General features: G+C 36.2%; 1 protein-coding gene across 3 annotated transcripts; it reads right to left on the reverse strand.

Annotated features, from left to right (window-relative positions):
* Positions 1-20,424: 20,424 nt before the first annotated feature.
* On the reverse strand, positions 20,425-56,345 carry LOC131380627 (complement factor H-related protein 5). 3 transcript variants are annotated; one of them, XM_032136423.2, is made up of 10 exons: positions 56,179-56,345; positions 50,512-50,706; positions 49,399-49,575; positions 35,819-35,995; positions 34,178-34,360; positions 33,876-34,055; positions 31,806-31,982; positions 27,432-27,614; positions 25,254-25,436; positions 20,425-21,614 (listed from the first exon to the last, which is right to left on the reverse strand). In XM_032136423.2, the coding sequence occupies exons 1-10, from the start codon at positions 56,306-56,308 to the stop codon at positions 21,418-21,420; spliced, it is 1,782 nt and encodes a 593-aa protein (XP_031992314.1). In that variant the 5' UTR covers positions 56,309-56,345; the 3' UTR covers positions 20,425-21,417. The 3 variants fall into 3 exon arrangements, with proteins under 3 accessions (XP_031992314.1, XP_031992316.1, XP_058286643.1); XM_032136425.1 differs by lacking the exons at positions 27,432-27,614; positions 31,806-31,982; positions 33,876-34,055; positions 34,178-34,360; positions 35,819-35,995 and having other exon boundaries at positions 21,418-21,614; positions 56,179-56,236; XM_058430660.1 differs by lacking the exons at positions 27,432-27,614; positions 31,806-31,982; positions 33,876-34,055; ... (1 more) ...; positions 35,819-35,995; positions 50,512-50,706 and having other exon boundaries at positions 21,418-21,614; positions 56,179-56,236.
* Between the last annotated feature and the right edge of the window lie 4,603 nt (positions 56,346-60,948).

Here is a 60,948-nt window from a genome sequence, read left to right on the forward strand (position 1 = left end):
TTTTTATTCTAGCATGTAGGTCCTCTGTAAATTGTCTCTTTTCTATTGCATTGCTCTTATTACAGTGTGCTGTTTATTCTCAACAGTATAAGCTTACTTAATATTTCTCTTCATACAAAATATGCTTTTTCATCTCTGCATATTGATAGTTTGATTTCTTCTGCCAAGAATGTTATACTCATCCCCAACAACTCTCACTCAGCTACTGAGAGTCAGATCACAGTCATCTCCTTCAGGAAAACATTCCCGACTCTCCTTCCTCCAGATTGGGTGATATGCTCATCGACCCTCCTTGAACACATTTATATTGCGGCATTTCTCATTATATATATTATATATGCAGTTGTGTATAACATGCATGCATATATATTATATATGCATATATTATTATTTAATTAATAATGCACTTTAATTATGCATTTAATAATGCACATTAATTAATAATGCATATATTAATATATATTTGTACTATGTATATATAAAACACACACGCATATATAGTTGTTTGAACAAAATCTTTTGTTTTTAACTTGGGTTAATTTTCAAAAATGTTATTGTGGTAAGAAAACTTATACGAGATCTACCCTACAAAAAAATTTTAAGTGCACAATATAGCATTTTTGACTATAGGTACAATGTTGTACAGCAGATCTCTAGAGCTTATTAATCCAGTTTATCTCAAACTTTATGCCTATTGACTAGTAACTCCTCATTTTCCCCTCCCCCTCCCCCAGTAACCACCATTCGACTTTTTGATTCTGTGATTTTGACTACTTTAGTTATCTCATATAAGTGGAATCATGCAGTACTTGTATTTCTGTGTCTCACAGTGCATTGAAAAGTTCTGCTTATGACTGTCTATCTCCACAAGCACCTTAGTGCCTTGATAGAGGAAAGAGTGTTTTACGTTTTCATCCTCTAATGCTGATGCAGCCCATTGCATATAGTAGCTACATTGTTTCCTGAGTAAAACTGAAAATCGTCACAATGGGCTTAAAATTTCTATTTAAAAGTATTTCTATTTAAAACTTTTAATGTAATTATAACACTGATTATATAGTCACTAAACATTTTCTTTATTAACTAGATACCTAACATTTTCCTTTCTCTGTTGCCTCCTTACTCTGCTTTTTCCTTTTTTTTTTTTTTTTTTTTGACAAAGTCTTGCTCTGTCACTCAGACTGGAGTGCAGTGGTGCCATCACAACTCACTGTGGCCTCAATCTCCTGAGCTTAAGTAATACTCTCACTTCAGCCTCCCGAGTAGCTGAAACCACACGTGTGTGCCACCACACCTGGTTAATTTTTGTGTTCTTTGTAAAGATGGGATTTTGCCATGTTGCCCAAGCTGGTCTTGAATTCCTGAGCTCAAGCAATCTGTCTGCCTTAGCCTCCCAAAGTGCTGGGATTACAAGCATAAGTCACCATGTCGGCCATGTTTTCTTTTTTATTTATCCATATTTAAGGAAAGAAAACAAGGAATATATACATAATAATTCTTTATAATACTGATATTAAGCATTACTCCCAATAGCCAAGATATAGAAACAACCTAAGTGTCTGTCCATAAATGAAAAAAGAAAATGTGGCCAGTCTGGTGGCCCACACCTGTAATCCCAGCACTTTGGGAGTCTGAGGGAGGAGGGTTGCTTGGAGCCAGGAGTTCGAGGCTAGCTTGGGCAACATCGTGAGACCTCATCTCTACAAAAAATAAAAAAATTAGCTGGGTATGGTGGTGCTCGTCTGTAGTCCTGGCTACTCAGGAGGCTGAGGGAGGATCAATTGAGCCTGGGAATTCAAGGCTGCAGTGAGCTAAGATCACACGACTACACTGCAACAGAGTGAAATCCAGTCTCAAAAGAATAAATAAATAAATAAGAAAGAAAAATGTAACATATACATACAATTAAATATTATTCAGCCTTAAAAAAGAAGGAAATCCTGTTAGTTGCAACATGATGATTTGATGATTCTAGAGGATATTATGTTAAGTGAAATAAACAGAAAAAAAGTGAAAAAAAAACCAGAAAGAAAAATACTGTATGATGTCACTTACATGTGGAATTTTAAAAACATGAACTCATAGAAACCAAGAGTTGAAGAGTAGTTACCAGGAGTCAGAAGGTGGGAGAAAAGGGAAGCTGTTGGTCAAACTGTACAAACTTACAGTTATAAGATGACTAAATTCGGAGACCTTTTGTACAGCATGATGACTACAGTTAATAATAATGTATTGCATACCTGATATTTACCAAGAGAGTAGATCCTAAATATTCTCACCACAAACGAAAGTTAAGTATACGAGTTAACAGGTATGTTAGTTAGTTTGATTGTGGTAGTCATTTCACCATGTGCACATAGATCAAAACATCACGTTGTACACCTTGAATATATTTAATTTTATTTGTCAGTTATATATCAATAAAGCTGAAGAAAACAATAGTACTTGATTGCATATACTGAATAATCAGGCCTGTTAATAATTTAATATTGTTTGAGCTAGTAGTTGTGGTTGCCTCAATATATATTGTGCACAGTAAACTTGTAGCACCAGAGTTGTCAGAGTAAACATTAGCAGCTTGAGAGGATATAAAAAATTGATTTCTGTCTGGACACAGTGACTCATGCCTGTAATCCCAACACTTTGGGAGGCCGAGATGGGCGGATCACTTGAGGAGTTCCAGACCAACCCGGCCAACATGGTAAAACCCTACCTCTAATAAAAATACAAAAAATTAGCCAGGCACGGTAGTGTGTGCCTGTAATTCCAGCTACTCAAGAGACTGAGGCACGAGAATCACTTGAACCCAGGAGGCGGAAGTTGCAGTGAGCAGAGATGGTGTCACTGTACTTTAGCCTGGGTGACAGAGGGAGACTCCCTCTCACAAAAAAAAAAAAAAAGAAAAAGAAAAAAGAAAAAAAAATGTATTTCCTTTTTGGAAAATGAACACTGCCACCTTATGTGAGGGTATATACTAAATCACTCTTTGCTTCAATAAAAATAAGCAAATATTGCTGAGATAGGAGCTTTATTTAACATTTGATCAAAACCTTTTATTAGAAGTGTTTCTGTACTCCTATAAAGAAGACTTACTTCTTTATAAATTCTCCCTTTTGTGATTGAATGTATATACTCTTAATTTTCCTAAAAATTCATGATATTTCAAAAAATCAAATCTAAACATTTTCCCACTTTTCCATATAGTATTAGAAGTAATTTTGTTCAAAGTACTGTTGAAATCCACAACATGTGATCCACGACATGCCTGAGATACAACCATCTACAAACTTTATAAAAAGAAAAGCAGTTCAAAATAATTTGTCAAATATCTATTCAGACAATTTTCCCTCCACTACTTTTTACTTCTGTTTAACCTATATTTATTATTAATCTATCATTAGCTTTTGTCTGTATAAAAATGTACATTTGAAAGATGAGCCTTTAAGTTTTATTAATATAATTTTAGCGTTAATATGAGTAGTACTTGTTTTATTACATATTTGGAGCTCTATTTTAGTAAGAAAAATTAACAGATTTCTAAATCACAATTTAAACCTTTAACTACATTCATTTTTAAACATACATTTGCTTATATTTCTGGTTACATTATTTTAGTTATAGAAACAAAAAAAGAGCCCAAATAGCCAAAGCAATGCTGAGAAAAAAAAACAAAACAGAAAACAAACAAACAAAAAACAAAAAAAAGGCATCACATTACCTGACTTCAAACCATACTATAAGGCTACATTAATAAAAACTGCATGTCACTGGTACAAAGACAGACATATAGACCAATGGAACAGAAGGATCCCAGAAATGAAGCTGAAGCTGTACACCTACAAACCATTTGATCTTTGACAAAGTTGACAAAAATAAGCAGTGGGGGAAAAGTTGCCCTATTTAATAAATGATGCTGAGATACCTGGCTAGCTATGCAGAAGAATGAAACTAGACCCCTAATCTTACCCTATATACAAAAATTAACTCAAGATGGAGTAAAGATTTAAATGTAAGACCTCAAATTATAAAAACCTTAGAAGAAAACCTAGGAAATACTATTTTGGACATCAACCTTGGCAAATAATTTATGACTAAGTCCTCAAAAGCAACTGCAACGATACCAAAAATGGACAAGTGGGGCCTAGTTAAACTGAAAATCTTCTTCACAGTAAAACAGCAACAATAGCAAACACATCAGCAGGGTAAACAGACAACCTACAGAATGGAAGAAAATATTCACAAGCTGTGCATCTGCCAAAGGTTTAACATCAGAATCTGTTAGAAACTTAATTCAACAAACAAAGTAACCCCATTATAAAATGGGCAAAGGACATGAACAGATACTTCTCAAAAGAAAATACACAATCAGTCATAAACATGAAAAAATTCCCAACATTACTAATCATCAGAGAAATGCAAATCAAAATCACAATGGGATGCCATCTCACATGAGTAAGCATGCTTATTATTAAAAAGTAAAAAACTAACAGATGCTGGTGAGTCTGTGGAGAAAAGGGAACACTTATATCCTGTTGGTGGGAGTGTAAATTACTCTAGCCAATGTGGAAAGCAGTTTGGCAATTTCTCAAAGAACTTAAAATAGGACTACCATTCAACCCAGCAATCTCGTTACTCGGTATATACTTGAAGAGCTATAAATCATCCTACCATAAAGACGAATGCATGCATATGTTCATCAAAGCACTATTCACAATAGCAAAGATATGGAATCAATGTAGGTGCCCATCCATGGTGGATTGGATAAAGAAAATGTGGTACATACACACCATGGAATACTATGCAGCCACAAAAGAAAAAAAACTGTGTCCTTTGCAGCAACGTGGATGCAGCTAGAGGCCATTATCCTAAGTGAATTAACACAGGAACAGAAAACCAATCCACTATATATTCTTACTTATAAGTGGGAGCTAAATATCGAGTACTCATGGACACACAGAGAGCAACAATAAATACTGCAGATTACTAGGGAGGGGAGAAAGGGAAGAGGGAAAGGGCTGAAAAACTACCTATTGGGTTCTATGTTCACTACCTGGGTGATGGAATCATTCATATGGAAAACTTCAGCATCACACAATATGCCCATGTAACAAATCTGCACATGTACCCCCTAAATCTAAAATAAAAGTTGAAATTAAAAAAAAAGAAATCATGAAAGTCCCTACTCTGTCAGATTCTTAGTTTTCAATGTACACAAACACACCAAATGAAAGTAAAGAGTCTGGGGTATTAAGATACAGTAATGGACGTGCTCAGTTTATATCCCCAGGACAGTTACGTGACATGTTCAGTACTTTTGCCAAGGGGATAGAGCCTTAATCACAACAAAGTGGTGGGGTACTAAGCAGACAAAAATAAGATAGAGTAGGATTGTTTAGCAGTGCTGAGTCATGAATTTTTAGAGATACTAATCTTTTTTTTTTTTTTTGCCATTCTTTACACTTGGCTGCTTATGTACATAAATGGAGAAGATAGATGTGTAAGTTTATTCAGCCATGAGTATTTGCTGGACTGTACAATCAAAAGGAAAGTGGGGCAAGAGATTTAAGATTGTTTGCAAAAGAGTTATTTGGAATGTGAGCTATTTAATTTGAAGAGAGACATGAAGAAAGAGTAAATACTGGAGACTACTAAAAGATGTGAGAAAGCAGTAGGGGCATTAAGTTAAAAGTATCAATGTGTTAAAACGATGTTTCCATGGAAGTGTGAGTAAGTTAGTCAGAAGAAATAAATATGGTAATTAATGAGTAGAATATATGAATTTGTGACTTTGGAAATTGAGGAGTTTCAGATGATGGGAAAGACTGTACTTTGGCAATAGGAACATAAAGTCGAGAAAAGTGGCAACAGAGATGAGGCAATAAAGGATTGAGAAGCAAATTTGTTGAGTGGTACAACAAAGCAGATGTCAATGCTAACAGATATGAAAGGATTTGGAGTGAGGCAGAAAACTGAGCCAGGAGGTACTAGTAATTAGTGACTGACGGGGAAAGTTCAGAAAGTTTAGAGATGACACCAGTATTAGTCTTTTTTCACACTGCTATAAAGAACTACTAGAGACTGAGTAATTTATAAAGGAAAAAGATTTAGTTGATTCACAATTCTGCATGGATGGGGAAGCCTCAGAACTTACAATCATGGCAGAAGGCAAAGGGGAAGCAAGGGCCTTTTCATATAGCAGCAGGGGGAGAGAGAGAGAGAGACAGAGAGAGAGAGACAGAGACAGAGAGAGAGAGAGACAGCAAGGAAGTACCCCACTATAAAACCATTAGCTCTCATGAGAACTCACTCACTATCATGAGAACAGCATGTGAGAAACCACCCCCATGGTCCAATCACCTCTCACCAGGTCCCTCTCTTGAGATGTAGGGATTACAATTTGAGATGAGATTTGGGTGGGGACACAGAGTCAAACGATATCATTCCACCCCTGGTCTTTTCCAAATCTCATGTCCTTTTCACATTTCTAAACCAATCATGCCTTCCCAACAGTCCCCCAAAGTCTTAACACATTCCAGCATTAACTCGAAAGTTCAATTCCAAAGTCTCATCTGACAAAGCAAGTCCCTTCTGACCATGAGCTGTTAAAATCAAACAAGTTAGTTACTTCCAAGATACAATGGGGGTACAGGCATTGGGTAAATATTCTCATTCCAAATGGGAGAACTTGGCCAAACCAAGTAAATCTGAAACGTGGCAGGGCACTTATTAAATCTTAAAGCACCAAAATAATCTCCTTTGATTCCATGTCTCACATCCAAAACACAATGATGCAAGAGGTGGGCTCCCAAGGCCTTGGGCTGCTCTGCCCCTGTGGCTTTGCAGAGTACAGCCCCCCGCAGCTTATTTCACAGGCTGGTGTTGAGTGCCTGCGACTTTTCTGGTGCACAATGCAAGCCGTCGGTGGATATACCATTCTGAGGGTCTAGAGGGTGGTGACCCTATTCTCACAGCTCCACTAGGCAGTCTCCCAGTGGGGACTCTGTGTGGAAGCTCCAACCCCATGTTTCCCTTCTGCATTGCCCTAGTAGAGATTCTCCATGAGGGCTCTGCTCCTACAACAGACTTCTGGCTGGTCATCAAGGCATTTCCATACATCCTCTGAAATTTAGGTAGAGGATCTCAAAGCTCAGCTCTTGTCTTCTGCACACCTGCAGCCCCAACACTTGGAAGCCACCGAGGCTTGGGGCTTGCATCATCTGAAGAAACAGCCCAAGATGTATTTTGATCACTTTTAGCCACTGCTGGAGCTGGAGTGACTGGGACACAAGGCGCCATGTCCCAAGGCTGCACAGAGTAGCAGGGCCCTGGGCCCAGCCCACAAAACCATTTTTCCCTCCTAGGCTTCCAGGCTTGTGATGGGAGGGGCTGCCATGAAGATCTCTGAAATGCTCTGGAGACATTTTTTCCCTTGTCTTGATTATTAACATTTGGCTCCTTGTTATGCAAATTTCTGCAGCAGACTTGAATTTCTCCCCAGAAAATGGATTTTTCTTTCCTATTGCATGGTCAGGCTGCAAATTTTCCAAATTTTATGGTCTGCCTCCCTTTTAAACATAAATCCCAACTTCAAATAATCTCTTTGTGAACACATATGACTGTGTGCTTTCAGAAAAAGCCAGGTTATATCTTGAATACTTTGCTGCTTAGAAATTTCTTCCACCAGATACCCTAAGTCATCTCTTTCAAGTTTGAAGCTCCACAGATCTCTAGGGCAGGGGCAAAATGCTGCCAGTTTCTTTGCTAAAGCATAACAAGAGTGACCTTTTTTCCAATTCCCAGTAAGTTCCTCATCTACATCTGAGACCACCTTCATTGTCCATATCACTATCAGCATTTTGGTCAAAACCATTCAACCAGTTCCCAAGAAGTTCCAAATTTTCCACACCTTTCTTTCTTCTTCTGAGCCCTCCCAACTATTCCAACCTCTGCCCGTTACCCAGTTCCAGTCTCTTCCACATTTTTAGGTATCTCTATCACAGTGCCCCACTCCCAGTACCAATTTTCTGTATTAGTTTGTTTTTACACAGCTATAAAGAACTACTGGAGACTGGGTAATTTATAAAGGAAAGAGGTTTAATTGACTCACAGTTCTGCATGGCTGGGGAGGCCTCAGGAAATGTACAATCATGGCAGAAGGTGAAGGGGAAGCAAGGACTTTTTTCACATGGTGGCAGGAGAGAGAGAGAGAGGGTGAGAGAGAGAGATAGAGAGGAAATGCCACACTTTAAAACCATCAGCTCTCATGAGAACTCAGTATCACAAGAACAGCATGGGTTAAACTGCCCCCATGATGCAATCAACTCCCACCAGGTCCCTCCTTTGACATGTGGGGTTTACAATTCAAGATGAGATTTGGATGGGGACACAGAGGCAAACCATAACAGCAGCAAACATTCTGGCAAGTGGTAATGTTGAAAAGAATGAGTTTTCAAGAAGGGGATTTTAAAGGAAGGAAAGAAACAGCATAATAATTTGAGAGAAAATATGAAGATCAGTAAGGACATTGATTCCATGTCCCAAGACGAGTTAACAGACATGTTAACAGACAATCTCAGTTTGAGAGGAGTATAGAGAAAACAATATCCACAAAGGAGAGAGCAAAGTTTGCCTTATGTGAAGGAGTTTGTAATTTCTTGAGAAGAGGATGAAGATATAAGAAAGTTTGTTGCTCAATGACCATGGGTTCCCGAGATTTTGAGACAGAAGGAAGAATCTCATAGAGAAATAAGATTAAGCATTATTGCTGGGTGCAGTAGCTCATGCCTGTAATCCCAGCACTTTGGGAGGCTGAGGTGGGCAGGTCACTTGATCCCAGGAGTTTGAGACCAGCCTGGGCAACACAGTGAGACCCCATCTCTACAAAAAGTGCAAAAATTAGCTGGGTATGGTGGCTTGCAGCTGTAGTCCTAGCTACTTGGGAGTAGGAGGTGAGAGAATCACCTGAACATGGGACGTTGAGGCTGAAGTAAGCCATGATCACACCACTGCTCTCCAGTCTGGATAACAGATTGAGACCTTGCTTCAAAGTAATAATAATAGTAATGGTAAATAAAATAAAGCATTATTGGATGAGAGCTTGGAAATGTATGATCTAGTAGATCTTGGACTTCCTTTAGTGACTGAAATCAACAGGGAAATGTTATACAAATGATGTTGGTCCAATAATGTCAAGTGTTAGAATGGAATCTTGGGTCTGGCAACGTAGCCCTCCAGGCTCAGGGGTGGTGGCAGGAGTATGGGTGACTGAAGGCAATGTTCTGCTATCTATTGGATAATAGTTGTAGCAGGAGCTCTGCCAGGCTTCAGATTTAAGGCAAAGAAATAGTAGACTACGTAGGAGTATAGTAGAACTCTACTTACCAGAAACCCCAGGGCTTGAAGGGGGAAGGGTGAAGGCTGACTTGATGAGGCGATTAGCTAGATTGGATGGTGGATTCCACTAGTTTGGCAAGGGTGGCATGAGAATCAGATAGCAAAGTTTGTTTATAAAGAAGGAAAATGTTATACATTGTGTTAAAAGAATTTTCACTTACGTAATTAGTAATTAAACCATTTTTCAGACTTGATTCAGTCATCATGTATGACTTTTTCGTATTATATGTCTAGTAGATAATGGATCTACAAATATTGTTTCAGGGCCTCATGTAGGATGTCTACAATATAAACATAGTGTGCTTTCTTTGATATATTTGCAATTCAGCTGAAATGATAAATCTAGACATAAATCAATAAATGTTAATTCCCATAAGATCCAATTGGGAATAAATGTGACCAGAATCCAATTATTTTTGACTTTCTAATGACAAAAGTACATTAGTAAATGCTGGATGTCCAATTTTATAATTATGCCTTTAATGCTAGAACTGCTAATTTAACAGTTATAACCTGAAAGTCCTTTTGGTACTCAAATACTCTGTGGTCATATTCTTCTTATTTTCTGAAGAAATAAGTCTGCTAGATACCATAACACCTAAAATTTACATTTAGAATGATGACACATTCTATTATTCTTAAATTGCTTTAAAGTCCAGTTCAATTCTAGCTTAGCTAGGACATGGAGAAGATAGTAAATCAAATAAATAATATTCTTATGATAATTTTCAAAGCTTTCCAGTTCTAGTTCGAAGTTAGTAGAGGCACTGCTTTGAAGAAATCAGCATGGCAGAAACTCTTTTTTTTGAGAACAAAGAGTAATTATTTGGCCTGAACTCCTAATTCCTAACTTTTACACTGTAGTTTTAGGAAGATCTGATTGCAAAAAATGACATACAATTGCATATCATGCCTCCCCTTGGATGACACTGCAGGAAGAAAGTCAGTAGGCCCTGTCTTCCCTCTTCCTTGCTTTTTTCCTTGCAACCACCTCCCCACCAGCTTCAGCAAGTACATCTTAATTTATTTTACATATTGCCTTCATCTTTGTTTATAGTAAACGTTCAAATGTTAAAAGAGGTTAAGTCACTGCCAATAAAATAATTTAGAGAAAAAATATGTATTTTACTAATTAATAAAATTCAATAATATTTCCCCATATAAAATATTTTATAACTTATCATATGTCATCTTGTTCTTTCTGGTCTAAAATATCTTGTCTCCTCTTTTGTATTATATATGTAAAAATCTAAAAAAATTAAATCAAGGGATATTTAAGGTGGATTATTATCTCTGTCTTAATACCAACTTAAATTTTGTATTTTATCTCATTTTATTTCTATGTCTTTTAAAAAGAAATATTTCTTAGGGAATAAAGAATGACAACAATTGGGCTGGGCACTGTGGCTCACACCTGTAATCCTAGCATTTTGGGAGGCTGACATGGGCAGATCACCTGAGGTCAGGAGTTCAAGACCAGCCTGGCCAACATGGTGAAACCCCCGTCTCTACTAAAAATACGAAAAATTAGCCAGGTGTGGTGGTGCATGCCTGTGGTTCCAGCTGCTCAGGAGGCTGAGATAGAAGAATTGCTTGAACGCGGGAGGTGGAGGTTGCAGTGAGCCAAGATTGTGCCATTGCACTCAAGCCTGGGCAACAGAGTGAGACTCTGTCTTGTGGGAAAAAAAAAAAAGAATGACAAAAATTGAGTGCCTTTTATAAAACAACAAAAATCCAAACTGATGGATATGAACAGTATCCTGAAATTACAGGTTACCATTTGCTCTGCAATGAAGCATACTTGCAACAGTTTTATTTGATAAATTTTTTTGATATATAATTTTTGCTCTAAGACTTTTAAACTATACATTAGTCTAGAAAGCAAAAGAAAATATTAATAAATGGGGATAAAACAAAATCCAAGGCTAAAAAAATCATTTGATTTTTCTCAGATCATCATTACCAAATAAATAATCACCATGTCTTCTGCTTGGTATGCAACTAAACAGATTTTTTTTTCTGATTGCTTGGAGAGATAACATCAATTCCTGAGATTTACAGGTTTGGATTTAGTTATACTGTCAGTGTAACATATGTCAACAGGAATTATTCAGTCTGCATGTGGGAATTTAGGAGGAGGCCTTGAGAGAGAATAACATGATCAAAGTGAAAATGCATAGAGAACTGGCAGAACAATATTAATTATTTTATGATGTATTTTTGGAGACTAATGGAAGGTAGAGTTGGATAAGTAATTTGAAGTCAAACAAGAAGGGCCTTGTATGTCATAAGTGGAGTTTGCAATTATTCCTAAGTAACTGACCTTACTAAACCTTATTTTTCTTAATTCTCATCGTTCTAAGGGTAAGCTGTCCTTTGATTAAAAAGTTGCTACCGATGCTCTTTGTCAAGTACGTATTTATTATTCTTAACATTTACAGGGAATTATTCAATGCACTTTGCATTTAATAATGTATTTAATGGCATTCTAGCTATCTATTACTGCATAACAAACCGCTGCAAACTTATAAGATTGGCCTAAAACAAAAAGCAAATTTACTCACAAACCTGTGATTTGGGCAGGGATTGACAGGATGGTGCTTCTCTAATCCACAAGCTTTCAGTTGAGGTGACTTGACTAGGACCGGAATATCTATTTTTAAGTTGGCTGACTCACATGGCTAGCAAGATGGTACTGGCTGTTGGCTGGAAGATCAGATGAGGCTGTACAGTAGGAGCTGCAGTTCCACTGCACATGAGCCTCTCAATAGGGCTGTTTGGACTTTCTCTGATAGGAAGTATTCCAAGAGACAGGAAGTGGAAGCAGCCACAGTCTTTAAGATTTGGGCCCAGAAACTGACATGGTATAGTTTGGATCACACAAGCTTGGATCATACCAGCTAGGGATTCAAGTATCTTCTGTCTTATTGCTTTACTATTCTTCAGTGGGCTGCTTTATCAACATGATCCGAGATGGCTCACCACCAGGACATCTGTGTTCTACCCCTTGGGAAAAAGGGAAGAGGAAGTGACAAGCAACGAGATTCCTTTTAATGCTGTGACAAACAAGTGAACAAATTATTTCCACTCATATGGCATTGGCCAGAACGCAAACAAGTGTGGACCTAGAAAAAAGGAGGAAACTGTAGTGTTCCACTATTGTGTCATATACCTAGGCAGAACTTGGAGGGTTTTATTTATAAAAGGAAGAAATAGAGAGCAAATATTGGGGAATTATTTTTAGCAGCTTCTGAAATAGTAGTTAATCCCAACTTGATTGAGATTTAGTTTCTCTCTCAAAAGAATAAGGATTTAGGATGTAAATAAAGTTCTATAAGAGAAACTGCATTACTTATACATTGAAATTGAGGGATGAGATTCATTACTGACTAATTTTTGACAATACATCATGAGGAAATATTGTGATTCTGTGACAAAAAAAATTAATGTGCAGAAATGACACAACCCCTAGTAAATTACTGTGATTTTGTTGATAACAGTGGACTAGGTAATGATGCAGAGTTTGAAGGAATACCTCGGAAAAACCTTTGTTGGTAGAGAGAAGACAATCACTAGGAGGAAAGAAGAGAGAACATAAATCCATGTTAGAATTTTTAAATTAAACTAAAATATCTGAGTTCCAAAAGAATACCTAATATGAGGATGTTGAAAGGCTACATTTTAGAAGTTTCTGTCTTTGACCAAAGGAAGGAAGGAAGCTCTTCCTGGAAAAGGAAAGGCAATCCCATGGCATCAGTTTAGGCCACAAAGGCAGAGAGAGCCATGATCCTGTTAAACTGGCATTCCACTCCATCTTCTGTAAATACCATGGCTTAAGATTCAGGCAGAAGATCTCTATTTTGGAAAAATAGATGTTCATCTTCTTAGTGGTTATACTGCTACTTTCAAATCAGCAATTGCTATGAGAGAAAAAGTGTCCCCAAAATACTGAGGTAATTTCTCTATTATGTCTTGGCCCTGTAATGCTTAAATGTCTCAGTAGTGCACTGCTGCCTTCCAACAAATTTTACAAATATTTTTCAAATATTTGTAGTGCAGCCAACAAGAGGGTTAAGCCAAAATAATGCAGTGCACCACTGATGGAGGAACTCCTATTCTTATGATTTTAAATAATGCATTTTTGAAAATGTGGAATATGACACGACGAATTGTCAGAATATTAGTTTGATTTGGTTCAATGAAAGTATAGACAGATTTCTATTGCTAGATAGATAACTGAAGCCATTGAAAGAGCAAATAGGGTAAAACATTAATGATTGATGAATTTAGATGATTCAACAATTGTTAAAAGGGGATGTTTGTTCAAATATTCTATATGAATACTTATCATAACAGAACGCTGGTGGGAAAATGTATAATAGATAGAAAAGTAGGCTTTACCATCTTGCTGTTCTTTAGAACCCAATGTGGGTTAATACATAAATATATCACAGGAACTGGACATTTGCTCTGTTCACTTGCAACAGCACACAGTTTTTTTTTATAGACAGAAGAAAAAACATGACTGTACAACTCAGTCTTTCCTTAACCTTATTCAGGCTCAGTCTTTGCATCAGAAATTTGTGGTGTGATACCATAGGAAATCTGCAACATTGCCTATTAGACCTTTATGACAAAAAAAATTTGTAAGTCCAATTCAATATAGTAATAAGACATCTGAGCTTGGTTCAAGGTAAAGTTTCTCTTTCCCTCCAACACTGATCTCCTGAAATGGAAGATGTAGTGGGAATAGGGGATATGGTGGACTCTTCTTTTATCCCTGGCAGCTTTTCCCACTCACTGTCCCCTCCAACTTATTATGGCCCTCAACTCCTTCGGGGCCATAGTAGAAGAAGAAAAGTTAGGGTGATACATTTGTGGATAGTTATTAAAATAACTCAGCCCTTTGGAACCTGGTGCTTTCACTGCATTCCAATGCCTTGCTGACTCTTCTTTTTCTAATTAGAATATGCTGCCTTTTGGACAATGTACTTTTTAGTTGGGCTTCAAGACAATTTATCTCTCCTTTGTCTCTGACTATTTTCTCTGCCTGTTTCTCTTTATGTTTTTCTTTAATTTCTCTTAGTCATAAGCCAGACAGGTCTGGTGAAATAAATATCAAGGCTTCCATGTAATCTCTTTTTTTTCTTAGAAAGAAACATTTAATACAGATTTAATGAACAGAGCCATGTCTGTGTCAGAAGTGGCATAGAGACAAGATGGTAGATCTCTGAGCCATTATCCCTCAGTCTCAGGGCTTACATACCCCACAGGAGGGGTGGTTCAGAAGGGATGTGTAGGACAGTTGAAGTACAATAACTTCAAGGTTGTTTAACCTAAGGACAGGATTGATGGTAAGTACCTGCTCTTACACAAGGAGCAATAGATAACCCATAAATTTTAGAGGCCTTCCTGCAGTTAATCAGAAGCCAACAAGGCAGTTTAGCTTCCAAGACGGAGTTACTTTGGCCTCCACATTCCACCCATCTAGTCCAGCTCTTACAGTCTCACACGCCCTCCTCTTCTAAGATGATCCCTGAAACTTTAGGGAAGGTGTTTGATACTATATAGCTTTAGCAGCAGCGTGTTGGCAATGAAAAACGAATCGGGGCCCAGTGAGATTCCAAATGGGTGAGATTCACAGGCTCTGTTGAATCATCTCTAGGATACCATGACTTCCATTTTCTTGGAAGAAGTAAAACAATGAGAGATACATAACAATAATAATTTGAATGGTAGAAATACTATGCACAGAGGATTACAATAAAGAGAGAATTTGTATGCCAGAATAACAACAAAAAGGAACCCATTCCATTAAGGAGCCAACTTAAAGCATTACAAGGAAAATTAAAACCTGGTTCTTCTTTAGAGACTTGTTGCAGCCAGGAAATAATTCAGGATTTAGCCCAGATTGTAGGCAGATAATAAAAATTCAGAAACAGTGGTCATGGCTAGAATCTAAATTTTTCTCTCTCCAGTTTTCCCATTTCTACCAATAATAAATGAAAGCAGGCCAATTTATTTGCAAAATAAATTTTGGTCTCATTATATTTGCCCTGGTCATTTGCATGAAGTACAGCAAGAATAGTGATCAGCCATTTAGAAGTCTTTTAAATTGGTTCCGATGGAACTTTTATAAGGAGTTTTAGATTTGACTTTTGTGTGTGTGTGTGTGTGTGTGTGTGTGTGTGATGGAGTCTCCTTCTGTTGCCCAGGCTGGAGTGCAGTGGCACAATCTCAGCTCACTGCATGCTCTGCCTCCTGGGTTCACACCATTCTCCTACCTCATCCTCCTGAGTAGCTGGGACTACAGGCGCCCGCCACCATGTCCAGCTAATTTTTTTGTATTTTTAGTAGAGACGAGGTTTCACTGCGTCAGCCAGGACGGTCTCGATCTCATGACCTTGTGATCTGCTCTCCTCGGCCTCCCAAAGAGCTGGGATTACAGGCGTGAGCCACCGTGCCCAGCCTAGATTTGACTTTTTAAAAGCCTCAAGGCCAGAAGCCAAGCCAAGGACTCACCATTAGACTGTGCTTCTTATACATGTACAAATTCCATGCTTCTTGGGGTCCCCAAATATCCTGAGGCTCCTGGGCCTTTTTGAAAGTGACATTCCTTTTACTTACTACAAGTCAGAAACCTTGCATGGGAATCACTTAGGCAAGGTACTAGGCCAACCTTTCCAAGGGGCTTTTAATTGGCTCTATAAAGTCGGCCTCAATTCCTCAGTCTGGTCATATCTGAAAATATGCCATTTAAGTCAAAGTCTTGGTAAAATAACTAGTGTCTCGTTTTATCCTGTTACAAAATAAAACAGATTCTTAATGAACTTATGCAAATAATTATATTTCTCTAAAAGAAGAATACTCATGAGTAGTTTCCAAGTTTTGGAGATCTTGGATAGAGAGAAAGTAAATTTTGCTTGCAAAAGATACTGTGCTCAATCGTGGTAAGCTATAAATAGCTCAAAAGAAAAAGGTTTTCTTGACGCTTTTTTAAACAGAGTAGCAGCTTCCAAACAGGATGTCGTTTGTTCACCTTTAAATTGTCATCCATAAATCAAGTGGAAATTGAATCACAGGGGAAAAAAGTCCTAGGGGAAAAAGTAGCTCTCTGATTCTTAGAATCTCCTCCTTGTGCTCCCCAAGTAGCAAGATCCTATACAAATCATTTCCATTTTATCGTGGAAGTCTTCTGTGCACTGCTGTTTTCATTTGCAGAGGGGTATTTTCCCATAGCAATGCCGTAAATGCCCCGAAAGTGGCAATTCTCTCCTCTAAAGCGCTAGTAGTCTCTGTTGGGAGGCACTCACAGGCTTTTGCCATCAGTCCTAGTGAACATTCCACAAAGGGCTATCAAGTGGAGGATTCATCCCTACCAGCGCTCTCAGCTTTCACCCTAAACTCCAGGCTTGGACAATCTTACTAGCTCCCATTTAGCACGTTCAGTTAATAGTGCTCATAGGGAGGATTTATATGTCCTGTTTTACGGTACTAGGTAGGGGAGACATTCCTCCGTCAGACATAATATCCATTTCCACGAAACATTTAGGTAAAGGATACACAACTACCTTACATAAAACCTGCTTAAACATTTCAACTTTCATTTTACAATCCTATCAACCTTTGCATTTTATGTTTTGGTTCCAGGAATTCATTTTTTTCACCCGCATATCATTTTACTCTCTTGTAAAAAAGGATTTAGATTTCCAGTAGGGGGATGAGCCAAGTAGAGGTACTTTGTCAATCTTTTCTTGATTAATCCACCCAAGTAATCTCTTTGAAGCCCTTCTTATTAGACTGGAGGGAATGGGGAATGAAGCTCTACCCATTTTCTCCAAGAAAAGTGGTTGTGGTACTCACAATGCCTGACAAATATCTGTAAGGAAATGTTTTCTATAACTTCTAATTTTAGTCCTTTTGCTTGTCTGACTTCCTTTATACTTTATACAGGGGAGTAGTAAGGTAAGGGTAGCAAACATTATCAATGAGCCCTATATTGTTCAAACACCTTGATTTGGAATGTGTCACAGAATAGCTTGAAAAACTTAGAAAAATTCTCAGGAACTGAGAGGGAATGTTCAAGTTTAAAATACTGTTACAGGAGCAGTGCGGTGCACTTGCCTGTAATCCCAACACTTTGGGAGAATGAGGTGGGAGGATGGCTTGAGGCCAGGACTTTGAGACCACCCTGGGTAACATAGTAAGTAAGGCCTCATCACTACAAAAATAAAAATAAAATAAAATAAAATAAAATAAGGTTAAGATTGTACTTGGAATAAAACACTTTTATGCTTTTTAAAAGTTTTTGGTAATATTTGTATTCAAGATTTCCCCCTCAGAATTGAAAACTGTTACCTGCCTTCTTCCTAGACATGAAGCCAGCTGTTTCAATAGATAGCAAGTGTAAGTAACAAATTCTTATTTTTTTATTCAACCCCAGATAATTTTTTTTACATTCTGCTACTAAGCCTAAATTTTAAAATCATTTTTAGTTTTTAAATTTCCGGTGTATCCTTCTCATGAATTTTAAACATCGACTACTATTTTTTGTAATGTCTTTGAGATATAATTTACATACCATACAATTCACCCACTTAATGGGTATAATTTAATTTTTTTTAGTATAATCACAGAGTATTACAACAATTACCACAATCAACTTTAGAATATCGCCTCAAAAAGAAACCCTGTACACTTTGGCTATCAGCTTCTAACCTCTCTCCCTCAGCTCCAACCCTAACCAACCACAGATCTACCTTCTATCTCTATAGGTTTGCCATAGTCTGGACATGCCATAAAAATGGAATCATAATATGTGGTCATTTGTGACTGGCTTCCTACACTTAGCAGAATATTTTCAAGGTTCATCCATGTTATAGCATCTATTATTACTTCATTCCCTTTTCATGCCCAAATAATATTCCATTGTTTAGATATACCACATTTTGTTTACCCATTCATCAATTGATGAGCATTTAGATTGTTTCCTCCTTTTGGCTAACACAACTAATGCTGCTATAAACATGTGTACAAGTGTTTTTGTGGACACGTTTTTAAAAATTTATCTTGGGTATGTATCTAGGAGTAGACTGCTGAGTTAATGGCAATCCTATTGTTTAACTTTTAAAAAAACTGCAGGTTGTTTTCCAAATTGGCCAAACCATTTAATACCCCCACCAGAAGTGTATGTTGCTTCCAATTTCCTTGACATCATTTGTTATTATCTGACTTCTTGATTATACCCATCTTTGAGGGTGTGAAGTGTTATCTCACTGTGGTTTTGATTCATATTTACTTAATAATTAATGATGTTATACATCTTTTCATGTGCCTAATGGCCATTTATACATCTTCTTTAGAGAAATATCTATTTGAATCCTTTGCTTATTTTGAAATTGTCTTATTTCTCTTTTTATGTGTGTTGTAAAAGTTCCTTACATATATTCTAGATACAAGTCCTTTATGACCTATGCAATTTTGCAAATATTTTTTCCTATTGTGTGAGTTCTATTTTCCTTTTTTAATAGTATCCTTTGAAGCATGACATTTTAAATTTTGAGAAAATCCAATTTCTGTACTTTGTATTTTCTTGCTTGTGGTTTTGGTGTGATATCTAAGAATCCATTGTCAAATCTGTGGTGATGAATATTTTAAGTCTTAATTTTTACCTGTGTTAGTAGTCATATTTTTAATAGATACTTTAAAAAAAACTTTTTTTTTTTTTTTTGAGACAGAGTCTCACTGTGTTGTCCAGGCTGGAGTGCAGTGGCACCATCTTGGCTCACTGCAACCTCTGTCCCCCAGGCTACTTAAAAAAACCTTCTGACCAAAAATATTTTAACTAAAAAATGCTGTGTGAAATACAGGAATATCTAAAGTATATTTCTAATACTTCCTGTGTAGTATTTTCCCAAACTATGGTACATCAAAAAATAATAAAGTTGTTGCATGAAATCAGCATCATGACCAACATGGTCTTTATACCCATCTTCTATTGCATTGTTCTTTAGTGACAGTTTTCATCACTCTCTTCTGAATATAAAAGTAATATATGTTCAAAATGAAAAATGTAAAATTTGGGAAAACATGAAGAATTTGAAAATCTCCCTCCCTCCCTCCCTCCCTCCCTTCCTTCCTTTCTTCTTTCCTTCCTCTCTCTCTTTCTTTTTCTTCTTCTTCTTCTCTCTCTCTTTCCCTTCCTTTCTTTCTTTCTCTGAGACAGAGTCTTGCTCTGTCACCCAGGATGGAGTGCAGTGGCATGATCTCGGCACGCTGCAACCTTCGCTTCCCAGGTTCAAGTGGTTCTCATGCCTCAGCCTCCCAAGTAGCTGGAATCACAGGTGTGCACTACCCTGTCTGGCTATTTTTTTGTATTATATTAGAGACAAGGTTTTGCCATGTTGGACAGGCTGGTCTTGAACTCCTGGCCTCAAGCAATCCACCTGCCTTGGCCTTCCAAAATTCTAGGATTACAGGTTTGAGCCACTATGCCCAGCCTATTTTAATTTTTTAAACCTAAACCACATAGAATTATTAAAGCCATCATTTTTATTTCTCTCACTCTTTCTTCTATAATCATTTATACACATCCAGATAATTCTGTATATGCAATTTTGTAACCTAATAATTTTCACCTTTTTGTATGTGTACATCACCTCTTGACTAGATTAGAAACTCCACAGAAGGACTGGTTAAAACTTCAAAGTCTATTCTTTCGGCTGGGAGCGGTGGCTCACGCCTGTAATCCCAGCACTTTGGGAGGCCGAGGTGGGAGGATCACGAGGTCAGGAGATCGAGACCATCCTGGCTAACGTGGTGAAACCCTGTCTCTACTAAAAATACAGAAAAATTAGCCGAGCATGGTAGCAGGTGCCTGTAGTCCCAGCTACTCGGGAGGCCGAGGCAGGAGAATGGGGTGAACCTGGGAGGCGGAGCTTGCAGTGAGCCGAGATCGCGCAACTGCACTCCAGCCTGGGCCAGAGGGAGACTCCTTCTCAAAAAAAAAAAAAAAAAAAAATTCAAAGTCTATTCTTTTATAGCAGATAGTGCATTTAATACTTTAAGGGGTATTTAGTATTGGATAGGTAGCTAGACTTACCTTAGAGGATTTATAAATATTTATTAATACTTGCTACAACCACAAAAGTTGACAGCTTTTGCAGGTTTTTAAGTGATAATAACACGAAGATAGTGACTAAAATAACATCTACATTTCCTCTTAAATAAAGTTAATTCAGAAAGTTTCAAAGTTATCCTATAATTTGAGACAAACAGGAGGGATTAGATGAATTAAGTACTGAAGCGAGAACATTTACTGTTTCTATGGACATTTATGAATAAAATTCCCCATATTGTGATTTGCCCAGGAACAATATAAGTTTCTCCTGTGGTTTGAATGTGTCCTCGAAAGTTTATGTGGAAACTTAACTCCCAATGCAACAGTGTTGTCAGGTGGGATCTTTAGAAGGTGATTAAGTCACGAGAGCTCTACCTTCTTGAATGGATTAATGCCATTATCATGGGATTGGATTGTTATCTCAGGAGTGGTGTCTTTATAAAGGATGACTTTGCCCTCCTCCCCGTCCCCGCCACTCTGTCTCTCTCTCTTTTTCTCTCACTCCCATGTACATGCTCTTTTGCCACGTGATGCCTTCCACCATGTTGTGATGCCTTCCACCACATTATGATGCTTCGAGAAGACCCTCACCAGATGCAGCCCCTCAATCTTGGACTTCTCGGCTTTTAGATTTATGAAACAAATAAACTATTGGTTAGAAGTTACCCAGTCTGTGATATTCTGTTATAACAATGTAAAATGGATTAAGACACCCTCCTATTAAGTGAAACATTGTTCTCTCAGCTTACAAATTTCTGAAACTCTAAAAATCCAGACTTCTAAATAAAGATGAGTTAAACAACACCTGAAAGAATAAAAGAAGTAACTACAGAATTGGCTACATAATGGCTACTTTTAGCATAGATGGATGTTTGAAGAATATATTCAGGAAAATTATGCGTGCTTCATTCACATATAGGATATTCAAATTTCCCTTCCTGACAGATTGCTCGAAATGATGGTGATGATATCTTTGCTTTATATAGGAATTTACACTGAAATTCAATAGCATCCCCTGTTTTTGCATAGAGTTTTCCATTGTTTCTCCATTTTAACTGTATGTTATTTTTGTTCATGTTTTCTTCAGATACCACACATGGATCTGAAAGAAGAAATGGTAAAATAAAATAAATAAATAATAATACATCTTTAACTTTCATAGAATAGTGAAATTGCATTTAAGAATATTTTGGAATTAAAACGATGAAAAATATTAATATTTATTTAAAAAATAATATTTATTGAGTTATTCTTGGTACTGTTCTTAGCACTGTGTGTGGGCTACATATGAAGAAATGAATGTTAAGAGATTTTCTCAAGGCTACACAGTTTAGTGAGTGTTTTGAGCCAGAATATGGATCCTGCCAGTATGAGTTCAGAACCTGAGCTCTTAATTGCTATACTTTACTAAAAATTCTACCAGCATGAATGTTGTTTGTTTAGATATCCCTTTTTATAATGTAATTATTTGTGAATCTTAACTTTTGTGAAACCTTGATTTCTGTAAAAAAAAAATTATCTTCTTCCCTGACCACAGCTATCACTCATTCTTAAAATCAGCATTATATATATATTTATACATTTCTTATATATAATATATAATAATATAATGTGTATATATAACATACATTTATATGTATGTTAATTGTAATATATGTACATTAATTGTATACATATATTACATACAATTTATATCTAATATAATCAATTTATATCTAATGTATAAATATATATTTGTATATTATGTATAATATATGTATTATATATAATGTATAATATAATATATTATACATAACATATTATATGTATAATATATTATATGTATATTATATATTATATATATTATATATTATATGTATACATATATTATATGTATATTATATATGTATCATGTGTATATAAGTATATGTGTTATGTATTTATATGTGTATACATATATGTTAAAATATATATAATATGTAATATATTTATATTACATATACACACATGTATATGTAATTATACACTTGTATGTATATTAGAGTGCTTAACTCTCCACATCCTTGCCAAGTCCTTATGTTATATACTTTTTTCTTTTTGCCGATTTCCTAGTTGAACATTGACACTTCATTGAAATTTTATGTTCGTGTAGACAAGCATTTTTTCATGTTTGCCATACGTTTTTCATTTTGTTTATGTACCTTACATAATTTTTATACTTTTATATTTGATTGATTTGTAAAAATTCTTATGTGTTAAGCACCTGAGAATATTCTCCATAAATTGAGAAATTTTGAAATTATCTTCAACCCCTCTTTCATTTGGTTCCTGTTTTTTACCTACTAGTCAAGACTCTAATCTAATCTCTGCCAGGGCCTTAAACAATTTCCCCATATTGCATGTTTTCTCAGAGTAAAATAACCACATGTTCTTAGTCAACTGATAATTTAAAACTACATTGCACGGGGCGTGGTGGCTCACGCCTGTAATCCCAGAACTTTGGGAGGGTGAGGCGGGTGGGTCATGAGGTCAAGAGTTGGAGACCAGCCTGGCCAACAGGGTGAAACCCTGTCTCTACTAAGAATACAAAAATTAGCTGGGCATAGTGGCATGTGCCTGTAATCCCAACTACTCGGGGGGCTGAGGCAGGAGAATCGCTTGAACCCAGGAGGTGGAGGTTGCAATGAGCTGGGATCATGCCACTGCACTCCAGCCTGGGTGACAGAGCAAGACTTTGTCTTGAAAAAATAAAAATAAAAAAAGATGCTACGTCAAAAAACTGCCATTAAAAATATGTAATGGCTCCCTACTTCATTCAATACCCATGAACCATCCAAATAAATTTATGATGTCTGGTTTTGGAAAAAATTATTTCTTTTTTTTTTTTGATGGCGTTTCACTCTTGTTGCCCAGGCTGGAGTGCAATGGTGCAATCTCGGCTCACTGCATCCTCCATCTCCCGGGTTCAAACGATTCTCCTGCCTCAGCCTCCCGAGTAGCTGAGATTACAGGCACGTGCCACCCACACCTGTCTAATTTTTTATTTTTAGTAGAGGCGGGGTTTCTCCATATTGGTCAGGCTAGTCTGGAACTCCCGACCTCAGGTGATTCTTCCCGCCTTGGCCTCCCAAAGTGCTGGGAGTACATACAGGTGTGAGCCACCACGCCTGGCTGGAAAAAATTATTTCTTCAGAGCTGTCTAATCTTAATCTCCTATCTCATGGGAAATAAAATTATTTTACATTTCATAGTTAGATCATGTTTCTTTGAATTTTCTAGATATCCATGATGGGTTTTTTTGCTTGTTTGTTTTTGTGATTGTGTGTTTGTGTTTGTTATTGTTCAAAATACTGTTTCTTTTTGCTAGAATGCCCTTCTCACAAACTCTGATTGTCGACATGGTACACACTTTTAGGTTACAAATTTTGTTCTTACTTTTCTTTTGGAAATGTATTTTATGATCACTGGCCGTGATAATTTCTGTGTATTTAAAATTATTGGACCATCTAAAACTTTGCTGTACTTAAAATATTAGATAATGGCATTTTTATCTATCCATCAATCACTCCAAGTTGAATCCTAGAAGTTACCTTTGAAACCTAGTTTTTCTTCATTCTAGCAAAATTGTTCAGATGATACTTCTGCCTTATGCTAACTCAACACTTTCTGAGTTCAGTTCCAAGACAATTTTAATGATATCCTGGGAGAGGGGCTCGCACAGAGTAGTGGTTTGAAGCACTGTATAGGCCATAGTGGCATTGGGGTAATTTGTTACTATAGAAGGTGGAAGAAAGAGACATCATCAGAAGAATGAATTTTCAAGACTATAACAAACTTCTGGTCTAGCCCTCTGAATCGAGGCATTGGGCGATAGTGAGAACTGTTGCAGGAGCACGTCCTTATTATCATGGTGTCTCTTTTGGACACCAGAAAACAGAGGGGTTTATGGAAATTCCAGTTTTCTTCCACTTATTATAGAGTAAACTGACGTTCATGCTTTTCCCATAATTGGTGTTATTAATTCGCCCCATATCTTTGTATTTTGTCCCTTTTAGTTTGTCATGACCGATAAAAGAATCTCCTTTTAAGCCCTAAAGGTGAATCTCCAAATTTTCATAAGGAGTCTACAATGTTAATTTTTTTAATGCCACAAAGTGCACATGAATTTGTGGAAACTTAGTATGTATATTGGCATTATTTTGTAGTAGAAAAAAATAGGATGAAAAGAAGGGGTAGTGAAGATTTGGAAAGCGGCTCAGTAACTCTTCCAGATTTTCTATCTCTCCTGCTAGACATTCTGCCAACATGCAAGTAAAAAGCCATGTCAGTATTAGTCAACTAGGTGTTCTACTAGGGAAAGCTTTCAGGTTTACAAGTAGAACCTTATATAGTATTAAATGACAGCTTTCCTAGACCAGTTGTTTTTCAAATGGTCTCTGTGAGAAGTTCTCAGGTAGCTGCCTATAACATGAAACGATTTAATGTATGGGAATAGGCCCCATAAATAGCTTTGGACTCTACAGAATTTCATAATGCACCTTATCACATGTAGGTCTTTAAAATTTTATTTATAGTTTTTAAATAAATTTTTCTCACTTTGCTTAAAGCACATTTTTCAAATGTTTCTTTGTATGTATTTACATTTGACAGGAAAGATTTTGACTGAATGAAACTTAAGTAAGGGTTATTCTATGAAATTAGTCCATAAAAATTACATTATAAATATTAAATCTCAGATTCCAAGAGAATATTAAGAACTCACCTAGGCATCTTGGTGGTTCTGACCACTGTTTATTTCGGCATGTTACATTTACAGAGCCCTGGAGTTTATAGAAGGACTGACAACGGTACATCACTGTTGACCCTGGAGGATATACTGATAATGGGAATGAGGTGATATCTCCATTGTTAATAGATGGAGGGGGCCCACAATATGCAGTAGACTCTGGAAAATAGCATTTATTTGTTGAGACATTATGTTAGTTTAAACAAAATAATATAATAAAGCACCATGTATCATATCTTTAATATAAGGTGTCTGGAAATTCAAATAATTAATTAAAGTATTTCTGTCATAAAGTCTGATTCAAAACATATTGTAGCTCCTTTCATGTTAAAGTGAAATTCATATAAAATACCTTGAATACTTTTTATTTAAGGCAGGAGAGACAGGTGAGTAAACTTCTGGTCTAGGTTCCTCCTCCACCCTTTAATATTCAATTGTTACTTAAAGAGGAAAGGTAAAAGTAAATAACTTTCTTACCGTTTCTAGTCTCAGGGTAATTATTACTTTATGCAAATAGCATATGCCAACTGGCATATGATCATAAACTTGTAGTTTTACTGAAAATGAATTGCAGACATACTCTTCTGCATTTACTTTTTTGATACCAAATAATATTGTAGGCATCTTTCCCTATCAATAAATGTTTCAACTTCACGGTAATGAAGAGATTTTGGGGAAAACTAAAAAAAGTAACAACTTCATGCTAAGATTGGCTGGAATACATTCGATTGTACTGACTGATCTCCCTTTATATATCTCCAAGAGCATAAATATGAAATCACTAAGTAATCCTATCCCAAATGGCTTGTACCTCCTCTTTCGTTGAGTTACTCTCCTTGCTTTCTCAGATTGACTTCTTCATGATGACACTAGATTCTTTCACCTTTAAACTAGTAAAAGACTGTTCTTCATGAATTATCTCCTTTCTTCTGTAACATCAATGTCTCCCTTTCCACTTAATCATTCACCAACCTACAAACATGCTGAAAATGTCACAATTCAATAAGGTAAAATTTCACTTTATCCATATCTTCTATCCGGTAACTGCCTTATTTCTCTATTCCCTTTCGAACACATTTCCTTGTTTCTCATCCTCCATGATCTTACTTTATCACCCCACATTCTTTCTTGAACATACTGCAATTACTTACTCACCCTCTATGGAAATATCTCTAGGCAAAATTACCAATGGTTTTTATTTAGCTAAATAGATTGTTCAATTATCAGGCACCTTGTCCAGCTCTAAGCACTCTTTGACATATCTGATGTATTGTCAAGTAATATTTTGAAATACGTGCTTTTGAAATGCAGCCATGTAGCACTTAATGACAAGAAGATATTCTGAGAAATGTGTCATTAGGCTCTTTTTTCCTTGTGTGAGCATCATGGAGTGAGCCTACACAAACCTAGACAATGTTGCCTACTACACACCTAGGCTATATGGTGCAGCCTATTGCTCCTATTGTCCCCAAACCCCTGGCTGCAGACCAGTACCCTCTGTGGCCTCTTAGGAACTGGGCTGCATGACAGGAAGTGAGAGACGGGCGAACTAGCATTACTGCCAGCATTACTACCTCCTGTCAGATCAGCCAGGGCACTAGATTCTCATAGGATCTTGAACCCTATTGTGAACTGCACATGCAAGGGATCTAGGTTGCATGCTTCTTATGAGAAGCTAATGCCTGATGATCTGAGGCAGAGGAGTTTCATCCTGAAACCATCCCCCAACCTCCTCAGTTCATGGAAAAATTGTCTTCCACAAAACAGGTCCCTGATGCTAAAAAGGTTGGGTATCGCTGTCCTAGGCCACAAACCTGTACAGCATGCTACTGTACTGAATACTATAGGCCATTGTGACATGATGGTAAGTATTTGCATATCTAAACATATTTAAACAGAAAAGGTACAGTAAAAATATGATAGAAAAGATTTTTAAGAAGATGTAGAAATTTCAAACTTGTTTCTTTTATGAACACTGTTGGAGATAACTCTTAGAGAAACTTTTTTAAATGAGAGAATTGGTTACTTAGCAATTTAAGGCTTTGGGGTACAGTGCAATAGATTAGTCATAAGTTCTTTTTTCTTTCTTTAGATAAAGCAAAGGGAATTAATAACCTCTTTTTAAGTGAAATTACTTAGAAATAAACTACTAACCAACACAGCGTGGTAAAGATTGCCATCGTCCATTTTTACATACAATTTCTTTTGCTTCTGGAAGTCGATAGTTTTCTTTACAGAGAACAGCTACTTTTTCTCCATCCTGATAATTCACTGTGGTTGTCATATTCTGAGCATTAGGTATCTGAGGTGGCGGTGGGCAGAATTTTTCCCTTTTTTCTACAAAATATTGGAATTAAATTATATGATTAATAAAAGTTAAGAAAAAACAGCTCAATAGGGTACTGTTTCAGGAAAATGGAACATTCAATGACACACACACACTATGTCTCTCTATCACTTTCTCTTTCTCTCTCCCTATATATAAATGTTATAATAACAAATATTTTTTGTGTCACTATAGTTTACAGTTTAAAAAGCGATTCTTTTTGTTATAAGCATTAGTTTAAAATTTTTCAGATGCTCTCTTGTATCTCCTGTTCATTATTCCTATCAATTCTCTTGTATAATTTACAAATAAATTCCTTTAATTTTTTCTAACTAACCCATATGATTCAAAAAGTTATGTACATTGAATTTAAACAATTTAAAACTAAAAATAAAAATGACAACCATCAGAAATAACTATGACTTCCCCTAATAACTGAACTCTAGATCTCAATAAAGGATTTCCATGACTTGCATTTTCTTGTAAAGATGAGAACGGCTGGTAATGAACATAACTGGAATGCCTCCGTTGCACTAGGAATTAAATTCTTTTTTGGTTACTTGGCTTATTCTTAGGGAAAAGTTTTAAATGGTCAACTTGGATGCCAAAGCATTTTCTAAACCTCCTGACCTGGTCTCATGCCCTTACAGTGATCTCCTTCATCTCATGTTTTTCCAGAGTGGTGGCTACTGTCTACTGGCACTTCCCTTCAAAATGGTGGGAATTGAACAATGAGAACACATGGACACAGGAAGGGGAACATCACACACTGGGGACTGTTGTGGGGTGGGGGGAGGGGGGAGGGATAGCATTAGGAGGTATATCTAATGCTAAATGATGAGTTAATGGGTGCAGCACACCAACATGGCACATGTATACATATGTAACAAACCTGCACGTTGTGCACATGGACCCTAAAACTTAAAGTATAATAATAATAAAAAAAAATTCTGTGAAAAAAAAGTTATTACATTGAAAGTGATAGATATTTTTTTTTCCTCGCTATACTATTTTCATTTAAAAATCAAGACGGAAAAATGCATATCTACTCTTTCCTGGTTTAGCTAGATTAAAAAATATAATAATTATATACAACAGATCTTTAATAAATTATTTGAACAGAACCTAAAGTCAGTATAAAGTAAGTCAAAACATACATATTGTCTAAAATAGGAATTTTATAATGGATTTTCCTTATTTTTTCAAGGTCAGAAAGGCAAAATAGTGCAAATCTAAACAGAAACTGTTCCTGTGGAAATCTAGATAGCTATCTGGGACTGGGGCCCACTGATGCATATTTTATGTTTTATATGACTCATCCTACTTATTTACTGGTTTAAGAAAAGCGTGAACTTAAAGTACTTAATTCCAGATGCATCTTATTCTAGTCAACCATTAACAAGACCAATGTTTTGTGATCAGTGTTGTTTCAGTAATTAACTGCAAAAGAAAATAAAATTAGCCTGATATTATTATTGTTAGTATACATTTTTGATTAGCAAAGTTGGGCCATGAGCTTGAGGAAAGTCTATGAGGAGCACATGAAAAGAGGATATCAGGCACATTTGATAGATAGATGGGTCAGTTTTCAATATTATTTATTATTTAGAAGTTCTACTTAGATGTCTTTATTACCTCTTTGTTTAGGTATTTCGTAAACATTTTGGAAACTAAATATTTTTGTTGTTTATGAATTTCTGTTTGGTGGTTTAAGTAGTTTTATTTAAATACATAGTCACAAAGATGAATACTTATTGAGTACAATGAAGACTCTTTTGAATGAGCATCAAGGCTTGTGCTGCCAACCTAGGGACTCAGCAGTTACCTGCTATCAGCCTCCTAGATGTCCCAGTGCTGGGAAATAGGGAAGCTGAAGGTGTCTGTAATCTCAAATGTACAAATTTCATCAACAAAGTCCCAACTAAATGAGTTAGATGTTCAAATATCACACATATACTATTGTTTTTATATTTTAGGTAAAAAGAACATTACACATAATGATCTCAGTTGCCCACCTTACTTTCCTTTTAGAATTGGACATTCTGTCTAGAAATTTCTGCCTAGAGTCTAGTTGAAACAGCACTGATATAAAAATCCGGAAACAAGTTCCAGTCTTGATTTTGACCAAATAACTTCTTGAAGCCATGTATTTCTGATGCATAAAATGAGAAATGTTATTATCTTTCTCAAGAACAAGCAAGGTGTGTAACAAATATTTGCCACCTAATAACGTTCTTACTTAATTTCCAGACTACTAGCTACCAGCTCTTCTCAAAACTTTAAATAAGGCTTCTTCCTTATTTTGATACCTATGACTCATAGTATTTTCCTTCTCTTTATGCTTGTAATTTATTTATTTAAAAAATTGAGCTCATATTATTATTATTCCCTGTATTTCAGTTTTCATCTACTCTTTGGTTGTAGAAATGTTTATTTGTGTATGCACACCATTCTCGATTAGAGTCAACTCATTTAGACAGTTCTGCTTATTAATCTTTTCAAAACATTAGTTTCATGTCTTGGATTAGTTGGAAATACAAGGTTCTATTTCATTTTCTTCTGCTTTTACTTTTATTATTTCCTTTTCCTCCTAATATCTGAATTCATTTTTCCCCCTAGCTTTTTAGGATATACATATATATATATACACACACATACACATATATATATATATATACACATATACACATATATATACATATATAAACATATTGTTTATATTATTGGCAATATCTGTTAGCTTATACATATATATACATATGTATATATATGTATAAATATATATATATACTTTTTCCTAAAATAGATAACTACATGTATATACTTTTTCCGAAAACAGATATGTTTAAGACTATGAATGCCATACCATTCTAAATTTTGGTTAGGTTGCATCTTATAGGTTTTACTATGTGTCCTTGTAATTATAACATAGTTCTTAATATTTTAAACATTACATCACTAGGTTATTTGGAAGTAAATTATTTCCTTACCCAAAATGAAGGGTAAGGAAGTGGATAACTTTTTATCCATTTTTAATGTTATTTGTTTGTAGTTACAAAGAGTGATCTATAGGGCTTTAATATTTGAAGTTGTGAGAATTATTTTGGACAGAATGACTGGCCAATTTAAGTAAAAATTTCATGGACACATAAAAGGCTTCCAACTTCTTTCAACTATCAGAATATTTCTCTTCCTCAAATAGAAAAAACATATAATAAAATCAAATATTTTAGAAACATAAAAATGTTCCAGTTGCTTTAAACAAATTGTAGTTATCTTATCTTTTTGAAATGCTTATGTATTTAAGTTTAAGAATATATTCCAGTATTTTTCCTCACAATTTCTAATGACATCACACTTTTTGTTATAAATTAGTATTTTATCTCATTAATGTATATTTTATACGATTTCTTTCAAATTATGACCTTGTGTGTAAACTCCTATCCTTCCTGTGGTTGAAAATTTCTTTATTTTGGAATCATTAGTGAATTATATTGGTATATAGAATGACGGGTTGCCAATTACTTTCACTAAGCACTTTGAAGAGATTACACTATTTTCTTAGGCTTTTGATACTGGTGATGGGAAGTCTGCAGCCTATCTTCTCTCTTTTATTGTCATTCTTTTATAAGCACTTTGTTTTCTCTAGTTCTGGTTTATTTTAATTTAATATGGTGCCCCATTTTATAATTACTTTAATTTATAATCCTATTACTCAAATTAAATGATCTGAGTATAAGCCTTTGAGGAATGTGAGACTTATTCTTAGGGAAATAATTGATTACTCAAATATATTTTCTTTCTCAGCCTACTTTTTACTCAGCCTACTATCTGGTCCAGAATTGGCAATATCTGTTAGTTTTGTTTCACAGTGCATAATTGGGGTTTTAATTGTTTTTTAATGTCATTGAAGATTAAGTTTTGTTCTTTTTTTACAGTTCTTTATTTCTTTTTTTCTTTCAAGATTTTGTGAGACTGTAACAGAGTAAAAACAGCTTTACTCTCTCATCTTTACCAGAAAGCCAAGGCTTTTAAAGAATAACATTTGTCTGGAAAGAGTATTATAACTAGTTTCTAACTTTACTATTAGCGTAGAAATTATATGCCACAATAAATATTTAATTTAAAAACATTCTAATTTCAAAATAAGTTTTCTTGTAAAGAAGCAACAGGATCAACAAAATGTTTTAAACAAATCTTACCTGTGCAGTCTAGTTTAGGATTCCATTTCCCGTTTATGCAGACTGAGTGCCTGTATCTGAAGATGTCTAAACATCTGTAACGTATTCTAGCATTATGATTAAATTCATTCCCAGATGGCTTGAATAATGTTTTTATATTAACTCCTGCTATTTTGCACCTCTTAAGTTGGTGTGTTGCTATAAAAAATAATATTAAATAGAAACTAAACAATTATGTCAATAAAATATCTGCAATATTAATAGCATAATTATGTTTGATGCTTTTAAGCAACATCACGAAACTTATTCTTGATCTCATTGCATAAAATAGACAATGCTGTTGGAAAAAGAAAAAATAAAACAAAAAACTGTATTCTACCTTTGAACGACAGGAAAGTAGGTCAGAAAGTTTTCTGGGAAATGAAAGTGCAAGGTGAGTTTTCCTGGTGGGAGTTTTGACTGAAGGCTAGTTCTTAGGAAGCTACAAATGAATTGTTAGAGGCTCCGAAAATGTACACATGTATGATTGTTTTGCACTAAACTATCTTAAATATCTTCAAAACATTTAAATAATAAAAAGAGGCAATACATGGGTAAGTCTGTAGAAAGCAAAGCATCAGTAAGAGATCTGGGTCCCCCTTGAGGTTCAATGACTCTCACATTTCAAAAGCTCAGCAAAAACTCTGACTCAGTAAGTCAGAGTATTCTCAGGGGAAGAACTCACTGATAATAACACAACTGAGCTTCAGAACATGCATTCCTAATAAGCCTCTTGCTTGTCTAAGTAGTTCTCATTGTTACATTTCTTTCCCGTTTCCCATAAACATGTAGATAGTTATGGAGCCTTTTCCTTAGTGTGTAAAAGGATGGGATAATGAGACATGGAGTGTGCTCTGCTACTTCTATGCTTACAGGTGTTTTTCTGCAATAGTTTCTATTTTTAATTCACCCCACATGGGGCTAGAGGTTGATATTTGTGTACTCCTTGCATAAAAGTTGATGACCATGAAGATATACGATCTACATCTTCCCATAACAGCGTTCTCGCTCCTGGTAGTGGAAAACATTCCCTCACAATAGGTCATCACGGATGGCCACTGACTAAGTATTTGCCTGGGACAACGGGTGGCAACACCTACAGTAACTTTTCCCAGCAATGAGTGGGCCAATTGATAATCCAAAAGTCCAGGAGATGGAGAGAGAGATGGTTCTGTTTCAGTTTCTGTAAGGAGGAGAACAGCAGCAGAAAGTCTGCTTGTCTTTAAAGTTCAAATTTAGAGGCTTTAATGTATCGAGGTTGCTAGAGATAGGACAAAAGAGGCCAGGATCTGAGGGTGTCGGGAAAAAAAACCTGCAAGTACGTAAGTCTCAGGGCTGGAAGTCCTGAGGCTGCAAGGTAAGAGTAGAGCACACAGGCTGATAGACTACTTACTACTTACCACTTCCGTGGAGGAAACTGACAAACTAACCAGAAAATTAGGAATAGAAATAAGAGAATTATGGGGACAGAAAGAGCAAAGATCATGCCTAGTTCCTGGGTCCTATTTCCCTACTCTTCTTCTATGGAGGGACTCCAAACACTCTGGAATTTAGTAGAACTCAAGCTACATTGTTATTTTTTAGGTTGTTCTATCTGGAACATGCTGAGGTAAAGACTGAGTTAAAGCAATGAAATAAAAGAAATCAAATTGCCATCATTTGTAGAAATACAATATCCAAATTAAATATTAGAACTAATACAGAAATTCAACAAGGTTACTGGAAACAAAATTAATGTACGCGATTAAATCACATTCTTGCATATAGAAAGTATAACTATTCAAGCATATACGTTAATGAAAGTTTCCATTCATCATACCAGAAAAATCCCAAATAAACTGGTGAAGAAATCTGTGCAGTAATAACAAGAAATTCATAAAACCATATGGCAAAGTTTAATGTAAGACCTGAATAAATGGATTGACATATTTTACTCGTGAAAGGAAGAGTCAGTATCAATAAAATTGTAATTCTAGCCAGATTTATACACTTTATACAATCCCAATCAAAATTATAAATAATCAAATATAAAGTTTAGGAATGTTTTCTCACCAACGCACACAGGAAGCTCTGTCCATATCCCATTAATACAGGTAATCGCGTTATTTCCAATCATTGTATATTCATTTCTGCAATTCACCTCCACTGAAACTCCATGTTGATAGGGAGGGACAGACGGCTGAACATAACCATACTCGAGTTCAGGTATATATCCACATGTTTTCACTTGTTCTAAGAAAATGTAATAAAATGAGTGCTTACTCTGAAAATATTTTAAATCTATTTACATGTGTATTTATATATAAGTGCAAAGTAATAGTAACTGTTCTGTTTAAATGTTAATATTTATTTACCAACACAAGTGGGTAAAGTTGTCCATTCTCCATCCACACATTGTATTTTCTTAGGCCCGTTTATTATAAAATTAGGATTGCAATCATATTCCACTACTTCATTGTGTCCATATTCCTCTTTTCTTATCTCCTTAACTTCACCATTGGAGAGATGAGGAGGTGGACCACATGATCGTACTTGTCCTATTATAAAGACACCATAAATAATGCATAAATGGTCTTAGAAGTATAGCAAAATGTGGAGTTACTATATTTTTGACTTAGAAATTAATTTCCTTTATACTGCACTTCTATTTTTGGGGATGTGTGTTTTTTGCAGTGTACATAGTGTATTGACTGCATTCATTTCCTCAAATATTGACACTTTTCATGATGAACAATTTTGAGCAAATGAAAGGAGAAAGAATGCATAATGAACACTTATAAACTGATTACCTAGATATAAAAATGTTACACTTTGCCCTATTTACTTATTTTTTGTGAAGTAATTGAAAGTAAATGATGGTGAGATTTTAGTCCTAAATTCTTCAGAATGCTATCTCATAAAGACATCTGCCTACATATACAAAATATCTTATTACATTTCACCAAATTAATAATACTTTCTTAGTACAGTGTTATATCCTCTCTATATTTAAACATCCTGATTGTCAACTTTTCCCAATATTTTGTAAGCTGTTTATTATAATCAGGATATTAAGCTGTACTCTTGAAGATTTTTAAGTAGGTCAATAATCTGAATGTTATATAAAAGTAAATAGTTATTAAATATGTGATATAATATACATATGCAATGTGTAGTTATAACTTTTATTAATATCTATAAATACTTTGATATGGTTTGGCTGTGTCCTCACCAAAATCTCATCTTGAATTATAGCTCCCACAATTCCTACGTGTTGTGGGAAGAACCTGGTGGGAGGTAATTGAATTATGGGAGTGGATCTTTCCTGTGCTATTCTCGTGATAGTGAATAAGTCTCACGAGATCTGATGGTTTTTTAAAGGGAGGTTTCCCTGCACAAGCTCTCTTCTCTTCTTTGCCATCATTCGAGATGTGCCTTTCACCTTCTGCCATGATTGTGAGGTCTCCCCAGCCACGTGAAACTGTGAGTCCATTAAAACTCTTTCTTTTGTAAATTGCCCAGTCTTAGGTAAGAATGTCTTTATCAGCATTGTGAAAATGGACTAATACATACTTAAAGTAATGTGATAAGCCATTTTTGATAAAAATAGTGCCATCTGAAGCAGGTACAAATCATCATTGTTTTCTAATAAATAATTTATATATGCAATGACTTATTAATTACTTACTAAAATATAACATTGTTCATACAATATTTTTAAAAAGTATAAATTTTTTATTGAGCTAGATGGAAAAATCCTAAGATGTCTCAATTCCAACTACTATATTATGACCTACAAAATCCCATTATGTATTTTAAAACACAGTAGAATTACTCCTTGATTAAGAACACCTAAATAATCTATGCAACTCAGTTACTATAGAACTGCACCCTTTCTCCTTTGCCATTTTACCACTTTGTCAGATTATAGATGTAATATAAGCTCCAATAAAAATATATAGGCACTATTATAAAAATCAAATTCTTGTTTCATCACTTCTAAAATAAATACTGACCTTTGCACGTTGGAAAGTTAGGTGACCACCCAAATTGGTAACATTGAACTGAATCTGGTCCAACTCTTGTATCTTTTTTTTTGCAGGAGAATTTCAACACATCTCCAACTTCGTAGCTTTCTTTTTTTGGCTGAACATCTACATTTGCTTCTAAAATTGGAACGTGACATTCTTTTTCTAAAAATAAAATTAAATGAACATATGTGAATTTTCACTGCAGAAACAAATTTAATGTGTGCTATATAAAAATAAGATGCAAGGGGCTTCATATACAGAGGAGTATAAAATATATTCTTGCCTATGAGAAAACATATAAACTAATTATTTATACCCAACAAGTATATCTAAGACCCCTCAGGAAAATTGGGAAATTGTGCAGCAAGGTAACATTTTCTACGAGAATCTCTTCAGCATTGTAATAGGAAAGTCCTGTGAAGTTACTCATACAGTAAATTATTTAACTTGTTTAATTAGCAATATGAGTTTTAATTTTGTTGTTTAATAAATAAGTTTAATAACATTATTTGTTTATAATACAGAATAGGAAGGTTTTTTTCACACTTAAATCACAAAAAGTTCCTTTAAGTAACAAAATAAAATTGCAACATATTTAATTACTTTTTGTAAAATAAAAAAAAATGATGTATAAAAAGTAGATATGTGGGCCTGATGAGGTGGGTCATGTCTGTAATCCCAGCACTTTGGGAAGCCAACGTGGGTGGATCACCTGAGGTCAGGAGTTGGAGACTAGCCTGGCCAACATGGTGAAACCCTGCCTTTACTGAAAACACAAAAATTAGCCAGGCACGTTGGTGGGTGCCTATAGTCCCTACTACTAGGGAGGCTGAGGCAGGAGAGTCACTTGAACCCAGGAGGTGGAGATTGCAGTGAGCCGAGATTGCACCACTACACGCCAGCCTGGGTGACAGAGTAAGACCCTGTCTCAAGAAAAAGTAGATAGGTGAAACACCCAAACAGGATACAATTAATAAATGTTAAGTTGAAGGGAATATTAAAAAGCAGATTATTCCCAATTTTACAAAAGGGTAGCTAAATATCAAAGACTTTTAAAAAACTCATCTAGGTTTTTTGAATCTCTCCCTTATACACAACTCTATCACTAATATGTTTGTAAAAACTAATTCATTATGAATATATTCTGATTCAATTAGAAATAGATACGTTTATGAATATGTATGTAGTTTTCTCATTTAATAATCTTTCATTAATGGTTAGTTTATAAAATTATATATTAATTCTTATGTAAAATAAATAATTGACATTCAAGACAAAAGAAATAATCTGAATATATCAAGCATACACAAAAATAAAATTGAAATATGTTCTAACTAATAATCTCATAAATATTTTCAAACTAGCAAGTTTTATGTACTGTTATTGGCACTTTAATGTATTGATCACAGTTTACTTGAGCAAATCCCAAGAGAATGTGCCTTATTTCACTAAAATAAAATGTGCATCCCTAAATCTCTGTTTTTTATTCCAGTATTTTGCACCACAGTTCTTTATTGGTTGTTTATAGTCTTTTATTATCTAATTGTTAAAAACAAAATGCCATTGAAAATAATTGATCTTGATTCCGTTCCAAGATGGCCAAATAGGAACAGATCCAGTCTGCAGCTCCCAGCGTGATAAATGAAGAAGATGGGTGATTTCTACATTTCCAACTGAGGTACCTGGTTCATCTCACTGGGACTGGTTGGACAGTGGGTGCAGTCCATGGAAGGGGAGCCAAAGCAGAGCGGGGCATAGCCTCCCTGGAAAGTGCAAGGGGTCCAGAGATTTCCCTTTCCTAGCCAAGGGAGGCCATGACCAACTGTACCTGGAAAATCGGGACACTCACGAACAAATACTGTGCTTTTCCAGTGGTCTTAGCAAATGGCACACCAGGAGACTCTATCCTGTGCCTGGCTTGGCGGTTACCACACCCACAGAGCCTTGCTCACTGCTAGCATGGCAGTCTAAGATTGACCTGTGAGGCAGCAGCCTGGCAGGGTGAGGGGCATCCGCCATTGCTGAGGCTTGAGTAGGTAAACAAAGCAGCTGGGGAAGCTCGAACTGGGCGGAGACCACTGCAGCTCAGCAAGGCCTGTTGCTTCTGTAAACTCCACTTCTGGGGGCAGGGCATAGCTGAACAAAAGGCAGCAGAAACTTCTGCAGGCTTAAATGTCCCTGTCTGACAGCTCTGAAGAGAGCAGTGGTTCTCCCAGCATGGTGTTTGAGCTCTGAGAATGGACACACTGCCTCCTCAAGTGGGTCCCTGTCCCAAGTGTAGCCTAACTGGCAGACACCTCCCAGCAGGGACCAACTGACACCTCATACAGGTGGGTGCCCTGCTGGGATGAAGCTTCCAGAGAAAGGATCAGGCAGCAATATTTGCTGTTCTGCAATATTTGCTGTTCTGCAATATTTGCTATTCTGCAGCCTTTGCTGGTGATACACAGGCAAACAGCGTATGGAGTAGACCTCCAGCAAAATCCAACAGATGTGCAGCTGAGTGACCTGATTGTTAGAAGGAAAACTAACAAACAGAAAGAAATAGCATCAACATCCACAAAAAGGAAATCCACAACAAAACCCCATCTGTATGTCACCAACATCAAAGACCAAAGGTAGATAAAACCACAAAGATGGGGAGAAACCAGAGCAGAAAAACTGAAAATTCTAAAAACCAGAGTGCTTCTTCTCCTCCAAAGGATCATAGCCCCTCACCAGCAATAGAAGAAAGCTGGACAGAGAATGACTTTGATGAGCTGACAGAAGTAGGCTGCAGATTGGTAGTAACAAAATTCTCTGAGCTAAAGGAGGATGCTTGAAACCATCGCAAGGAAGCTAAAAACCTTGAAAAAAGATTAGATGAATGGCTAACTAGAATAAACAGTGTAGAGAAGACCTTAAGTGACCTGATGGAGCTGAAAACCATGGCACAAGAGCTACGTGATGCATGTACAAGCTTCAATAGCTGATTTGATCAGGTGGAAGAAAGGGTATCAGTGATTGAAGATCAAATTAATGAAATAAAGAGAGAAGAGAAGTTTAGAGAAAAAAGAGTAAAAAGAAATGAACAAAGCCTCCAAGAAATATGGGACTATGTGAAAGACCAAATCTATGTTTGATTGGTGTACCTGAAAGTGAGGGGGATAATGGAATCAAGTTGGGAAACAATCTTCAGGATATTATCCAGGAGAACTTCCTTAACCTAGCAAGGCAGGCCAACATTCAAATTCAAGAAATGCAGAGAACACCACAAAAATACTCCTCGAGAAGAGCAAGACATATAATTGTCAGATTCACCAAGGTTGAAATGAAGGAAAAAATGTTAATGGCAGCCAGAGAGAAAGGTTGGGTTATCCACAAAGGGAAGCCCATCAGACTAACAGTGGATCTCTCGGCAGAAACTCTACAAGCCAGAAGAGAGTGGGGGCCAATATTCATCATTCCTAAGGAAAAGAATTTTCAACCCAGAATCTCATATCCAGCAAAACTAAGCTTCATAAGTGAAGGAGAAATAAAATCCTTTACAGACAAGCAAATGCTGAGACATTTTGTCACCATCAGGCCTGCCTTAAAAGAGCTCCTGAAAGAAGCATTAAAAATGGAAAGGAACAACCAGTACCAGCCACTGCAAACACATGCCAAATTGTAAAGACCATCTATGCTAGGTAGAAACTGCATCAACTAATGGGCAAAATAACCAGCTAACATCACAATAACAGGATCAAATTCACACATAATAATATTAACCTTAAGTGTAAATGGGCTAAATGCCCCAATTAAAAGACAGAAACTGGAAAATCGGATAGTCAAGACCCATCAGTGTGCCGTATTCAGGAGACCCATCTCACGTGTGGAGACACACATAGGCTCAAAATAAAGGGATGGAGGACGATCTACCAAGCAAATGGAAAGCAAAAAAAAGCAGTGGTTGTAATCCTAGTCTCTGATAAAACAGACTTTATACCAACAAGGATGAAAAGAGACAAAGAAGGCCATTACATAATGGTAAAGGGATCAATTCAACAAGAAGAGCTAACTATCCTAAATATATATGCACCCAATACAGGAGCACCCAGATTCATAAAGCAAGTCCTTAGAGATCTACAAAGATACTTAGACTCCCACATAATAATAATAGGAGACTTTAACACCCCACTGTCAATATTAGATAGATCAATGAGACAAAAGGTTAATCAGGATATCCAGGATTTGAAATCAGCTCTGCACCAAGCAGACCTAATAGACATCTACAGAACTTTCTACCTCAAATCAACAGAATATACATTCTTCTCAGCATCACATCGCACTTATTCCAAAATTGACCACATAGTTGGAAGTAAAGCACTCCTCAGCAAATGTAAAAGAACAGAAATCACAACAAACTGTCTCTCAGACCACAGTGCAATCAAGTTAGAACCCAGGATTAAGAAACTCACTCAAAACTGCACAACTTAATGGAAACTGAACAACCTGCTCCTGAATGACTACTGGGTAAATAAGGAAATGAAGGCAGAAATAAATATGTTCTTTGAAACCAATGAGAACAAAGACACAACTTACCAGACTCTCTGGGACACATTTACAGCAGTGTGTAGAGGGAAATTTATTGCAATAAATGCTCACGAGAGAAAGAAGGAAAGATCTAAAATCAACACTCTACAATCACAATTAAAAGAACTAAAGAAGCAAGAGCAAACATATTCAAAAGCTAGCAGAAAGCAAGAAATAACTAAGATCAGAGCAAAACTGAAGGAGATAGAGACATAAAAAACCCTTCAGAAAATCAATGAATACAGGAGCTGGTTTGTTGAAAAGATTAACAAAATAGACCGCTAGCAAGACTAATAAAGAAGAAAAGAGAGATGAATCAAATAGATGCAATAAAAAATGATAAAAGGGATATCACAACTGATCCCACAGAAATACAAACTACCATCAGAGAATACTATAAACACCTCTATGCAAATAAACTAGAAAATCTAGAAGAAATGGATAAATTCCTGGACACATACACCCTCCCAAGACTAAACCAAGAAGAAGTTGAATATCTGAATAAACCAATAACAGGCTCTGAAGTTGAGGCAATAATTAATTGCCTACCACCCAAAAAAGTCCAGGACCAGGTGGATTCACAGCCGAATTTTTCCAGAGGTACAAAGAGGAGCCGGTACCGTTCCTTCTGAAACTATTCCAATCGACAGAAAAAGAGGGACTCCTCCCTAACTCATTTTATGAGGGCAGCATCATCCTGATACCAAAGCCTGGCAGAGACACAACAAAAAAAGAGAATTTTAGACCAATATCCCTGATGAACATTGATGCAAAAATCCTCAATAAAATACTGGCAAACCGAATCCAGGAGCACATCAAAAAGCTTATCCACCATGATCAAGTGGGCTTCATCCCTGGGATGCAAGGCTAGTTCAACATATGCAAATCAATAAACATAATCCATCATATAAACAGAACCAAAGACAAAAACCACAAAATTATCTCAATAGATGCAGAAAAGGCCTTCAACAAAATTCAACAGCCCTTCATGCTAAAAACTCTCAGTAAACTAGGTACTGATGGAACATATCTCAAAATAGTAAGAGCTATTCATGACAAACCCACAGCCAATATCATACTGAATGGGTAAACCTGGAAGCAATCCCTTTGAAAATCAGCACAAGACAGGGATGCCCTCTCTCACCACTCCTATTCAACATAGTGTTGGAAGTTCTGGCCAGGGCAATCCATCAAGAGAAAGAAATAAAGCGTATTCAATTAGGAAAAGAGGAAGTGAAATTGTCCCTGTTTGCAGATGACATGATTTTATATTTAGAAAACCCCGTCGTCTCAGCCCCAAATCTCCTTAAGCTGATAAGCAACTTCAGCAAAGTCTCAGGATACAAAATCAATGTGCAAAAATCACAAGCATTCCTATACACCAATAACAGACAGAGAGCCAAATCATGAGTGAACTCCCCTTCTGAATTACTTCAAAGTGAATAAAATACCTAAGAATCCAACTTACAAGGGATGTGAAGAATCTCTTCAAGGAGAACTACAAACCACTGCTCAATGAAATGAAAGAGAACACAAACAAATGGAAGAACATTCCATGCTCATTGATAGGAAGAATCAATACCATGAAAACGGCCATACTGCTCAAGGTAATTTATAGATTCAATGCCACCCCCATCAAGTTACCACTAACTTTCTTCATATGAACGTTAAAGATCATATGGAATCAAAAAAGAGCCTACATCGCCAAGACAATCCTAAGCAAAAAGAACAAAGCTGGAGGCATCAGGCTACCTGACTTCAAACTACACTACAAGGCTACAGTAACCAAAACAGCATGGTACTGGTACCACAACAGAGATATAGATCAATGGAACAGAACAGAGGCCTCAGAAATAATACCACACATCTACAACCATCTGATCTTTGACAAATCTGACAAAAACAAGAAATGGGGAAACGATTCCCTATTTAATAAATGGTGCTGAGAAAACTGGCTAGCCATATGTAGAAAGCTGAAACTGGATCCCTTCCTTATACCTTATACAAAAATTAATTCAAGATGGATTAAAGACTTACATGTTAGACCTAAAAACCATAAAAACCCTAGAAGAAAACCTAGGCAACACCATTCAGCACATAGGCATGGGCAAGGACTTCATGTCTAAAACACCAAAAGCAATGGCAACAAAAGCCAAAATTGACAAACAGGATCTAATTAAACTAAAGAGCTTCTGCACAGCAAAAGAAACTACCACCAGAGTGAACAAGCATCCTATAGAATGGAAGAAAATTTTTGCAATCTACCAATCTGACAAAGGACTAATAGCCAGAATCTACAAAGAACTTAAACAAATCTACAAGAAAAAAACAAACCCATCAAAAAGTGGGCAAAGGATATGAACAGACACTTCTTAAAAGAAGACATTTATTCAGCCAACACACACATGAAAAAATGCTCATCATAACTGTCATCAGAGAAATGCAAATCGAAACCACAATGAGATACCATCTCACACCAGTTAGAATGGTGATCATTAAAAAGTCAGGTAACAACAAATGCTAGAGAGGATGTGGAGAAATAGGAATGCTTTTACACTGTTACTGGGAGTGTAAACTAGTTCAACCATTGTGGTAGACAGTGTGGCATTTCCTCAAGGATCTAGAACTAGAAATACCATTTGACCCAGTGATCTCATTACTGGGTATATACCCATAAGATTATAAATCATGCTGCTATAAAGACACATGCACACATATGTTTATTGCAGCAGTATTCACAATAGCAAAGACTTGGAACTAGCCCAAATGTCCATCAGTTGTAGACTGGATTAAGAAAATGTGGCACATAGACACCATGGAATACTATGCAGCCATAAAAAAGAATGAGTTCTTGTCCTTTGCAGCATCATGGATGAAACTGGAAACCATCACTCTGAGCAAACTATCACAAGGACAGAAAACCAAACACTGCATGTTCTCACTCACAGGTGGGAATTAATCAATGGGAACACTTGGACACAGGGCGAGGAATATTACACACTGGGACCTGTTGTAGGGTGGGAGGTAAGGGAGGGGTAGCATTAGGCAAAATACCTAATGTAAATCACGAGTTAATGGGTGCAGCAAACCAATATGGCACATGTACACCTAGGTAACAAACCTGCACGTTGTGCACATGTACCCTAGAACTTAAAGTATATATATATAAAAAGAAAATAATTGATCTTGGCCAATGTAGGGTTTTCCAGCTGCTTTATTCATATACGGTTATTGCATGGTGTTGTAAATGGAATAACGGTCCCCAGAGATGGCGCTGTACTAATCCCTGCAACATGGATTACCATAACTTGCAAGATGTTACCTTACATGAAAAAACAGACTGTGCAGCTATCACTAGGAGTCTAGTTGCCCTGAAACTTCATTAACTTTCCACAGTGTTCGTGAGCTGCCATTCAACCTTGGACATAGAGTGTTCTGCTGAATTCTTCCACTTTGGAGACTCTGACTTCATCCATCTACTCTGACAACCTCAATACGTTGTTTTGTGCTTTTGGAATAAGCAACGGGCAGAAAGGGAAAGGTAGCAATATTCTGAGAACTTGAACAATAAGATATGTGCTTTTTCTGATTAAATAAAATGTGCTAAATTTTGAAACAAGTTTATTTTGACAACTTAGTTTCTAAATGTCATTGCCCACTAAATGGAACCAGGGCTTATTGGAGGTATGGCTGATTCCAGTTCCAGGGCAGTGGAAACATGAGTTAAGCCTGGGACATTTTTTGTGTCACAAAGCAACCAAATTGTTCAAAGACTAACAAAATCTTACAGACTGTACACAGAGCTAGCTTGTATGGGTTACAGCTGGCCAAAGTTAATTTGTCAAGCTTCTAAAATATAATTATTGGGCTGACATTAGCCATCATCTCTCAAAATGAAGAGAGCTTGTTCATGACATGAACAGGTATGGATAAGAGAAAGCATGGAAATATTTATACCATAATTGAAGCCTATAAAGTTTGAACCCTTTTCAATCACTGGAATTTTCTAGTGTTAGTAACATCTGTTATTTTATTTTTTTTTGCAAGTGTTAATAATGTTTTAACCCCTTGTAATTGAAAGAGACCATGACGTAACTGCTTACTGAAAAGCTATCGCAGTTCCAGCTGTTTCAAAGAGACTCCGTTTCTAGAGGTTTAAATTTCATTTTGTTTTACTTTGTTTTGTTTTTCTAGTGGGGAAGGGTCTCACTTTGTTGCCCAGGTTGGAGTGCACTGGTACAGCCATAACTCACTGCAGCGTTGAACTCCTGTTTCAGCCTTGCCAGTGGTGGGGACTACAGGTGCACATCACTGTGCCTGGCTCTAGAGGTTTAAATTTAAGAGTTGAAGATGTGGAATAATATTTGATAACATAACATCTTTTGAAAAACATACCACAGATTCTATTTCTTTTTTTTTCTTTTATTTTATTATTATACTTTAGGTTTTAGGGTACATGTGCAAAATGAGCAGGTTTGTTACATATGTATCCATGTGCCATGTTGGTTTGCTGCACCCATTAACTCGTCATTTAGCATTAGGTATATCTCCTAATGCTGTCCCTCCACCCCTCCCCCAACCCACACCAGTCCCCAGAGTGTGATGTTCCCCTTCCTGTGTCCATGAGTTCTCGTTGTTCAATTCCCACCTATGAGTGAGAACATGTGGTGTTTGGTTTTTTGTCCTTGCGATAGTTTACTGAGAATGATATTTTCCAGTTTCAGCCATGTCCCTACAAAAGACATGAACTCATCATTTTTTATGGCTGCATAGTATTCCATGGTGTATATGTGCCACATTTTCTTAATCCAGTCTATCGTTGTTGGACATTTGGGTTGGTCCCAAGTCTTTGCTATTGTGAATAGTGCCGCAGTAAACGTATGTGTGCAAGTGTCTTTATAGCAACATGATTTATACTCCTTTGGGTATATACCCAGTAATGGGATGGCTGGGTCAAATGGTATTTCTAGTTCTAGATCCCTGAGGAATCGCCACACTGACTTCCACAATGGTTGAACTAGTTTACAGTCCCACCAACAGTGTAAAAGTGTTCCTATTTCTCCACATCCTCTCCAGCACCTGTTGTTTCCTGACTTTTTAATGATCACCATTCTAACTGGTGTGAGATGGTATCTCATTGTGGTTTTGATTTGCATTTCTCTGATGGCCAGTGATGATGAGCATTTTTTCATGTGTTTTTTGGCTGCATAAATGTCTTCTTTTGAGAAGTGCCTGTTCATGTCCTTCACCCACTTTTTGATGGGGTTGCTTTTTTCTTGTAAATTTGTTTGAGCTCATTGTAGATTCTGGATATTAGCCCTTTGTCAGACGAGTAGGTTGCAAAAATTTTCTCCCATTCTGTAGGTTGCCTGTTCACTCTGATGGTAGTTTCTTTTGCTGTGCAGAAGCTCTTTAATTTAATTAGATCCCATTTGTCAATTTTGGCTTTTGTTGCCATTGCTTTTGGTGTTTTAGACATGAAGACCTTGCCCACGCCTATGTCCTGAATGGTATTGCCTAGGCTTTCTTCTAGGGTTTTTATGGTTTTAGGTCTAACATGTAAGTCTTTAATCCATCTTGAATTAATTTTTGTATAAGGTATAAGGAAGGGATCCAGTTTCAGCTTTCTACATATGGCTAGCCAGTTTTCTCAGCACCATTTATTAAATAGGGAATCCTTTCCCCATTGCTTGTTTTTATCAGGTTTGTCAAAGATCAGATAGTTGTAGATATGCGGCATTATTTCTGAGGGCTCTGTTCTGTTCCATTGATCTATATCTCTGTTGTGGTACCAGTACCATGCTGTTTTGGTTACTGTAGCCTTGTAGTATAGTTGGAAGTCAGGTAGCATGATGCCTCCAGCTTTGTTCTTTTGGCTTAGGATTGACTTGGCGATGCGGGCTCTTTTTTGGTTCCATGTGAACTTTAAAGTAGTTTTTTCCAATTCTGTGAAGAAAGTCATTGGTAGCTTGATGGGGATGGCATTGAAAATACAAATTACCTTGGGCAGTATGGCCATTTTCATGATATTGATTCTTCCAACCCATGACCATGGAATGTTCTTCCATTTGTTTGTATCGTCTTTTATTTCATTGAGCAGTGGTTTGTAGTTCTCCTTGAAGAGGTCCTTCACATTCCTTGCAAGTTGGATTCCTAGGTATTTTATTCTCTTTGAAGCAATTGTGAATGGGAGTTCACTCATGATTTGGCTCTCTGTTTGTCTGTGATTGGTGTACAAGAATGCTTGTGATTTTTGTACATTGATTTTGTATCCTGAGACTTTGCTGAAGTTGCTAATCAGCTTAAGGAGATTTTGGGCTGAGACAATGGGGTTTCCTAGATATACAATCATGTCATCTGCAAACAGGGACAATTTGACTTCCTCTTTTCCTAATTGAATACCCTTTATTTCCTTCTCCTGCCTGATTGCCCTGACCAGAACTTCCAGCACTACGTTGAATAGGAGTGGTGAGAGAGGGCATCCCTGTCTTGTGCCAGTTTTCAAAGGGAATGCTTCCAGTTTTTGCCCATTCAGTATGATATTGGCTGTGGGTTTGTCATAGATAGCTCTTATCATTTCGAGATACGTCCCATCAATACCTAAATTTATTGAGAGTTTTTAGCATGAAGCGTTGTTGAATTTTGTCAAAGGCCTTTTCTGCATCTATTGAGATAATCATGTGATTTTTGTCTTTGGTTCTGTTTATATGCTGGATTACATTTATTGATTTGCGTATGTTGAACCAGCCTTGCATCCCAGGGATGAAGCCCACTTGATCATGGTGGATAAGCTTTTTGACGTGCTGCTGGATTCGGTTTGCCAGTAGTTTATTGAGGATTTTTGCATCAATGTTCATCAAGGATATTGGTCTGAAATTCTCTTTTTTGGTTATGTCTCTACCAGGCTTTGGTATCAGGACGATGCTGGCCTCATAAAATGTGTTAGGGAGGATTCCCTCTTTTTCTATCAATTGGAATAGTTTCAGAAGGAATGATACCAGTTCCTCCTTGTACCTCTATGCACCCAACACAGGAGCACCCAGATTCATAAAGCAAGTCCTGAGTGACTTACAAAGGGACTTAAACTCCCACACAATAATAATGGGAGATTTTAACACCCCACTGTCAACATTAGACAGATCAACGAGACAGAAAGTTAACAAGGATATCCAGGAATTGAACTCAGCTCTAAACAAAGTGGACCTAATAGACATCTACAGAACTCTCCACCCCAAATCAACAGAATATACATTTTTTTCAGCACCACACCACACCTATTCCAAAATTGACCACATAGTTGGAAGTAAAGCTCTCCTCAGCAAATGTAAAAGAACAGAAATTATAACAAACTCTCTCTCAGACCACAGTGCAATCAAACTAGAACTCAGGATTAAGAAACTCACTCAAAACCGCTCAACTACATGGAAACTGAACAACCTGCTCCTGAATGACTACTGGGTACATAATGAAATGAAGGCAGAAATAAAGATGTTCTTTGAAACCAACGAGAACAAAGACACAACATACCAGAATCTCTGAGACACATTCAAAGCACTGTGTAGAGGGAAACTTATAGCACTAAATGCCCACAAGAGAAAGCAGGAAAGATCCAAAATTGACACCCTAACATCACAATTAAAAGAACTAGAAAAGCAAGAGAAAGCACACTCAAAAGCTAGCAGAAGGCTAGAAATAACTAAAATCAGAGCAGAACTGAGGGAAATAGAGACACAAAAAACCCTTCAAAAAATTAATGAATCTAGGCGCTGGTTTTTTGAAAAGATCAACAAAATTGATAGACCGCTAGCAAGACTAATAAAGAAGAAAAGAGAGAAGAATCAAATAGATGCAATAAAAAATGAAAAAGGGGATATCACCACTGATCCCACAGAAATACAATCTACCATCAGAGAATACTACAAACACCTCTATGCAAATAAACTAGAAAATCTAGAAGAAATGGATAAATTCCTCTACAAATACACCCTCCCAAGACTAAACCAGTAAGAAGATTCTATTTCTTGATAGGATGGAGTAGCTGCTATCAACATATCATCCCACTGAAAAAAAATTTAGAAAATTTTACAAAATTTATTTTCAGAATGCTGGAAATCACCCAGTACAGGACTGTGATGACTGAAAAAAGGAAAAGACCCTCAATACTTCAAAATAATAAAACAAAGTCAATGACAGCCCAGCTGTTTGTTGGGAAGCCTTTTCTAGACTGTGCAAGGAGGGAGAACCCAGGAAGAACTCAGTGGTCTTCTTTAGTTGAGACTAGAAAAGTCAGTCTTGGTGACTATGGTGGCCAGAAGTTACTGGACATAGTAGCAGAGAGAAAGTATTATGAAGAGAAAGACTATGGAAGTTTCCTTGAGTTTTTGGTTGAATACGGAGCTGTGTAAGCATAGGATGGAATTGCATCGGGCTAGGCAAAGAACAATTACTGAAGAGCTATAAAGATGAAGAATTACAAGAGTTCACACAGACTGTGAGTGCCATCATTTATAACACAGGCTTCCGAAAGAATCGTTTTCCAAATTCTAAGCTGCTCACAAATACACATAACTCGCAGAAGTATGGACTTTTTACAACTTAGAAATGATTTATTGACTCAAGCATATTAATTTAAATAAAGATAAATATTAAAAACTTCCTTATAAGACATTTTAACTGTAATTGGATTTATTTGCACTTTAATGCCTCAGTTTTGTAACCATTTATTGTCAACTAACCTGATAATATAAACAACAAACAGGTGTTACATTAATGGATTATCTTCAAAGTGTATTCTTCTCTAATATTTCTTCTTATTACATACATTTGATTTATATAGGTAGGCAAACTATGTTATTGCACATCTACTTAAACAAAATTGGAACTGAAAATCAAATAAATAATGATAGAAGCCACTAGTGGTGAAACCTATATTTAACCTATATTTAATCTATAAACCATGGATTTATTTCTTTAAATAATTAGCAAGACTGAGAGAGCAGTATTTTGCTTACTAGTGAAGCTGCATTTGGGAGGAGTGGACCAGCCCCGTTCTACACATGAAATGTTTTTCTCATTGTTTTGAAGGCTGTATCCTCTGTTGCAAATAATTTGTACAGTATCACCTTCCAGATGTATTCGTCCTGAAGATTCAGAATGACCATTTTCCACAAAAGGAAAGAAACACAGTCCTAAGGAACAAAAATTGATTAATGTACAAGATGGAAGTAGCAAAAAAAAGTGCATTTTAAAATATTTCATTAAGAAAGGAAAACTTTGAAAACTGACATCATGTATAAATACTTTCAAAAGAAAATATTTGGGTCATGCTACTGTATAAATGATGAAATATATTTTTTATTCCTATACATATATATATATATGAAAGTTAATCGCTTCTCGGCCTTTTGGCTAAGATCAAGTGTATATATGAAAGTTAATATTTCATGTTTTTGCTGTATGGTTTTTATAATAAAATATCTTGTGTTTATAAACTCTTCTAGGAAAAAACAATATCTTCATATAAATATTTCTACCAATTCTCATAAATGTTTCTTACAAAAGGAGAAAGATCATTACTATCTCCTTTGTTGCCTCATCTATTCTCTCTCCCATTGTTTTTCTTTTTTAATACACCTGTTGTCATTGGAGTCTGGTCTCCACATTTTTTGGAGGATTAATATAGCTACACTTTGAAGGACCAAACAAATGATTTATTGAAAATATAAAAGTTAAAATACCAAACGTTACCTTGCAATATGCAAGAGAATGGTAAATTCAAAACAGTATCTATACAAAATGACTTATTTTAAAGGAAAACTATGATCAGGCTGCTGCCAAATGAATATCTGTAAAGAAATATTAGCAGTCAAATATATTAATCATCAGTTTAAAAAAATTAATATATTTCAACATGTAGAGCATTTCCAGGTAATGCAAGACAGTTGATATATTTATTCTTCACTGATTCTCATAGGAGGCATCTCAAAATAGGAGGACTACATCTCCCATCTTTCCAGCTCCTCTGGTCACTGCCCCTGTAATTATCAAGACCTTATGATCTTGTCTGGCATATCCTTCTCTGTTCACTGAATGACATCCATTTAATGAACAGGGTATTTACTCACTGAGACACTTTGGTGTTGGTGACCATCCTTCTTCTGTGCATGTTATGCGAGTCCAAAAGGATTTTGAAGGAGACACAAAATTATATTCACAGGAGTAATAGAAAACTTCCCCTGTAGGAACTTGGGAAAATGGCTTATAATTTTCTTCATCATACAGAAATCCATGGTGTATTTTTGGAAAATCACAAAATGTTGCTGGGAAAAATAACACAAAACTGAAGAATTAAATAAAAAGCTACATCACTGAATCACTAGATTATATTTTAATCATCTGATTTATAGTTTTGTTTTTCCTTCAGCTTAAATGCCTTTAGCTTAAATGCTTTCCAGTGTACTAATTTGGAATGAAGAAAGATCACTAAATAAGAATACAAGAGGCCGGGTGCGGTGGCTCACGCCTGTAATCCCAGCACTTTGGGAGGCCGAGGTGGGCAGATCACGAGGTCAGGAGATCGAGACCATCCTGACTAACACAGTGAAACCCCATCTCTACCAAAAATACAAAAAAAATTAGCCGGGCCTGATGGCGGGCGCCTGTAGTCCCAGCTACTTGGGAGGCTGAGGCAGGAGAATGGCATGAACCCAGGAAGCGGAGCTTGTGGTGAGCTGAGATCCTGCCACTGCACTCCAGCCTGGGCAACAGAGCGAGACTCCGTCTCAAAAAAAAAAAAAAAAAAAAACAAGAATACAAGAGTATTTGAGGAGGTCTTTTTTGTTTTTTTGAGAGGGAGTTTCAGGTTTTACTCTTGTTGCCCAGGCTGAAGTGCAATCACGCAAATCTTGGCTCACTGCAGCCTCCAGTTCCTGGGTTCAAGTGATTCTCCTACCTCAGCCTCCTGTGTACCTGAGATTACAGGTGCCTGCCACCACACCTGACTAATTTTTTGTATTTTTAGTAGAGACAAGGTTTCACCATTTTGGCCAGACTGGTCTCGAACTCCTGACCTCAGGTGATCCATGCGCCTCCACCTCCCAAACTTCTGGGATTACAGGCATGAGCCACCACGCCAGACCGAGGAGGTCATTGTTAATGAATATAAAATGTATATTTTGGAGTGATATGAAATATGAACTCTTCTGCAACGTCTTCAAGAACAATATCCGCACACAACAACTTAAGAATGAAGGCAGACTGTAAAAGTGGCAAATCTCCCTGATCTATGTAGTGTACAGTAGAGGAGTGATAGGATTGTTCTCAGCTCTCAGATTTCTTTCTTTTTCTATTCTCATCAACTGTCATAGGTATTTCCACCAGAAAAATCTGTTCTATTTTTTTTTCTGGTGCAGTAAAAATGTTGGGTAGGTAATTTGATTTTTTGTTTATTAATATTCTGATTACTTTCTGGTTACAAAGTTTATATAGTTTTGGTGGAAAGAATTTAGAGAGTATAAGAAAATCACTAAGAACACCTCAACCAAGATAAAATTAGAGCTAAATTCTGGTAAATGCTGTATATATAAATGTTTATTATACTGCAGGTCCAAAACATCTGAAAAAGAAAAAACAATAAAAAGATAATAAACCAATAAACATAATGCAATTAAAAATACAATATAACAATTATTTATATATATTAGATATTATAAATAATCTAGAGATAATTTAAATTATATGAGAGGATGTGCATATGTTATATGCAAATACTACACCATTCTCTCTTAGAGACTTGAGCATCTGTGGATTTTGGTATCTGCTGGGGGTGAAAAGAGTCCTGGAACAATTCCTTGAGGATACTAAGGATACTGAGGATACTGCTGGATATATGTACATAGACACTTACACATACATCCATATGCACTATGGTACAAGATATAATAAAACAATGTAGAAAATGGGTGAAATCTTCGTGCTTTGACTCTATTTTTTCTTGTGTATATATATTTTATATACATATATATGTGTATTTTTTATTAGACTTAATTTTTTATTTACAGTTTTTTTCACAGTAAAATTGAATGGAAGGTACAGAGATTTCCTGTATACCACTTCCTCTTCCCTGCCACATGAATAGCCCCCTTCGCCATCAATATTATTGTCATTCGAAGTCCATAGTTTACATTAGGGTTTACTCTTGATATTGTACATTCTGTGGATTTGATGTAATTTATCTTTGAATGCTTTTTTAGCTCTAGATACTTCCTCAATATAATGTGCTCACTTGTTAGCTCAAGGCATTTTCTCAATATAGCGTTGCTGCATAAGAAATTGTTTTGTTTTTCACCTTATTTAGAAAAAGCATGCAGAAATTCAGCTGACAAATCAAGGGAAATTTCTCTTTTTTATCTACCTAGAAGTAATATTTCATGTTGCACAATATTTGAAATAATTCCTGTGGTATTTAACCTTGTGAAACCTTAAATTTATTATCTAACTGTTTAAAAATTGACATTAGATAGTTTTGGAGAAGATATTGAGGGAAAGACTCCCTCGTGTCTTGATAGTATTAACCTATCATAACTCCTTTTAAATATCCTTTGTACCTCGAAAATTGCAAAATTGTAGTACTTGATTTTCATACATATGTACGTTTATATTCTTCGCTATCCAGAATAACTTTGTTCTCATCACCCAGTTGTATTCTACCTATCCTTCAGAACTTGCTCTACAACATTCATCGTATAACCATTGTGCACATCCGCAATGGTGCTAGGAGTGTTATCATCCTTTTGCAAGCCTGCCGTTACACAACCACCCACTCCAAAAGCAGAAAATAATTTTCCTTGTCTCAACATTCTGATAGAATACTGTGAATATATTTCTTCTGGGATATATATATATATATATATGTACACACACACACACACACACACACACATATATACAGACATACAGTCATTTACCACATAATGACGTTTTGGTCAATGACTGATCACTTATATCACAGTGGTCCCATAAGATTATAATGTAGCTGAAAAATTCCTATCAACTGATGACCGCCACAACATCATAGTCCAATGTATTACTCACATGTTTGTGGCAATGCTGGTATAAACAAACCTACAGCATTGCCAGTCATATAAACAACAGCACACACAATTATGTATAGTACATAATACTTGATAATGATAATAAATGACCATGGTACTGGTTAATGTATTTAATGTACTATCGTTGTTATCATTATTTTATAGTTCACTTCTTCTACTCATTTAAGAAGAATAACTGTGAAACATCCTCAGGCAGGTCCTTCAGGAACTATTCCAGAAGAAGCCTTTGTTATCATAGGAGAGGACAGCTCCGTGCATGTTACTGCCCTGAAGACCTTCTAGTGGGACAAGAGCGGAGGAGGAAGACAGTGATACTGATGATCCTGACCCTTTGTAGGCCGAGGTTAATGTGTGTGTTTGTGTCTGTTTTTAACAAAAAGGTGTAGAAGGTCAATAAATAAATAAAATATTTAAAAGATAAAATCTTACAGAATAAGGATAGAAAGAAAAAATATTTTGTACATCTATACAAGGTGTGTTTTAAGCTAAAACAAAAGAGTTACAAGTTAAAAAATTTTCAGTTGATAAAGTAAAAAGCTTACCATAAATTAACTTATTATTGAAGAAAAGTTTTAAAAATAAATTTAGTCTATCCTGGGAGCACCAAAAGCTCAGTAATTAGTACTAAAAAACTTATCCATGTAACCAAAAACCACCTGCTCCCCCCAAAATATTGAAATAAATATATAAATAAAATAAATTTACTCTAGCTCAAGTATTCAGTGTTTATGAAGTTTACAGTAGTATATAGTAATGTGCTAAGCCTTCATATTTGCACACCACTCACTCAGTGACTTACCCAGAACAACTTTCAGTCCTGCAAACCTTATTGATGGTAAGAGCCCTATACAAGTCTGCCATTCTTAATATTTTATATTGTATTTTTATTGTACATTTTCTATGTTTAGATAAACACATTCTTACATTTGTGCTACAATTGCCCACAGTATTCAGTACAGTAACATGCTGTGCAGGTTTTCAGTCTAGGAGTGACAGGCCATATAGCCTAGTTAGATAGTAGGCTATACAATATAGGTTTGTGTAAGTACACTCTATGTTTGCAGGAGGACGAAATTGCCTAAAGACACACTTCTCAGAACGTTTTCCTATCATTAAGTGATGCGTGAGTGTACACACACACACACACACAGACAATCACCTATGTATAAAGCCTTGCAATTTATTTGCCTATTTACATTTTGCTTTTCTTTTAGGACACTCTAAGTAGTAGTGAGGCGTGGGTGGGGTTGTCATATTCTTTCCAGCTTCTTTGCTACAGCATGAAGCACAATATATTGCTTGATTAACGTTTTGCTACTGGAAGCATGCAGTTTTCTATTTGTACAAAAGTGTTGCTTTCTTGTGTTATTTCTGCTGTTTGGCCAGTTTCTAAGTAGACACCAAAAGTGTAACGCACACTTACAGGTCATTTAACACCTAGACAACTTTTAGATAGAATTTCACTAAAGTTTATCCTGGGACTGGACTGAAGCTTGAAAGTTTTGTGGGGTTAGGAATTGTCAAAATTCTACATATTATTCTCATAATTTTCACTTATCTTCCTCTGCTTCCACCCCCATTTAGAAATCCTTGTGTAATGCCATTTGTAACAGATGTTTAAGCCACTTAATAAATACCATAAACACAGACTTAAGAAAAATCAAATACACTCATGCAATCGCACTCTTGTGATTACAGCTCAGTACTAAAAGTGAAAACAAAATAAAATGAATTTTAGGCCCACAGAAATAATGTTTTGCAACATTTGTAAGGGCATATCTTAAAAAGAAAGCATTTTATTGTTCATATTTTTCTCTTATGTCAGGACTGAGAAGAAAGTGTTCGAAAAATTTAAAGATTTGTAAACATTAGAAAGCAGTAAAGCAGTAAAATAAAAACTTTCTGGAAATCAAAGAGTATAGCACAATGATTGAAACTCCATGTACACACATAGTTTAATCAGTATCCTAGACCTTGTTAGAGATTTTGTTTGCAATTCTTTTGATATGGTGGCTTTAATTTCCACATGAAATAAAATGGGATAGTTTATAATGTTATAAGAATCAGTTTATAGTATTAATAAAGAAGTAATATATTATTTCACTTTTGAAATTTGTGGAAGAGCTCAGAAGAAACAATTTTTTGGCAGTTCACTCGTTTACATATAAAAATAGTATTTTCTATTGTTTCATTAAAATATATTTCCCTGTTGAATGATAATTAGACTGAAATGAGAATTCCTTCATTTTAATAACATTTAAAATTTAAATTATCAAATCTATGAAAATAAAATTCTAAAAACATATTGAAGGCGGCCAAATCTTTTTGGGGCTGATTTTTCTAGTCAGTGGCATTGCAGAGTTTATGCGGAATTACACTAATACTTCACCTTGTCACCTTTATTATAGCAGATTTTCTCTCCTTTGATTTCTCTTTACATTATCTATTTGGTGACCATTTACCCTTTGCAAACTAGAGAACGGAGAGAATTAATTTCATTCTATTTTCCTGCTAATTGCATGTTGGAAAATATCTCCAGAAAATAGATGAATATTATTATACCCCTTCAAATTATCCTCAGCTATTTATTCATTTAAAAATATTCTTATGCATACACACACACAATCAATAAATACATTTGAAAAGGAACTAAAATATTCGGATCTGTTTTCAACTTACCTTCTCCCCCAACAGTGGATACCCATGAGATTAGGATTACGCTGAATAAGAGCAACATGCTTGGTAGTCTCAATCGTATATAACTAAAAATACTCCAGTGATGGTGGTGTTGCTTTAAATCTGCTTTCATTAACAGTTACGAGCATGACTTTGAATTTCAGTGTACTAACGGGAAGCTAGTTTAGTAAAGCCCTTTGTGGCAAACATCAAAGTTCATGGAGGGTTGTGTGAAATAAGCAAATACTGTCTAATCAGTGTCTTCACAATAATATTCTCAGCTCATTATGTAATATTTATTTGAGCAAAATAACTGCTGTTCAATTTCCTTGTTGTAGTCACCGGGTCTCTGAGTTTGAAATAATCAGAAATGGACTGTTTAGAGGAGAGAAGAAGCTCCCCACCGCTGCCCCCCCCGGGTTTTTTTTTCTTTTTCTAGCCAAGGGTTCAGCTGTTTCAAAAGGCAAGCAAGTGCAAGTCATCAGTCCTCATCTTAATACAACAATATCACTTTTGTAGTTGTAAATTCCTTTTAAAACTGGCATTAAGAATTAGGTACCTTCTTAACAGTTTTAATATTTCATAAACTATAAAAGGTCTAATCAAGAATTATTTTTGCCTGCCGGGTGCCGTGGCTCACGCTTGTAATCCCAGCACGTTGGGAGGCCGAGGCGGGCGGATCACAAGGTCAGGAGATCGAGACCATCCTGGCTAACACGGTGAAACCCCGTCTCTACTAAAAAATACAAAAAAACTTTAGCCAGGCATGGTGGCGGGCGCCTGTAGTCCCAGCTACTCAGGAGGCTGAGGCAGGAGAACGGCGTGAACCCGGGAGGCAGAGCTTGCAGTGAGTGGAGATCGCGCCACTGCACTCCAGCCTGGGCGACAGAGCGAGACTCCGTCTCAAAAAAAAAAGAATAATTTTTGCCAAGTAACGTTTCCTGAAATGTTTGAAGGAACGGAATTATAATTCAAAATCATTTTGTTCAGGTGGGACTTTGAGAATGGCTATGTGAGGGTCTTGGTATATTCACTCCCCACCAAAAGGCAGCAATAAAACTGGATAAAATTTTAAAAGTAACCATTGGTTGTCTCTGGAAATTGGTCAAACAGCATAATGTTGGGAAATATTTATTCCAGAAAGTCTCCATAAAATTCAGTAAAAGAGAGTGGATGCTTTCATCCACCTCTGTCTCGCAGCCCAATTCCGTGGCTCAGAAGTTGAACCCTGGATGGGCAGGCAGGCTATGCGGACTGGAAGCTCTGCTCCCCTGCTGGAGAAGAGTGACTTTATAGCTTGGAAAGGTCCATGCCCGAGGATCCTATTGAATACAAAGAGATTACAGTGGGAAACAATCAGAGAAGACTAGTATGTCTAGAGGATACTAGCTAAAGCAAGCAACAAAGTGCCCAGCCTGCGAGAAATTTAACATTTAATGGGGAAATTTAGAGAAATAGCCTAATGATCTCACTAAGAGGAAACTTACCGACGGTGGTTCAGAAGTCAATGGGAATGCACATAGCTACGTCCAATTAAGAAACCAGAGAAGTCCCTGTGAGCTATTAGTAGTCTCCACTATTGATTCTAGTCTATCTAAACCTTGTCATTTCCAATTACTACACTACCTAAAATATCTAAATATTAAGCATCACACTCTAGACCATTTCAACAATCTTTTTAGCTCACTTACTCTACTAAATTTGTTCCAAACATTCAATGGCCCTGACACTCTTTCACTATTCCCTTCCCTTCATTTTCTCTCTTCCCACCACATCTAAATTAGATTCCATGGCTCGTCACTGTCAGTCAGTCCCTTGCATACACTCTCCTGCCCCTTCCTTCCTTTCTATCTGTAATCCAAGTCTTAGAAAACCTCAGTCCTTTGCAAATAAATTCTCTTCCTGCTCTGTCCCTGAATTGAAGCAGCAGAGTGTGTCTACAAGAAAAACAAATGCAACTGTGCTGACTTGCCTTGCTTTAAATTAATGATCACGGTCCTAAATAATTTTGACACTGCTTTTCCCCTCCCCTATTTTCATTATCTCCCTCCTTAACCACCAATCCTCATCTTGTGCTTTGCTAATGACTTCATTTATTTTTTCATCTAGATACAGAATCAATCAGAAGAAAACTACCTGCTGTTCACACACATCCTTTTCTGCATTGTCTCCTGCTTCACTGGATGTTGATCCTTACTCCTATCCTGTTATGGTCTCTACCAGATTTGATCCCATCTTTTCTATGCAAGGATTTTGCTCTTTCAATTATTCCTTATCACCTGTATCATTAATTTCTCCATTTTCCAAATTATTTCCACCAATATGCAAACATACCAAACATCTTTCATCATGAAGAGCAACAACAAAAGCTCAAAAAATTGTTCATAGAACCCAAATCTCTTTCTAGTAATCTACTTCACTTCTCATTTTACAATACAATGACTCCAATATGTTATCTACAATCTCTACTTTAATTCATTTTTTCATTCCCACCACTACGCTTAAACCCCTCTTGTAACAGTCACCAATGTCTTCTTCAATCTAATCAAATCCATTGGTCAAAACTGAATACTCAGAAAAACTTCATGACTTTCCCCTTCCATTTGGAAATACCTGCATCACATGGACTATGGAACACCACATTCTCCTGGTTTCTCTTCTGTCTCAAAGGCTTCACCATCTCAGTCTTTTATTGGCTTCTTCTAATCTCCCTGCAATCCAAGGGATGTTATTTATTTGCAAGCACAGAGTTAATTTTCACAGAGCTAGTGCTGATTTTTAGTTGAATTAACACCATCTTCTCTTGTCTATTTTTTTTTGAAGTCCAGTATTCAGCAATTATTCTCCTTTTTATTTGCTGAATATTTCTTCTAATTTAGAAACTTAGATTACCCTTTTTTGTTTGTTTCTTGTTCTGAGTAATTTCAGCAGATTATGCCCTCTTGGAAACATTAGCAACAAATAAAAGGAGAAGGAAACTATACTTGATAAGAAATAAAAGGGCAGGTTAGAAAATAACTTTGTCTTCAATTTTGTGGCCAATTTTATTTTGAAAGATGCTCACTCCACTGTGTCTCATCTCACTTGTTCTTCTGCCATGTGATTTTGCCATGATCCTATCAAGATTTAGAATCACATTTCCCTCATTTTGAAAATCTGTACTTTTTAGTGGCATGCTTTTGTTAATACAATACAGCGGTAGTGACTCTGCTAGATATTAGAGAGTTATGGGTTTATATTTTGGAAGACTATCTCTCTGACAGTATCTTGGAAGCCTTTTACCATTCAGCAAGAAGTTCAATCTGTATGCAGAAGCCATATGTAGGTCTTCTGGTTGATAGTCCCAGTTGGCCCAGACAATCAGCCCAGGTGTCATACATGTGAGTGACATTTGCAGATTCCAAATCTCAGTTATTTGAGTCCTAACCCATTTAAATCTTTTCACCTGAGGCTCAAATATTGTGGAACAGTTATAAGTCATCACCTCAGTGCCCTGCGTCAATTCCTAACAGTATCCTTAAGTATAATAAAATGATTGCTGTTTTATGCCAATAAGTTTCTTACACAGCATTATAAATGTAGGAAACTGGGACCTCTTTTTTTTGTGGATTCCAGGTTTAGTGCAGGGAAAGTAAATTAAGTCTCAAACTGTTTGTTGTTACCAAAAATATGAAAGGGTTAAAAGGCAAATTACAGCATTCATATACATATGAAACTGGCTTGTAGAAGTTATTACTGATAAAATTTGAGATAGATATAAGTATCTCAAAGAAAAATTACTGAAATTGGTTGTAACTCTTGAATATTGAAAATTCTCATCCCCAAAAGTGCTATAAAAATAAAACATCCCAGCCTATATAATCCAAATAATTTTTGTTTTGAAATAATCTTAGATTCATATAATAAGTTACAAAAATAGTACAGAGAATGCCCATGTACCCTTTACCCAGCTTCCTGCAATAACTATAACTTCGTCCATCTCTTATATCTATAGTACAATAATTGAGACCAGGAAATTGACATTAGTACTCTACTACTAACTCAACTACCAACCTTACTGAATTTCATGATCTTTCCCATGAACTTGCCTTTGTGTTTGTGTATGTGTGTGTGTGTGGTATATTAATTTTACAACATGTACGCACTCATGTAACCATCACCACAATCAGTCATATGTAGAACTACTCAGTCGTATACAGAACTATTCTATCACCTCCAGAAAACTCCCGTATGCTGTCCTTTTATGGTCCCCACATTCCCCCACCCCTCATTGCTAGCCATCACTAGTATGTTCTACATAACTGTAATTTAGTCATTTTGAGTGTTATAGAAATTGGATTATACAGTAAGTCAACTTTTTGATTTGGATATTTTTCACACAGGGTAACGTCCTTGACATGTAGCCAAGCTGTTGCATTGTAAATAATTCATTTCTTTTAATTGCTGTGAAGTACTCCATTGTATGGATGTAATGTAACATGTTTGTTTATTCTTTCGCTCTTCTGAGGACTTTTGAGTTGCTTCTACTTTTTGGCTACTACACATAAACCTATGATGGACAATTTTGTGCAATGTTTTACTTGAACAGCAGTTACTTGTTCTCAAAGGGTCATATGTTTAGTATTTTAAGGTTGAGAACCACATGGCCTCTACCACAACTACCTAACTTTGTAGTTATAGTGCCAAAATAATGATAGACAATATATAAATAAAAAGGTGTGGCTCACATCCAATAAATCTTTATTAAGAAAATAGATAGCTAGTCCCTAAGAT

Source organism: Hylobates moloch, unplaced genomic scaffold (genome assembly GCF_009828535.3).
Source record: "Hylobates moloch isolate HMO894 unplaced genomic scaffold, HMol_V3 SCAFFOLD_18, whole genome shotgun sequence".
NCBI lineage: Eukaryota > Metazoa > Chordata > Mammalia > Primates > Hylobatidae > Hylobates > Hylobates moloch.

Coding starts and splice junctions, on each gene's coding strand:
- LOC131380627 (XM_032136423.2), bottom strand. CDS start 56,308: ATGAAAGCAGATTTAAAGCAACACCACCATCACTGGAGTATTTTTAGT. Junction 34,361..35,818: donor TAACTTTCCAACGTGCAAAG/GTCAGTATTTAT, acceptor TCTTTATAATAG/GACAAGTACGATCATGTGGT. Junction 25,437..27,431: donor ATCTTTACCACGCTGTGTTG/GTTAGTAGTTTA, acceptor GCTATTTTCCAG/AGTCTACTGCATATTGTGGG.